Raw genomic sequence first — 72,089 nt, 5'->3', positions numbered from 1 at the left:
AATCTTGCCTCTAGCGTTAGTTTTTGTTGAACCCCACATAGGATTGTGTGAATTAAAATCGCCTAAAATAATGCGGGGGCTGGGGATTTGTTGCAGTAGATTATCAAAATCTTCTTGGACTATAATTTGATCAGGAGGTAAATATATGTTGCAAATATTGATTGTTTGTTCCATGTTTACTGTAATCGCTACTGGTTCAAAGCTATGTGTGTTGATTTGTAATTGCTGGGCTTCATATTGTTTATCGACGTAAATAGCAACCCCTCCACTGGCTATATCAGCGTTTTGTCTGTGTTTGAAAAAGTTTGAGTATTTTTGAAATTTGAATGCATGGCTGGAATCCTTAAAGTTGGTTTCTTGTAAACAAAGTATCATTGGGTTGATTTCAGAGATAATATGCTTTAGCATTTCGTAACGGCTGAAGAAACCGTTTACGTTCCATTGTATTATGGACGCCATTGCTTCTATTTACTATGTACTTTACGCTGAATCGACAGAGGTGTCGGATTCTTCTTCTAGATATATCTTCATTGCTATCGGGTCCATTTTTAGTTGCTTCATAATCTTACGTCTTATTCTCGTGCTTCTGTTTTTCATTCTTCGGTCTTTGTAATAAGGATGAATTTTAGCTAATAGGTTCAAAAAATCATGAACATTCTCGGTATATGTTTTAACTAAGCTTAACGGATCTGTGTTTTCTTTCACATTTACAAAGAAATCGACGATTTCATCAAAACTGAGTTTAAGCGATTCTTCTTCGAATATTTTCCTAGTTGGTTCCAGTAACGGCAGTATTTCATTAGATTTTGGTTCATGTGTTTTGGGCAAGCATGATTCTTCTTCAGTATCAGTTTTGGATTTCTTCTTTCTCTGCGTAGTTGGTACTAAAAATGTAACTTCAGTTTGTGAGGACGGAGGAGGTGTTATTACGTCTGTAATACTGCGTTTGGAACCTGTTTGTTGTACATTTTCTGATTCCTTTATTTTTGGGGAAGGCGTAGATATGTCTGTGGTTGGTTGTTTATCTATATCGTTATTATTATTTTGTGTATTTGGTGCTATGTTATGGGTTAGAGGTTGGGAAGGTGAAGATTTTTCATTTACTTGTACAGTTGTCATGATAGGGATTTCATTTGGTGAGGTAGGGATGTTGGTATTGTTTGTAGGCTCTTGACTTACTGCAGTTAAGCAATTGTTTGAGAAATGACCTGTTTGATTACACTTTGAACACAGCTGGCTTTCATGAGACAAAAAAATACGATATGATATGTTATCATGAGATAATAAAATCGAGTCTGGGACCGTATTGTTGGGAGGTGATATATAGATGTAACGACGAAAACTAAGAATGTGTTTATACTCAGGGTTGGTTGTCCCAATTCTGAGAAAATTTAAAGGAGATACTAAGTTATAGCCTTGTTCTCGGAGTTCTTGTTCCATACAATCATGTGGGATAGATGGACACACATTAGATAATAATAAGCGTTGGCTTGGAGTAATGAATCTGCGAGTTTGAATTTGTTCTGAATTTACTGTAATTATTCCATTGTCAGTGTTCATGAATTCATCGACCTTTGCCACACTGGATAGATAAACACATATTCTATTGTTAGATATCCTAGACGAGAAAAGTATATTTTTCGGACTAGTTTTCGTTCCGATGGATATAAGATATTCTTCTAGTTTTATTCCATTAAGGGAGTTGAAAACTATAGCTTGATTTTTTAAAGGAAATTTCGGTTGGGTAAGAGCTCTTGAGTAACTTTGTTGTTGATTGTTAGTATTGTTGACAGTAATAATTGCAGCATTATTTTGAAGTTCCATTATTTCCAAATAACTATTTGTACCCCCTCAGGCCGGACCTGCCTTAAAGCAAATCAGACTGATAAGAGGCACGAAAACTAATTAATAAGAAACCTGTCTTTGTTTTTATTTCTTACTTTAGTAGATTGTTTATTTACTTCAAAATAAAATAATAATTGTGCATCTTACTTTAGTTTTAAAGATGCAAAGAGACTGCACTCACTACTACTTATCACTACATACTTATTTGATTAGGAAAATTAACTATAAGTAGATAAAAATTATGAATAATTATTTTAAACTTGGTAAAATTAAGAATTCAATTATCACTAATTGCTATAACTGATAGCGTGTTTACACTTCGATTGCTCGATCGATTCTCATTTTTATCTCTTGAAATGTTAAAACGTGCATTTTTTTTATATCGGGCGAAAAAGTACTTTATGCCCCCAAAATTAAAACGTAAAATGCGGAATTTATACCCAGTGTGTTAGATGAAACCTATGAAGATAGCAAAAAATAGTAAAAGGTTGAAGTTAATGTACAATACAAAAAAATTATTAAAAATACCATTTATTATTTTGTTTTGTCAGTACAAATATCAACCTAGCAGAATTATTGACTTCTTATAGAGGGGTAAACAATTCTGAGGGTGATAAATAAATTGGAAAAGCTTTGTAGCACACATTGATATTTAAAAATCATTTTTTTTATTTTAAATTAAGCTACCGCGGGGATAGCTGAGAGGCGAAAAATTAGTAAAAATCAAGCAGAATCATGTGGAAAAAATAATGGGGTGGTAATAAATTTGTGAAAACCTATCAAAACACTGTGGTACTTCAAAAATATTTTTTTAATTCTGCTGGCTCGAATATTTAGCTAGCAGAAACGTTTCCAAATAAGATTGGGTTAGTGGTGAAAAATTATCATGCTGATCAAAGTTTAGTGTAAACTTAACAAAACACTGTTTTATTTGAGTTATGAGTAGGGAAGAGTAAAATTGTACAAGAATATTTTTTCACCTTAAATTTTAACCTAACAGAATTATTGGCTTACCATAAGAGGCAGTTGAGGGGTGAATAATTACTAGGGTGGTAATAAATTCGTTAAAATCTAGCAAAACACTGTTGTATTTTAAAAATACATATATATATATTTAATTTTGCTGGCTCAAATATTTAATTCCAGGTAATATCAGGGTGGTTAAAGTTTAGTAAACATTTAAAAAACACTTTTTTATTTCAGCTATAAGTAGAAAAGAGTGTTTTTAAAAAAAAAAGAATTTCTCCCCTTAAATTTAAATCTAATAGACTTATTGACTTTCCATACGGGGTAGTTAACGGGTGAAAAATTACTAATGTAATGATAAATTCACACCAATCCAGCAGAGCACTGTGGTATATCATGAATATTTTTTTTTTAATTCTACTAGTTTTAACCGTAAGCCAGCAAAATCCAGTAAGGGTGGTTTGTTGGTGAAAAATTATTAGGGTGGTAATAAATTAGTGAAAAATGGGTGAAAGTTGTGTTCTCGTTACTTAAAGTTCTTAGTAGTACTGCTTGACATTTTTATTTATATTGTATTTTCTTATCTTTTAGTTATAACATTTGGGTAAGGTGATTGACATAAAATGGATCATAAGGTACTTCCCTTGTAAAAAGAGGTTTTGGATGTACTTTATATTATTAGATTATAAAAAATTAATATTTCCTACTAATTTAACTTTTTTGAAAGATATTTGAAAGAAATTTTGAAAGATATTCTATTTTTCTACACTTTTTACTAGTTTTCTTTATTAGTTTCAAAATTCTCGATAAGTTTTTATAGCATATATATTTAAGCAAACTCTGACTATTAAAAAACTATCAGTTTTCTGAATAAAGTGAACAAACTTTCAGACTCTCAGTTGGGAAAATTCGAAGCAATAACAATAGCATTTTAAAACCAATGCCATTACCTAAATGATAATATTCCTCGTCGAAAAATGAAAGAGAGGCCCTCATTCCACACGATATATACATATAATAAAACTGTGGAGAATTTGATTATTAGGTAGGAGTTAGAGCGAACGAATGCTATTCAATTCTGAGCCAGAATTTATGATTAAAGTTAGAACGACTTTGTGCAAAATCACTCCAAGCAAATTGTGCGCATTCTCTTTATTCAACTGTATCCCCATTTAAACCGTTTTAATGTTATTGGTTAAATTTCTGGTAAATTTACAAGGAATTTCCCCAGAATATTTCTGAACTCAATTAAATTCGTATAAAACAAATTGAATTGCTGATGTAGAACGTGTTTGTATGTATGTGTGTGCTATATAGTTGTAAGTTTTGGATTGTATACGATACTTCGCGCGTGGTTTTGACTTCTAGCAAGCTAATTTCGTTTTGGTCCTTCATTGTCTACACCTGACAGCTACACAGTGTGTATAAAATAAAGTAACTCGTTAGTATTTTTATTCTGTATAAATTTTCAAAAAAATATTTCAGCTAACTTAGATATAAATCTTAAGGAATAAAATACTACAATCAACCAATTCAAAAGTAGTTCATTTTTAATGTTCATGTTTTTTCCTAGGGCTTCCTTTATATTATTTGGGATAGTGTACTTCTTTCTTGCTGCTTCAAATGTTTTGCATTAAATTAGTATATGCTTCACGGAGAGTGTTACTTGACAATTTTCACACATTGGCGGCACAGTTCACGTAAAGGTGTGTTTATTTGTAAAGTTGCTGTGTCCTAGTCGCAAACGTGTTATTCTCACTTGGTCGTGTCTATTCGCTGTGGGTTGGAACCACGGTTTCACTAATTATTTGATTTCCTTGAGTTTATTTTGAAATGCACTCCACTTATTTTGCCTCGCACTTAACACTTTATATTTTATTTCTGACTTGAAGTCATCTGAAGAAACCTCATTAATAAGAATAGACTCCTGGCTGAAGGATGCTAAGCGGGCTAGTTCATCTGCTTCTTCATTTCCTTGTATAGCTAAATGTGATGGAACAAACATGAAGTCAACAGTAATTTTTAGCAATTGTTGTGCTTCTACACCACTTTTTGCTAATTCGCTAACAGCAGTTGATCTATTCGAGTGATTTGTTATCTTTTTCTTCTTTACATTCAAGCCAATTGCTTCAACAGAAGATTTAGTCCATCTATTCATTGTATTTCTTCCAACAGGTACATTATCGTATCATTTTTCAGTTTCATTTTTCCAGTGTCGATTTGGTTTTAAGAACAGTCGTGGTGAGGTAATATTGTCGCCTCGTTTTGATATCAGTTTATGAAAAAGACGTAGAGGGCATCTTTGTCTCTCACTATTGATAACCAACCATTTACTACTTGCACAGCTTTTAGAACCACCTTGGCACGTTTTACTGAATACCGGATTGTATTCAATGCGATTTGTTGGAGTGTCATCGTTATTTTTCTCGATTTGAAAAAAAAACCACCAGACAAGCAACTGCCTCTCCTCCTCGCCACGCTAATTCTACAGCAGCAATATGGTAAAATTAACGCATAAGACCTTCAGGGGTATCTTCATCCCAAAGCAATATTATTTTGTTAATTTCAGACCAATTTAACGAAACTGAACTGGCCTTACGTTTTCATGGATCTGCTTGTAGTTTCTTCCTGATTGCATCGCGGGCATCTCGGGCTGGTTTAAACACTATATTGTTAAACAGGTTAATCATAATATTATAGTCATTATAGTACTTTTCCACATTGTCTTCATCGTTGCCTCTTTGAATTCGTCCCCGTTTTTCTTTCTCATATTGACGGCCCAATCTTTTAGTATCAACGCCAATTCTTCTAAGCTTCTATGTTCATTCAACTCATATTCTCGTCCGCAGCAAAATTCCATGAATATTCCCCAAATATATTTGTGACTGTAGGTTGTATTTCTGGGAATTTTTTCTTTGATTAGCGCATTTATACTTTGAACATTCTCATTGCCGAAACGTGACATTTTGAAATTTATTTGGAATAAGTTGTCAAACTCGATCGTGTTGTCATAGGGATTGAAAATTGCACTGAATGCAATTATCAGTCTAATGTTGACATGATTAGGTGAAATTGTTCCACATGAAAATGAATGACGAAATTTGAATGGTTGTTAGAACAGTCGAAAAATTATCAGTGTAATTTTTATCACTGGAATTTAATTCGTATTGGTCTGCTAACATATCTACGATTTCTTTTCTATCACTAATTATTTTGTTATTTTTTGCTAGAAAAGGAATCTTATATGATTGGCTTTTGCCAGAGATTTTCCTTAAGTTTCTCCAAACTGTGCTTATGTTTGAAGAGGTATTTCGAGATGAGATAAATTTTCTCCAGGATTCTTTTCTATTCTTTTTTAGAATTTATCTTACCTCAGCTCATCGTTTTTTATAGTCCGTTATGTTTTCGTCTCTTTTATGATACTTTAGTCTATTGAAAGATTTCTTATACGCTCTTGTAGCTTGGCTGCATTCAGGTGTCCACACGGAAGATGTTTTTTTAAAATTTTTATTATTCTTACATTCGTCTCTGCGGCTGCTCTGATGGTTTGTAAAAATGTACTTAAAAACTTGTCAATGTCGTTTGATGATGTAAAGTTGGTTTGGTTAATGTCCTGTTCGATCTGTTTGGTAAAATTAGTCCAATCAGCATTTTTAGTATTTCATTGTGAGATAGGCGATTCGATATTTGTGGTTTCCTGATGCGTTAAAGAAATTATAATGGGGTAGTGGTCACTACCATATAAGTAGGGTAGAACTTCCCATGTTAACGTAGTGGACAAAACTGGGTCACACAGCGAAATATCAATTGTCGATGATGTGCCATTATTTATTTTGAATCTGGTTGGTCTTCCGTCATTAAGTAGATTTAGATTTTGGGATGTTATAATATCTTCTATAATTTGCCCTTTCGGGTTAAGTTTTATGGAACCTCACATCGGATTGTGTCAGTTAAGATCTCCAACGATAATTCTAGGTGAAGGAATTTGTTCCAAAATAGCTGTTAACTCTTCTTGGGATATAGTTTAATTTGGTGGGATATACATATTGCATATATAAATCTTTTGAGGTATATTTATTGTAATAGTTATTAATTCAATATTATTTGAAGTCACTGGTAACTGTGTGCTCATGAATTTTTCATCCACGTAAATTGCTAGTCTTCCACTGGCAATGTTTTGGTTTAATCTGTTATTATAAAAACATGAGTAAGTACGAAAGTTACATACATGGTTTGAATTTAAGAAATTGGTTTCCTGTAGACAGATAAAACATATCGAATTATTTACCGATGAGTCGAAATCTTCTTCCGACAATGAAGTTTTCACTGCAGGGATAAAACCTATGTGTTTGCCAATTTTTGGTATTAATTTGGTGCTTGTGGTTTTCATTCTTTTGTCGATGTAGTATGGATGTAATTTCGATAGAAACTTTATAAGTGCATGAGAGTCTTTTGAGTAGAATTTTGTTAAGCTGATTATGTCTTTTGATCCTTGTATATTTTTGAATAGATCCACTACTTGATCGAAGCTTAACAATTGCTTTTTCCTTTCTACATATTCTCTTACTGGTTCTACTAATGTTTGGAGATTTGGTATCTCATCTCTTAAGTTTTTGTCATCAGTTTTGGTTTTTTTCTTTAATTGAATAGGTTTTTCTTACGCGGGTGGCGTGATTGCATCTTCTAGGGTTTTTTTCCGGTTGCTTTGTTCGAAATTATCTGGGGTTTGTGAGAATTCATATGTGTATTTTTATTTGGGGGTAAGTGTTGACTTGTTTCGAGTAAGGTTGATTTATGTTTTTGAGTATTAGAGGATGACTTAGACGATGTAGGTGCAATTGTAGTGTTAACTGAAGAAGTGGTCAAATGTATAGACGTATTTTGTAGTGAGCAATGTTGGGTTTGGTTTATTGATAAATTTGGGATTGCTACTGTTTGTAATGTGGTTTGAGAAGACGTAGTAAGTGTGGATGTAGTGATATTTGAGATTGTGGAAGTATTTTGTAGATTATCTTGTTGAGTATGATTTATTGATGAATTTTGTCTCATTTTTGTTTGCATTGCACTACTATTGTGAGGATGGTTAGAAGGTGAAATATTTGGACAATTAGCTGCCTGGTGTCCAGTTAATTGCATTTAAAACATGTTTCATTTTGGGCTATAAATATGTTTGTTCCAACTCGATCATAAAAGATTTAGGTAGTACAAAGTTGTCTGGAAAAGATGAAACAAAAATTTGTGTTCGGAAGCTTAGAATATGACTGAAGGCAGGATTGGTTGTGTCCTATCCAAAGGTATGATATTAATTGAGAAAAATGAGAGAGGATTTAAACCTAGTTTTATTAATTCGTCCATTATTAAGTTAAAAGATTTACTTAAATATATAAATCCAAATAAATGAGAAAAGTATATTTTATCTACTCACAATTTCAATATTCAGTATACAAATCACTTTCACTTTTATACTTAATTCCTTAATTAAGCTTGTTCGATATACGAATTCAATTATATCTCTTGAAAGACCGCACTTGAATACGTATTAATTGTAATATAACTATTAAATACTATTTAATATACACACAATTATTAAAAACTAAAAGGAGAACTTTTAATTATCAAGTTTACCTTTGACAGTTCATGTATGAAAATTAAGGGCTAGAACAAGCGGTTTACTAAGTATGCTTTATGAATTATCCATACAAAATCTAGTAAACAATTATTGGAAAATAAAAAATTCACCACCATTAGCGGATGTCTTTCTGGAAACTAATGATTTACCGGTTACACTTTCAAAAAATTTTATTATAGCATTTTATAAATTAGAATTTAATACGATCTTCAAAAAATCAAATATTATATTTCCGAAATATTCAGATTCACATCAAATAAATAACAAGTTGTTAAACTCCATATTGAGTGAATATACTAATAAAACTATAATTTACACAGATGGCTGTAAACAGAACGATTGGAAGGTAGGGTCTGCAGTGTACATTCCTTCCAAAAACAAATCACTTAAAATAAAGCTTCTCCACATTGCTCTATTTACACTGCAGAAGCGGTAGCTATTAGAAAAGCTCGGGATTGGCTAGAGCACGCAAATTTGTAAGATGCTGTGATCGTATCAGACTCTAAGTCAGTTCTTAGTGGACTTAATAATACTGAGTTAAACCATAACACATGTGAGCTGATATGTGACATTAAACAAAAAATGAGCAACAAAGCTGTAACATTTATTTGGGAAAAAAATCACTCCGGGATAAAAGATAATGAAATAGTAGACGAGCTCCCAAAGGATTCTACTCATTCAGGTATACAAGAACATTGGGTGCTATGAAATCAATACCATGCCCTCTGTTACTTACTGAAAGTCATTAGAAAATCGTAGAAATTTATTAGCAACAAAATGTGTATTAAAATTAAGGGCTAGAACAAGCGGCTTACTAAGTATGCTGTATGAATTATCCATACAAAATCTAGTAAACAATTATTGGAAAATAAAAAATTCACCACCATTAGCGGATGCCTGTCTGGAAACCAATGATTTACTGGTTACACTGTCAACAAATTTTATTATACCATTTTATAAATTAGACACAGTATCAGATCTAATCAATTTTTTTAATAAAAAAATAAATTTTAACTGGCAAGACACATAGAAAATATTGTATATATTATTATATAATATAATATATTATATATTATTATATAATAATAATTATTATTAAATATATATATAGTCACGGTGCTGTTCCTGGTCACCTGGCTATATTAAACATTATAGAATCAGGAAAGTGCTTAGGCGATAATATTTCCCAGTGTGATGTTAATCACATCCTGTTTGAATGTATTAAAAATAAAGCACTCTCATCTACATTTTATGAAAACCTGGTTAAAAGTAATGTGCAACTTCCAGTAAACATAACCCACCTACTGTCACTGAATCAGAAATCAATAAACGAACTCATATGTAATCACTTATATGCATCCGGATATATAATATAAATTTGGTACAATCAAGTTTTAATTCATAAACATAACATAAATCACTTAAAATCTGTGGCAAAAGGACTAGTTTCCATGCCAAAGACACTATCATCACCATCATCATCATAGTTCAATACAAAAATTCTGCAGTTTTTTTTAGAATACTTTTAATAAGCCTTTTTTTTTCTTGTAAACATTTTTATCTATTTCTTCTTCTAAACAATTTTATATTTGTAGTGATTGATTTTTATTAAGACATGGACAGACACTATCTCAATCAGCTGCAAAAATTAGGATATCTGTGACAGCACTTAAACCTAAATTAAACTATAATTAATTGTGTTGCCTGAACAAATATTTGAGGAAAAATTCAAACATCTAGAAAAACTGTTAAGATAAAATGGCTATGTATAAAATTTAATCAAACGCGAAAATGATTTTTGAACATTATATTACTGAACAATTTTAAATAAGATGAGTTCGTTCATTGTAAAAGAATACGGTGTTCCATATATCATCACACAGGAATATGATAAGATTTTATTCAAAGAAATATAGATCTATCTAAAATCGTCACAATGCTATTCACTGACAATGATAGAGAATTTAAAGAAAATACTTAGAAGTAAATGTTAAGTAATTCAATAATAATTTTAAAGTTTTAATAGTACATTAACAGCCTTAATATTATAGATGTAAAGTTCTAAACTTTATTGTCAAGCAGCATATTTATATATTACATTCTATTACTTTGGTTGTCTAATACTTCAGTACATACACGAAAACCATTGATGAGAACGATGAGTCTCTAATTTGATGACAAGAATTTCTCATAAATACACCGCTTAACCGCGATACAATATCAGTTTATTTTCGGTAAATCTTATCAAACAGACGAGGATATCGAAGCTTTCATTAGTGTAACTTGATCAAACAATAAAACTAAGTTTATTACTGTTTCGTCACGAATGGCAAATGAATACTTGAAACGTAATTCCGGGCGCATTCGCCAATTCACGCTCTATTGATAGATCATTATTTGTTAATGGAGTGTTAATTGAAACCCTAATGCAACTTCCATACTGTATTTTATTAATTTTGCGTTTGAATTCGATGGATTATAAATGTGATCGAGAAAGGAACTTGTTTGATCACATCAAGTGTTATAAATATTGTGACTTTAGTAGAATCGGTTTGTGACGGTATTAGATCATTAGAACTAATATTTAAGATTATTTTAATAATACTTTAAATATTCTGATTACATGAGTTTAAGCCACAATATATTGTAATGAAAATTGCGTTCTGTAATTGTTATTTGACGTTTCGACTTCCACTCTAGAAATTGTTTAAAAAAAAAAAAATATTTTAAAAATGTGACTTGTTATACAGTGTGTAAAAGCCAAATGGAATAAATTCATTATTTAGGTTACTGTACATATTTATAAAAAATCCCAAAACACGTCAAATTTAAATTATAGCTTGACATTCTTTAACGTGAAAATGCAACCCCTACCTTCAACCCCCTTAGAATGACAGGTACAACCCCCAATTTTTAAAATAGGAAGTATAGGCTTGTGATATATCGTTTGAAAGGTCTTTTCATTCTCCATTCAAAAATGTTGTCGCTTTCAAGTTTATTAAGATTAATTAAGATAAAATAAATTAAAATCAAGTGGTTACCGAAATTCGCTAAAATATACTCAAAACTTATTTCCCGTTTAGGTCTTGAAAATGAGAAAGTGAACAAAAACCATAGCAATGTGGTTTTTAGATGATAACCATTAAACAACTTTAAAGAATTTTCGTGGCAACGTTATTTTAACACGCATTAGTAAATTGTTTTATTTAAGTTGTCAGTATTTTAATTTAAGTAAAAAGTTCGTTCAATTTAATTCTGAAAAATGGTTAGATTAACGGAAATGCATAAAATAACAGTTTTACAAATGATTGGTTACGAAGATAACACCCGAACACAACAGGAAGTAACTCACCTATTTCATAAAAAATTTACTAATTTACCGCCTACATCCCATGGAACAATAAGTAAAATAGCAGCAGAAAAAGCAGTTTCGCGAGTTTGGTCATGTAAGGCAGATTAAAAAAGCAGCTGCCAATGCACTGAGTGATGAACTCAAATTAGATGTGTTGCAGAAAAATCCACATACATCGAGTAGACAGGCATCCACTACATTCAATGCTAGCCATACATCGATAGTAAACATATTAAAAGAAAATAAACTGCATCCCTATAAGATGATACCTACTCAGGAGCTCATGGAAGACGATTTTCATAGAACTTTTTTTGTGAGCAAATGATGAATATGTTGGATAACAATATTATCCATTTAGAAGACGTTATGTTTTCTAATGAGTGTACTTTTTCACTTAACGGTTATGCTAATTGGCAAAATTGCCGCTATTGGCCACGGAAAATCCTCACTGGATGAGAGAAGAACACACTCAATATCCTCAAAAGGTTAATGTTTGGGCAGGGATTGTAGGAAACAATATCATTGGTCCCTTTTTCATTGAGGGCAACTTGAATGGCAACAACTATTTGGCACTACTTCAAAATGATGCCATTTCAACGTTGGCAAATTTATATCCTGATCCAACTTAATGTCCGGCAGTACCTCGATACAATATTTCCCAATCGGTGGATAGTGAGGCGAAGATCGATTGAATGGCCAGCGCGATCACCTGATCTTACATTATTAGATTTCTTTTTATGGGGATATGTGAAGAGCCATGTGTACAAAACTAAACCTTCTGATTTAAATGACTTAAAAAAACGAATACCGCTTGCGATTAGGTCGATCACGTTAGAAGACAGTTTTATTTGAGATTAGGATGTTGCCAAGACGTTCGCGGTGAACATTTTGAACATCTACTTCATTAACATTCATAGTCCTTTTTCGTGTTCTACATTTTATTACGTTTTGCATTACATTTTAGTTTTTGATTGTTTTGTAACCAATTTCGGTAACCACATGATTTTAATTTATTTTATCTTAATTAATCTTAATAAACTTGAAAGCGACAACATTTTTGAATGGAGAATGAAAAGACCTTTCAAACGATATATCACAAGCCTATACTTCCTATTTTAAAAATTGGGGGTTGTACCTGTCATGCTAAGGGGGTTGAAGGTAGGGGTTGCATTTTCAGGTTAAATAATGTCAAGTTATAATTTAAGTTTGACATTTGACCTAAATAATGAATTTATTCCATTTGGCTTTTACACACTGTATAACCAAAAGTTGTTCAGCGGTATGTTTTCGAAACTAACGGATGGCTTATTTGGACTCAATTTTGTAGAAAAATAGCCATGCTTTTAGTTGGAAAATTCTGGGATGCTTGTGTCGTCGGGGTTATATAAAATTCTTATTTTTTGTATATTTCCTGATTGAATTTACTTAAAAATTAAAATTTAAATTTAAATTTTTTAAACAGAGGTATATCATTTGAAGCTAAAATGACTACTATTATTTAAAAATGTTAAAGTATTACAGAAATTTTTTTTAACATCCATTGTTTACTGCAATCTGTCTCATTACAGACAATAAGCAAAATGTATAATTTATGTACCGGTTGGTCCAATACGCCGATCTCTCGGCTATATATCAGAAACTATTCATGTTATAACTTTAAGAAAAAAATTCCTTAGTAAAAGTGGCCAAGAGAAATCGCTGGAAATAACTTTAAAGTTTCTGGGTTAACCGCTAGGGGGCGTAACATGTGAAGAAAACTTTTAAAACCAGTTTTTTGGGAAATATGCCCACTTATACCAAGTGTTAAATAAGTAAACTAGAAATAGGCCTAATTCTGCACAAAGTTGTTCAAGAACTTTGTTTTTATTTTTTCAAATAAAGGGTGGGGAAGAGTGGGAAAGTATTTGCGGATAAATACCTATAACTTTGGTTTGGATCAACCGATTTTAAAGAAATTAGTATCATTAGAAAGAGTGGGGATGAATTAATTTACGTCTACTATAAAATTGCATTTTACTATAAAATGCATTGCATTTAGTTTTAATTGTCGTAGGTAGAGGGTACTTTTGAATAAAAAAAATTAAAATTTGTTTTTCTTTAAAATGTTTAAAGTTAACACCAATTTATTGTAAATTATAATGGAACTGGATTAAATTCATAACAAAATGGCGCAAACCGCATGTTAATAGCTTCTGTTGAACTCGAGATATGAATAAAAATGCATAAACATAAGTAAGTATAGTATTGACTCACCCTGTATTACAAATTAAATTAAAAAATAAGTCAGTAGGTACTTCCAAATTTTTTTATAGCAGAAGAATCCTAATGTTGATACCTATTTTGACCATTGTTATTTCATTTGATTAAAAATAATTTTTTCGAAACTAAGTAGGCTACGACAATGAATTTGACGGGGAGTTCATATTGTTTATTTATGGACAGCAGTCAAAACATTGTTAAGAACTGTGATATGATTGGAGTTTATTTCGAATGTCACCAAATTGCCACTATTGCCTAACGTATATATTCTGTAAGATATCCTGACAGGAGACATTATGACAAAAAAGTATTTGAAAGAAAGGCAAGAAGATTAGGAGAAATTGGTAGTGTTCATCGTTCTTGTTTTAGACGACGTAATAGAGGTATGACCGAAGATAATTCAATCAATGTTCTTACTTTAATTTAACAGAATCCACCTATAAGTAGTCGGCAAATCTCTATAAAATTAAACATACCCAAAACTACTGTTCTATGGATTTTAAAACATCACAGGTTGGTTTTTCATATTATAAAGTGAACGTTTAAGTCAGAAATTTGGAATTCCCTTTAAACTTTAGATTCAACTGTTATTTTAATATTTCGATGAAAACGGCAACACGGTTCTTTTATCTTTATCCGTTTCTTAAAAATACTTATATAAGATTTATCTTGTGAAACAATTGTGGATTTTTCAAGATTTTTTGAGTTTTAGTAAATATAGTGGTTTCTTTTTCACCAATATTTGTTGTTCTGTTTTTAGACTGCATCTTTATCATGTACTTCTCCACCAGGCTTTACATGACAGAGATTTTGATGCAAGGCTGGATTACTGCAATTGGATGTTAGGTCTGCTAGAAGAACAACCGCATAATGTGTCAAAGATTTTGTAGACAGATAAGGCTACGTTTAATAGTGCGGGTGGTGTTAATCTGCATAATATGCATTGTTGGGCTGAAGAAAATCCGCACTGGATACATGAGGTGCAGGTGTTCAAGGTAGATGGAGTCTTAATGTTTGGTGTGGTATAGTTAATGGAAAGATCGTAGGTCCATATTTCTTTGATAGAACTTTAAATGGCGAAATATATTTGGATTTTCTGGAAAATCAGTTGCCTGTTTTATTGGTGAAAATTAGTGTCATTACAAAGAGTGTGGATAAATTAATTTACATCTACTATAAGATAATTGCATTTAGTTTTAATTGTCATAGGTAGAGGGTACTTTCGAATAGAACAAATTATATTTTCTTATATACAAGAAGAGATATGATTATACAACATGACGGGTGTCCTGCGTACTTTTCCAGACGAGTTCGAGATTGTTTGTATGCAAGTTATCCAAATGAATGGATTGGAAGGGGAAGTATATTTTCATGGCCAGCTAGATCTCCAGACTTAACATGTCTGGACTTTTACCTGTGGGGAAGATTGAAGGACTTACTGTACCAAACTCGACCAACCACGCGAGACGACATGAAACAGCGCATTAAAAACGCAATAAATAGTATATCAACAGCTGAGATTGAAGCAGCTGTTATGTCTACGCGCGAATGATTACATCTTTGTGTGGAAAACGATTGAAAAGAATTTGAACATTTAATTGGATATTAAGCTTTGATGATGATGATGATGATAGTGTATTTGGCATGGAAACTAGTCCTTTTGCCACAGATTTTTAAATGATTTATGTTATGTTTATCAATTAAAAACTTGCTTGTACTAAATTTATATTATATATATTCGGATGCATATAAGTGATTACATATGAGTTCGTATATAGATTTCTGATTTAATGACAGTAGGTGGGTTATGTTTACAGGAAGTTGCACATTACTTTTAACTAGGTTTTCATAAAACGTAGATGAGAGTGCTTTATTTTTAATACATCCAAACAGGATGTGATTAACATCACACTGGGAAATATTATCGCATAAACACTTTCTTGAGTCTATAATGTTTAATCTAGCCAGGTGAGCAGGAACAGCACCGTCACTAGTTTTTAATCTTGTAATAGTTGCTGCTGATCATTTAGATATATTATGATGGAATATGTGTGGTAATTCTGTAAGGATGGTAACGTAGGATGGTTCTTGTAATAATGATTATTTGAAGTATTCGCCAATATTTTCCATCTGTCTTGCCAGTTAAAATTTATTTTTTTATTATAAAAATTGATTAGATCTGATACTGTGTAAATATGTTCTTGTATACCTGAATGAGTAGAATCCTTAGCGAGCTCGTCTACTATTTCATTACCTTTTATCACGGAGTGACTTTTTGCCCAAATAAATGTTATATCTTTGTTTCTCATTTTTTGTTTAATGTCACATATCAGCTCACATGTTTTATGGTTTAACTCAGTATTATTAAGTCCACTAAGAATTGACTTAGAGTCTGAGATGATCACAGCATCTTGCAAATTTGCGTGCTCTAGCCAATCCAGAGCTTCCCTAATAGCTACCGCTTTTGCAGTGTAAATAGAGCAATGTGGAGGAAGCTTTATTTTAAGTGATTTGTTTTTGGAAGGAATATACACTGCGACCCTACTTTCCCATCGTTCAGTTTAGAGCGATCTGTGTAAATTATAGTTTTATTAGTATATTCACTCAATATGGAGTTCAACAGCTTGTTATTTATTTGTTGTGAATCTGAATATTTCGGAAATATAATATTTAATTTTTTGAAGATTGTATTAAATTCTAATTTATAAGATGGTTTAATATAATTTGTTAAAAGTGTAACCGGTAAATCATTGGTTTCCAGAAAGGCATCTGCTAATGGTGGTGAATTTTTTATTCTCCAATAATTGTTTACTAGATTTTGTATGGATAATTCATACAGCATACTTAGTAGGCCACTTGTTCTAGCCCTTAATTTTAATACATATTTTGTTGCTAATAAATTTCTACGATTTTCTAATGGCATTTCATTACTTTCAGCAAGTAACATGGGGCATGGTGTTGATTTCATAGCATCCAAAGTTAATCTCAAACTTTTAAACTGAATACAATCTATTTTAAGTAAATGTGTTTTGCTTGCTGATCCGTATAACACACATCTGTAATCCAAAATTGATCGCACGTAGGTCCTGTAAAACATCAATGCAACTTTGGGATCAGCACCCCATTTCCTGCAAGTGACACATTTAAGGAGATTAATGCCTTTCTCACATCTTTTTTTTACATATTGGACATGTTTAGACCATAGTAATTTGGGGTCTAGGATTATACCAAGATATTTATACTCAGTGACAACGGGTATATCATATCCTGACAGGTGTAGACTATCAGGCGTACGTAACCTATGTCTTGTAAATATCATAATGGCAGATTTTTCTGGGGATATAGTAAGTTCGTGGTCTTTAGTCCAATTACCTACTAGTTTCATGATGTATTCCAGGACCTCCACATAATCGTCATATGAATCACGGACGGAGTAAATACATATATCATCAGCGTACTGTATACATTTTATGGAATCAACAAAAATGTCGTGTATACTTGCCGAAAATATGTTGAATAGAATTGGGCTTAATACAGACCCCTGTGGTAATCCTGTATGAGTTATTCGTGGACCATATAACTGATTACTATGGTCTCTGATATATAAAGTTTGGTTGCTAAAAAGATTAACTATATTAGCGGATAAATTTGTGGACAACCCCAGTTTGCATAACTTTAAATGCATTACTGTTAAATTAACACAGTCCATACTCGAGTCGTTAGCCGTAAAAGACGGTTGTTTTGATATTGCTTTCGGTGCGAGTCTAAAAGTGATCGCTATTGTGTTATTTTGTGAATTTGTTTAGTGCAAATTAGGTCCATAATTTGGTATTCCAAAAAATCTAATTATGGAAGAATACGCTATTGCAGGTCATAGACCACCCGATGAATTACATTCTGAAAACACTTCTGAAAAAACTAATATGGATGATAACAGGTCTGTAAATACTTTAATTGATTTTGAAAACCGGTATAAACCCAGCGATAAGGCCCCATTCTTTGTATATATTGAACACAAAAATAAAAATATCGGTAGGTTATTTCCAATGAAGGTAGGACATTTTTTATTAAATGATTCGTCCATTAAAAATGATGTACTTGATATAAAAACAGTTGGCATTAATAGGGTAAAAGTCATTTTTAAAACTTATTCTATAGCAAATAAAATAATTAATCATGATTTAATAAATAAAAATGTCCTTATAGCATATATTCCAAAATTTTATACACATAGAAAGGGCATAGTTCGTATGGTAGATACTTTCTTTTCGGAGAATTATTTAAAGGATGCGATAATATCAGAGAGACAAGTGGTAAATGTACAAAGGATGCAACGGAAAATAACGAACAACGATGGCACAACTCAATTAGTACCAAGACAAATGATAATTGTAGAATTTTTGGGCAACGAGGTTCCACAAAACATAATAATTAATTTATGCAATTTTTCAGTAGATCTATACATACACCCTGTAGTGCAATGCTATAAATGTCTCAGATATGGTCATTCCTCAAAACAATGTAAATCTAAGGACAGTAGATGTAAAAAATGTACAGACACCACCCATACTGTAGAAACTTGTAATGAAAATATTCATTGCATATATTGTAAAACCAACGATCACACCTCGTTGTCTAGAAAATGTCCAATATACGAGAAACAGAAGAAAATTAAAGCAATAATGGCATCAGAAAACATAACATTCAGAGAAGCAGAACAATTACATAATAATCCAAGTTACGCAAAAATAATAACTAAGAATAGATTTTCTATTCTAAATAACACTTCCAATTTTCCCAGTTTACATACTTCGTCTAACAATGTCCCTAATTTCACATTAAATAAACCGGTAAGGAAAACTAATTACACATCTACAACTAATAAACGAAAAGCTACTTCTCCACCAATATTACCCCATACCTCTGTCTCAACTTCTAGCAAAAGACCTACCCCTAAATCTAATCCTATAATACCCAATCCCTACAGGGACGAATTTATTGACTATAAAGAGAAACTTATATTACTTGTCACATCTCATATTAATTAACTTATGTATACCAATAATCAATCTCAACCTATATGCAATTTAGAAAATGAATTAAGAAAACTTATTTCTAATAATTTAGAAGAAACAGGTAATAACACAGAAACGGGTAATTTAGCGACGAGTGACAATGAAAGCATTCACTCGTATTATTAATTTCCAAATGCACAGTCATCCTACTCAATCTTCCTTAAATATTTTACAATGGAATTGTAGATCGTTAGTAAGTAATAGGGATAATCTCATAAATTATATTAATAATTCTCATGTAGATATTATTATTTTATCCGAAACTTGGTTGAAAAACCAAATGGACTTTAAGTTAAAAGGGTATAATTTTGTTTCAAAATTCTGTGAAAGTGGCTATGGCGGTGTAGGCATTTTCATACTAAAGGGCATTGATTATCAAATAATTAACATTAATTATAATTTTAATACCGGAATAGAAGTGTGTGCAGTCTTACTTAACAAAATTAATATATCTTTTGTGTCTATATATAAACCATCTGACATCAGAGTAGAAAAGACTGATTGGATACATTTATTTGAACAATTCGATTATAATAAAACAGTTTTTTGTGGTGATTTTAATGCCCACCATTACATGTGGGGCCCGATCCCGGATGACCGTAATGGTAGAATATTAGTCGAAAGCATGGATTTTTTCGAATTAGTTTCTCTAAATGACGGAACACCTACTAGAATCGCCGCGAGTGGTAATCATTCTGCCGTTGATTTGACTATCACCTCAGCCTCATTAACAAATCGTATAAACTGGTCAGTATATCCTGACACATTGGGATCCGATCATTTTCCTATTAAAATAGAGCTTAAAATTAATCCTACTTCATTTCTAATTAACCCATCAACAAAATGGAACGATTGCCGCGCTGACTAGAAGCTATTTCAGACAGATTTAGAAAAACAATTATCCACATTTTTATCATCTAATAATCTTTCTAACGACGAGAAGACAGCCCTACTCTTTCAGACTATCTCTCTAGCTGCTTCCAAGTCTATGCCCATAAAAAAACCTTTTTCTCCTTCAATACCAAGGCCTTATTGGTGGGATGAAGAATGTACATTCATAATAAAAAAACGATCAGAAGCCTTGAAAGCGTATCGAACCCAAAGTAGCCATAATAATTACATAAACTATAAAAATATAGCAGCCCAAACCAGACGAATATTTAAAATAAAGAAAAAAAGTAGTTGGATAAATTTTTTAAATAGTCTAAATAAAAGCACACCTCTCTCAAAAATATGGTCAACCGTCAGATCAATTTCCAATAACTATCAGTACAACAAAAAACCTCAACTTTCTGAAAATCTCATTGAACAGATGTTAGACCAACTTGCACCTTCATCTGCCTCTGGTAATGTTGGTAGGATTAAAGAAATTTTTCGTTTTAATTCTAGTATAGATTCCATGTCAAAACCTTTTACTCCTTCAGAACTAGATTTCGCACTAAAAAAAAGCAGAAATACAGCCCCCGGTTTAGACGGTTTTACTTATAAGATATTGGACAAATTGCCGTCAAATGCCAAAGATGTTCTCTTACAAATCTTTAATAGTTGGTGGTTGAAACAAGAATATTGCGATACTTTAAAAAATATCATCATATGCCCTTTACTCAAATTTAACTTAAACCCAGAACTTCCATCATCTTATAGACCCATTTCTTTATTATCATGTGTGACAAAATCCTTTGAAAGGCTTATAAAATTTAGATTAGAACATTTTGTTGAAAGTAGTTCAGTTTTTCCCTACTCACAGTATGGATTTCGTAGAGGTCGAGGTACCATTGATGCTCTCATACACTTAGTTACGGATATTCAACTCTGTTCCTCAAAAAACGAATTTATGCTGTTTGTTTCTAGATTTAAAGGGTGCATATGACGTGGTTGATTTGGACATATTATATTCAAAAATTGTGGGGTGTGGTATTGATAAAAGATTATCTGTAAATATAATAAATTTGTATGTGAATAGAAAAATATACTTACGGGACCATAGAAATGTATTACACGGTCCAAGAATATTATATAACGGTCTCCCACAAGGCTCAATTCTAAGTCCTTTATTATTTAATGTTTATACTGCAGATCTGCATGGTTTGATGAATGAAAAATGCAAAATAATTCAATATGCAGACGATATATGTTTATATACCAGCCATAAATCCTATGAAGATTGTGTGTTGAATCTAAAACTTAGCTTTAGTAATATAGATAAGTGGGTGCAACAAATGGGTTTTAGTATATCTCAAGAAAAATCTTCGATTGTATATTTCACTAGACGTAGACAAAAAGTCACAGGCAAATGCCAGATAGGTGATTATAATTTCCCCTTAGCAGAAGAGTATAAGTATCTAGGCATGATCCTAGATAAAAAACTCTTGTGGTCCAGCCATATAAAATACGTAAAACAAAAGTGCGAGCGTGGAATTAACCTTCTGCGTTTCGTTTCTAAAAAAAGATGGGGTGCTGATCAAAATATCTCTTTAATGTTTTATAGATCCTACATACGATCCATTCTGGATTATGGTTGTATTCTTTACGGTTCAACATGCAATACAAATCTATTAACTCTTGACAGAATACAATTTAAATCAATAAAAATTTGTCTAGGAGTTATGATGTCTTCACCAAACCAAGCAGTTCTAGCAGAAGCCCAGGAACCACCTTTACACATACGTAGGCAAATGTTAGCCAACAAACGTCTAATAACATACAGATCGTTTAATACAACCATGGTTCACAAAATAGGTTTACTTTTGACAGAAAATTTAACAAATTCTTACTGGAGAATAAAAAATTCTCCTCCTCTTGCAGAATCTTTTATCGATACGAATTCATTTCAATCTTATATATTACAGCTACCAAAATTTCCTTTTTACATACTAAACTTTAAAGTTCTGATAGACAAACCAACCATTATAATGCCCTCTTATTCAGACATGCCAATTTTAACTAATCTTATATTCAAATCCATACTAAGCAAATTAGGGGAAGATTTAACAATAATTAAATTTATACAGATGGTTCAAAAACTGTTGAAAGTACTGGTTTCGCTTTTTTTGTTTCAAACAGCAATTATGTTGAGAAATATCGAATTCCTGAATATTGTTCTATTTTTACAGCCGAGGCTGCTGCTATACAGAAAGCACTAATTTGGTGTGTCACTAATTATTGTGAGAACATCGTAATAGTATCAGATTCTCAGGCAGTATTACAAGCTATTCGTAGCCATCCATTGGATAGTTTTCAAAACTCCATTATACTTGATATCAAAAAATTATTACATGATCTAAAATTCACAAAAAAAAACAGTTACTTTACTCTGGGTTAAAGGACACAGTGGAGTAATTGGAAACGAATTAGTGGATGGTATGGCAAAAAATACATCTGAGATATCCGAAATTACAAATTTTTACTATTTTAAAGATATTTTTTCTATTATCAGGACTATTGGCAGGGAACGATGGATGTCAAAATATAAAGAGGTTCAGAAGACTTCAAGAAACCATTACTTTTCTATTCATCCATGCTTACCAAAAAATATTCCACATTTTAATTTTAACTATAATAAAGTACATTCTTCATTAATCACCCGGTTAAAACTTAACCATGGCCTCTTTCCAGAGCATCTGCATAGGATTGGAATCTATGAAACTCCTTTCTGTTCTTGTGATGGTAAATCTGTCGGAGATTTGAACCACTTATTTTTCGATTGTCCTAATCATAGGGAACAGACTCGAAGCCTATATTTAGGTTTAATTGATCTCAATATTAGCCTACCAGTTAACATAAGCAATCTGTTATCTTATTCTGACAAATCTATATATAATATTCTAATCAAGTTTATGAGCGATTCTAAAATAAAAATTTAAACATCCTTATAACAATTTTCTGTGGCAAAAAGATTTTTTGTCTAATGCCATCTCTCTCTCTCTCACACACACACACACACAAATTAACACAGTCGTAAGCGCCTTTAAGGTCTAGAAAGAAACATGCTAAATATTTATTTTTTGAAAAATTTAGTTGGATATCTGTTGTTAAGTGACTTATTGCATCTAGTGTTCCCAGACCAGATCGAAATCCATATTGAGTGCTTGGCAAAAGATTATAGTGTTCGAATGTCCAGTTAAGACGATTTTTGATAATTCTTTCGAAAGTTTTTGTTATACAAGACAATAGAGAAATGGGTCGATAAGACGATGAGAGAGTTTTGTCTTTGTTGGGTTTGATAAAAAGACATATAATTGTTTCTTTCATTTTTTCAATGTAATTTCCTTTCAAAAGCCAATCATTAAATATTTTTAATAAATGATTTTTTGCCTTATCGGGAAGGTGGTTAATTATAGAATAAGTGATATAATCTTTCCCGGGCGCAGTAGATTTTGATATTTTAATAGATGCATCCAGTTCTTGGATGTTTATTGGATTTTCTAGTAATTTAAATTTACTGGAATTGCACACTGATACGTATTTTAATTGGTCTTGAACGTATGGTGGAGCGAACTTGTCAAGTAACTCTTCTATTAGCTCTGTTGAAATTGGTTGTGTCTTTGAATGATAATTTTTGTTAGCCATTTTATTAACAAATTTCCATATTTTGTTGAGCGGTGTATTTTTATTGATAGTATTTACAAAGTTGATCCAAGATGTTTTTTGTTTTTTCATAAAAGCAACTTTGCATTTAGCTTGGATGTGTTTAAATTTTAGATAATTTTCAAGATTTAAGACAATATTATACTCTCGAAAAGATTTTTTTCGACACGATATTAAATTTTTACATTCGTCGTCCCACCATACGGCAAGACCGGATTTTGGTTGAAATGATTTTTGAGTAATCATAGCAGAGTCTGCAGCTTCGCTTATTGTTTTTATTAAGTTATTAAACATTTCCAAAGATGTAACATCTATAGAATGAGTGTCTAGAAGGCATTTTTCTAAGTAATTTTCAAATATAGACCAGTTCGCTGAAGACTCTTTCCATTTTGTGGAGGTATGGATTGTTCTTGGGGAATATTTCAAATCTAGGGTGATTTGGATAGGGATGTGGATTTTACCTAGTGAGTCATTTAGAGGATTCCAGGTAGTAAAGCCTGTTAAATGAGGAGATACTAATGTTAAGTCTATCATTGAAGGACGTTCGTTTGGTCTGGATATTTTGGTTGGTCTTCCGTTATTGAGTAAAATTAGATTAGTATTGTCTAAAGCGTCAGCTAAAATATTACCTTGTGCACTATCCTGTATGGAACCCCACCTACAGTGATGACTATTAAAGTCGCCCCCAATTAAAACTCTGCCTTTAATTTGTCCAAATAAATTTTCCCAATCTTTGGATGAGACATATATTTTAGGAGGTTTGTAAACACATAGTATTGATAATTTTACTTGTTCTAGAAAATTATAGCAAACCTCTATATTTGGATTATAATTTGTTTTGAATTTTATATCTGAAAAGGAAATGTTGTTTGCAACTAAAACAGCAACGCCTCCATAGCCATCACGTCGATCAACTCTAACATTATTAAAACCTTTAATATATAAATTTTTATTTTGTGACAACCTAGTTTCGTTTAGAAGAATGACATCAATTGTATGATTTTCTAGAAAATTAAGCAAATTAGTCTTTTGTTTTATAATAGATTGGCAGTTCCACTGAAGAATATTAAGTGTTCTATGATTCCCCATCACTATCGTTGTCTGATAAACAAGAAAGTATATTTCTGATTTCATTTTGAGTGACTTTTTGGAATTCAACTGAGACTAGTTTGGGGTCAATTTGTTTAATTATTCTTTCTAAAGCAAATGGAATTTCTTGTAGAATTTGTAATTGTATTTTTTCTTTATATGCTATAAACTCATTACCATATGGGTTAGGAATTATAGGATGTGACACTGATTTTGTTTTAGAAGTTGAAGGAAATTGAGGGGCAATTTTACATTGAGTCGGGGATATGGCTTGTCGTTTAAGAGGATTAGAACTTTGTTTAGGTTTAGGAACGAATAAATTGTTTACGGTACGGTCATTTACCGCAGTCGGGAGTTGGGGAAAGTTATTTAAGTTACTAAGCAATTCAAATTTATTATGTGTCGTGATTTTGGCATAGGATGGATTTTTTGCTGAAAACTCAGCTTCTTTAAATGTAGTATTCTCAATCGCCATTATTTTTTTAATATTATATTGATGTTGATAAGCTGGGCATTGTTTCGTTAGAGTCGTATGATCGTTTGTTTTACAGTGAAGACAATATTGTGAGTTACTACAACAGGAGTTGTCTTCGTGTTCTTTGCCACAATTTTTGCATAAGCTGAAAGTGGACTTACACTGTCTGAAAGTATGACCAAATTTAAAACAATTTAAACACTGTACTACAGGGTACATGTATTGTTCAACTTGAAACCTTACCAAATCTAACGTAATATATTGAGGAATAATATTTCCTTCAAATGTTAAAATTACCATTTGCCTAGGAACAAAAATAGTTTCATTATCTGAATCAAAAAGTTTTCTTTTCATACGTTTTACCTCGGGTATTTTTTGGTCGGAAATAATATTATTCATGATATAATTTTCGTCCAAAAAAGTATCAACTTGTCTAATTATTCCTTTTTTGTGATTAAAAAAATTCGGAATATAAGCAATAAATTTTATTAGAAATAATTATGTCGTGATTGACTAAACTATTTGCACAAGTGTAAGAATTAAAAATTACTTTTACTTTATTTCTACCGACGAGTTTAATATCGACAACATCTTTCTTAAAAAAGTTATTAATGAATAAATAATGACCTACTCGGACTGGTGATAAACGTTTAATATTTGGGTCGATGGACTCGACAAAAACAAAAAACGGGCCTTTATCAGAAGATTTATACCTATTATTTAAATCAAAACGGGCACTTACTGCCTCCATCTTTTCACCTTTATCAGGGGGTGGCTTTTCGCCAACCGAAGAATCATCCATTTTTAAATATAAAGAACAATCCTACCTTGTTTTATTATTCCTTACTATTTAAAAAACTAAACTTTAACTGCTTAGAAATTGAAAACTAATTAGCACTTAATTGATGTGGACACTATCGATGCCAGCACACAACTGATATTAAGCTTTAATGATCGAGATATTTGTATGATCTTTCACATATTTAATTTTAAGTTATAATAAAGGGAGAGTCAATACTATACTTGCTTATGTTTATGCGTTTTTATTCATATCTCGAGTTCGACAAAAGCTATTAACAAGCTTTGCGCCATTTTGTTAAGAATTAAATCCAGTTCCATTATAATTTACAATAAATAGGTGTTTCCATTAAACATTTTGAAGAAAAACAAATTTTAATTTTTTCTATTTGAAAGTACCCTCTACCCGTGACAATCAAAACTAAATGCAATTTTTTTATAGTAGATGTAAATTAAACCATCCACACTCTTTCTTATGACACTGATTTTGTTAAAATTGGTTGATCCAAAGCAAAGTAGTAGGTATTTATCCACAAATACTTTCCCACTATCGCTCACCCTTTATTTGAAAAAATAAAAAAAAAGTACTTGAACAACTTTGTGCCGAATTTAGGCCTCATTCTAGTTTACCTATTTAACACTTGGTATAGCATATTTCACAAAAAATTGGTTTTTAAATTTTTCTTCACAGGTTACGCCCCTAGCGGTTAACCCAGAAACTTAAAAGTTATTTCCAGCGATTTCTCTTAGCCACTTTTACTAAGGAATTTTTTCTCCTAAAGTTATAACATGAATAGTTTCTGATAATAATATATAGCCGAGAGATCGGCTTATTGGACCACCTGGTACAACAAAATATTGGGAATACGCCCAGTGGCCATATAATCTTATAAATTTAATCTAATATGATATATGAATTAATTTAAACTTCAACTTAACAAAGTTTAATACAGATAAGCAACACTGACACACATATGAGTATTACAAGACTAAAAAAAATCGAGAAAAGATAACACCAGAATAAAAACTTGTTATTTCACCGCACTATGTCACTATGCTCTCATTCTCCAGATTGGCTAGAGGTCCAAAGGATCTGGTCATGTTAATCTTCTTACGTGTGAAATGTTGAGCAGATCCGTGACCACCGGATTTAGATGGCAGCATAGTCTGGTCTTGTATACAGATTTTACAGCAGATATTGCTTCGCTAATTGTTGGTAACTGTATATCGTGATGTAATCTGTGGTTCGTAATACACCAAGGGGCATTGCAGATCTGGCGCAGTACTTTCGAACTGGAATCGTTCAAGTTTTTGTATGTTGGTATTACTTGCTGTACTCCAGATTTGTACTACATATTGCCATACCGGTTTTAAAAAATACATTTATATATAAGAAATTTGTTCTCCAGTCTAAGATTTGATTTTCGACTAATGTGCCAATACATTTTCCTGTAGATTAAGCTTTAAGTTTCCTCTAAGTTTAAGGCGTTTCTTCCAGATGTGGATGCTCCAATTAAGTTTGCTATCCAAATGAAGTTCCAAGTATTTTATGGCGGTATTAACTGGTAGTGGAGTGTTGTTTACAAACAAACTAGTGGCGCGACACCTTTTTTTTTAAGTAAACGTTATTTATGTTAATTTTAAACTGCTGACTTGGACCCGCAACAGTTTAAGCCAGCTCTTTAATTTAAGTAGATGATTTTGTAATACCTGGGATGCTTCAGTTGCTGTAGAATTTGAAGCCATGATAACTGTGTCATCAGCATATGTAGCAATTGTTGCATTGGTCGTCGTTGGGAGATCTAATGTGTATATTAAGTAGAGTGTAGGTCCTAGAATGCTTCCTTGTGGAACTCCGGAACAAATTGGAAACAGGTTAGTGATTTTCTCTCACTCTTTTGACTCTTTCGACTTTAAACAATCGATCTGTGAGGTAGGATCTTAAAAGTGAACTTATGAGATGGGGAAATATGGATTTAATTTTGAAGATAAGACCTACATGCCAAACTTTGTCGAATTCTTGAGAGACATCTAGAAATGCTGCAGTAAAGTAATTTTTGTGTTTGAGCGAATTTCTGATAGTCTTTACCACTCTATGAATTTGCTCGATGACACCATGGTTTCCTAAACCCAAATTGATAATTCGCTAAAACATTACTCTCATATAAAATAAGCACCAGTTTTCTCAGAAAAAGCCGTTCAAATACTTTGGATATAATAAGTAACAAGCTAATTTGGCGACATGAAGATACTTCCTTGTTCATCCTTATTAGGTTTTGAAATAAGAACAGTTTAAGCATCTTTCCAGTGGAGTGGAAAAGAACCGGTTTTTATTATTAAATTAAATATATATGTAATTAAATATATATAAAAATAGATATTAAATCATATCCAGGTGACTTTTTAATTTCCAGATTATCAATTATTTCTTTGATTTTAGATTTCATATAACAGATTTAATAGGTGGAGCCATTTAAAATGGTGCATTTACGACTTCATGAATAGCTTGCTCTTCTTCAATTGAGACTTCCCTCTGATGCGGTTGAAATACCTCGCATAGATGATTTGCAAAAGTATATGCTTTATCTAAGTCAGTTTTAGCCCACGTGCCATCTTGTTTCCTGATTGGATTGTATATAAGTTTTTTGTTAGTTTCCACAGCGAATAGGTTACATCATCTGCAGGTGAGAGGTTCTTTAAATATTTGTTAATTTCATTATCTTTATGTTGGATCAGTTTTCTTTTGAGTAGTCTGCAAGCTCTATTAAGATTTGCTTTATCTTCTGGATGTCTAGTGAACTGCCACCTCTTTCGCAGTTTTCTTTTTTCCAATTTGAGTGTATTTATGTGAGCAGGGTAGAACTCGGAGTTGTGTTTGTAAGAAATTTCTGGAGTGGACGTCCAAGCAACTTGGACAAAGATAATTGTAGTTAAGTAAGCAACTCCATTTTCTATGTCGCTATCAATTTAACAGGGAAGTTTAGGTTAATGGATGTTTTTATTTCTTCTCTATATTTGTTGCAGTTTGTTTTTTATTAAAGAGTGTTGGATGTTTAGGACAGTTACGAATTTGGCTTTGTAAATCTATAAAGAAAGGGGAATGATCGGATGAGAGGTCAAATGAAGGAGAAATTTGGAGCAATTTTCTTCTATTTTAGAAAACCAACGTTATTGCTTTGAATAATTTAGTAACTTGTTGGATCTTTTTAAAGAATTTCTACAGCTTTACAAGGCTCAACCTTTCTTTCTTTCACAGTAAAATATTTAAAACATATTTTAAATAAACCGTTACAGATAGTTCATACAGACTGACAATTAATTTTCCAATATTGTATTTAATTTTTAGTTTTATTATTGGTTAATAAATTTATTGTATAATAAATATTGTAATTATAATAAATTGTAAATCTAATCTATTTATTTTCTAATACAATTCATTAATTTTACATAAGATTAATTTAGTCTTTGTTAAGTCACTACAACAAATTCACTTCTGTTTACCTTACATTATATACTTTAATGACCAAACTTAAAATACTAATAAAAAGAAAAAGAAATGTCATAAATTAACCTACAACTACATTAACAATGTTATTTTCATCTCACAAAATTTATTAGACAACAAAAAACAATAATTTATTTTAGTCAATTCCTCCATCGGTCCGTTTTTTCATTTTAATTTTTTCTGTTTGTTCTAAAAATGTTTTTTAATTTTTAGTTTTTTTGAAATTTATTTCTATTTTACTGTCTGACATCACAATACTTTGTTTTTTCCAAAAAAGTAGACCAATATTGGATCTTTATTTACTTGATAAATATACCTTTGATGGTTTGCACACCCAAATTGACATCAAAAAGAAAGGGTCCATCTTATTTTACCTTGTTACAATGCTGTCTGTTCCAGATAAATAATTTAAAAAATAACACACATTTCAAAATATATCTTCACAATAAATATAAATAACTTTTAAATACATAATAATATAACATTACACTTAATTTTCACCCAATCACTCTTTCCTTCAAGAACTTTCTCGTTATTCGTTAAATAGTTGCAGTAAAATCGATAATCATCTGTCACCAGATTATTATAACGGATTTTAAAAAAATGTTTTCTCAAACATTTAATAATATTGCAGTTTATTATAAACCGTTGACCTGAGGATGCATAGCAAATTATAGTATGCGAAACCGATAGTTGGAGATATAATAAATTGAATATGAGTAAGTACTATTCCTATTTCTTTTACCTAATTTAAAATGGACACACAGGCAATACTATTGCCTGATCTAGTAGTTGATAAATTTGGCAGACGTTTGATTTTTGTTTTAACATATTCTCTACCACCTCCCCTTTCCATCGATACCTTGCACATTGTTAAATGTTGAGCCGTTTAGACGTTACAAGCTTAGTGTCCTTTTGGCAATACGCCATGTTTTTTGTCTCTACGTATTTGTTGGCCCCTCCCCTTTTCATCAATATCTTGCACGTTGTTGTACGTTGGGCCGTTTAGAAGTTACAAGCTTAGTGTCCTTTTGGCAATACTCCGGCATGTTTGTTTTTATGTTAACAGATTCTTTACCCCCTCTCGTTTTTTATGATACCTTGCAGGTTGTTGTACGTTGAGCTGTTTAGACGTTACAAGCTTGGTGTCCTTTTGGCAATACACCGCCATTTATGTTTTTTGTGTTAACGTATTCGTTACTCACTCCCTTATATGGTTTCGGTCACGACTAAAGGTTCGGAACCAAGCTAAGGTATGCGTTGGTCGGTAATGTAGATCCAATGCTTATCGACATTGGCGCCGGTGACGTCACACTGTCTGGCCCAACCGACCCATACTCTGCTCGAATATAATATATTCAACATTCTTATAATTTTGTATCTCTATGATTTTTATAGGATTTTTTTAGAAAAAGAGTGTAAGAAAGCCATACTAATCCAAGTCAGAGTCTTTTAAAAACTCCCATTTTAAACCTTCGACGTATTGAAAAAGAGAATTTATATTTTTGTATCACTGATCTAAAAGGAGATCTAACAAAAAGCTAGCCACAGTGATCAGAGAGAGCCGTTTTAACAATATTCACATTACAATCATGATGATCCCAACTCAGAAATATATTGTTCAGAAAATTCTTTCCCTTGTGGGAAATATCCAGAAATATCCCAGAAAAATATCCAAAAAAACGGATGATTGCCTGTAAACTGAAAGTATACATAATTTAAAAATTTAAAAACAAATACAACAGATTTCTACAAATTTTACAACAATAATGGCATTTACTACATTTACTAATCAAAAATCATACGTGGACTTCAGAAAAATAGCAAATCTCGCCTTATGTTGTCTCGGCAACTCGCTTCAGCAAATCTATATTCTGTTATATGTGAGGCTGTAATCTCTTCATTTATATACCAATGCTCCATTACACAAATAATGTCACAGTTTGTGTTAGCTAAGAACATTTCAAATTCATTTGCTTCATTCCTCAAAGCATGTATATCTATATAAAATAGTTTTAGTTATTTTTTTTTGTTTTGCACTAACGTCAGGCCCCTAACAAATAAACCATTTTTATTTATTCGAGGACTATCTACAGTAATTGGTTTAATTACTTTATCACACACACTTGCTTTTACTTTTAAAAATTTTTACCTCTATTGTCAAAAAAATCTTTATACCGGTTTATGTGAAATGTTTTTACCCCTACACCAGCCGGGCAGAAATCGGGCTGATACATCTCGTCCTTGTGGTTAAAAGAAAAAAATACTACAAAACGCTTTAACATATGTTCCTGACTGGATAATTCTTGTACTGTTGCTGATAATCCCTTCCATGCCCTGTTTTTCCTCTAGTAAACTGTAAATATCATCTTCTGTGGAAGTTCTTTTAATTCCGTATAAGTATAACCATAATTTACTGTCTTCTCCCATAAACGCTGTTATTTTCATCTTTACTTATCCCTGCAGTACTATTTCTTCTAGTTACTCACTTTTTTTTCGTCTATTTACCATTTCTACAAATCCCATATTTTTACGTTATCAACAATAACTGTATTACTATTTTATTCTTTCTCACTTACATAGAAATTATTTTCCAAATTTAACCTTTCTTTTATTATTATTGTTGTTGTTGTTAATATTGTCAACTATCTTGGTGCAAATGACGTACTATCTATAACCTCACTAAAGGTTTTTTTTGGCTTAGACTTATCGTCATACAGCCAGACACAAAAGGAATAAGACAGTATCTTCATCATTATAATTTACCTAAATGCCCTATCAAATTAAAAGATTACATCGATATTAGGAGAACAGGGACACACTCTTCTCGCCTAGGGATCTATCAAGGCATTGATTTATATAAGAAACAAAAACAATAGGTAGGAGAGGAGAAAGTTATACAAATGGTTTAAAACAAAGGTAACAGGATTAACTAAATAATTTTTAGAGAATTATAAAGATAATTTGCTGTCTTTTAAAAATTTAAGTGAAGAATTGTAAATAACTATAGAGTCAAGTGATAATATATATATATATATATATATAGTATGTTCCAAGGAGCTGCTATTTTATATTTTAATAAATCATTTATAAGTTTGGATGAGTAGACTGTGTTTTTAGAACAACCAAAAAATATATGATCTAAATCACTTTCCTCTCCACAATGCTCACACTTGTCATCATCCAAAACCTGTATTTTAAATAATGGAAGTTATGTGCCTCCTGGAAGCTCTAAAAGACTTGTACCAAGGAAATTTGGGAATATCTGGCTGAATTATCGAGTATCTATTTTGGTTCACAAAAGAGTATTCCCTCAACTGGTAGCTCTACTCTCGAAGCAATGTTGACTTTCAAGAAACAATACTATCAGAAAGCGTTACTTTATGTAGAATACCAGTATCGGTTGAAATGCTTTCTTTGGCTAATAAGTAGACATATTCATTATGTTCAAATCCTGCATGTGCTTTAATCCAGAGAAAATGTACATTAATTCCTTTGGTTAAAAGAGTTTGAATAATATGTTTAATTCTATATATGTATGGGCAGTCTTGTAAGTTTGGTGGTCCATATTTACCAATGGCTTTTAACACTGCTAAGGAGTCAGACAAAATTATAATATGGGCAAAATCAACTTCAGCTACATATAATAAAGCTTTATATTATATTGCAATAGCCTCTGCTGTATAAATCGAAGTTTCCGGGTTCAGTTTGAATTTCTTTTCTATATGTTCCGAAGGTATAAAAAGAGCCTCTTTGTATTTGCTTGTTATAGATACAACAATATTTTTATTTAGATACATATATTTTCACTATAATTTGGTAAAATAATATGTGTATGTAAAAAGAAAGAAGAGTAGTTTTTGAATATGCAGTTCGTTCTATCTATATTTTTTAAAAGTGATATATTTTGATTATACGCTTCGCAGAGTAAGGGAGATTTTTTTTTGTCAATGTTTATTTGTCGGGTCATGGCAATTCAAAGTGACTATCTTTTCGTATAGAGATGAGTTCAGTAAGTATACTTTCATTGAATATTTTTTGGACTAAAACCTTCGTCTTATATTTAAATGAGGTTCCAAGGCTTCCAAATATAGCGCTTGTACTGGAGTGGATCTCATGTATCCTAACCGGATCCTAACTGGAGTGGATCTATGGAAACATATTCGTAATTCTGAGTTCTGTAAAACGTTGATTTTGTTTAGTAATACATTACTTGCTGATCCATACAAAACACTTCCGTAATCCAAAATAGATCGTATGTAAGCTTTGTAAAATAATAAACTTACTTCAACATCCGATTCCCACCAAGTTTTATTAATTGATTTAAGAAAGTTTAATCCCGTATTACATCTGTTCAACATGTCATCAAAATGTACCTTCCAGGTCAATTTCTGGTCAAGTATCATTCCCAGATATTTAGTTGTGTTTTTAAGGGAAAATTGGTGCCCACCTAAATTGATTGTACTGGTATTAGGAAAGTTATGTCTGGTAAATAAACAAACTTGTGATTTACTGCAAGATAATTCGAAACCATTTTCTATAAAGCATTTTTGATGGAATCCGTACACTTCATTCAGGTTTTCAATGGATTGCTGATATTTTTTGTGTTCTGTATACAAACAGAAATCGTCAGCATATTGTACAATATGAAATATTAGTAATAGTGATGTTATGTAGATCTGCTGTGTAAATGTTAAACAAAATAGGACTCAAAATGGAGCCCTGAGGTAAACTTTTGTTATTAAGTCTAGGTCATCTAGGTTTTTGATTGTCTTTTAAATAAATTATTTCATTTGTATACAGGTTCACAACGTTAGAAGCAAACTGTGCTGGAATATGAAAACATTTAATTATTTTTTCTTGGAGAATTGTAAGATATACCGAGTCGTAAGCACCTTCGATGTCTAAAAATAAAGCAGGTACATAACTGTTCCTGAAAAAACTATTCTGAATGTCTCCAACAAGAGTTGTTAAGGAATCATAAGTTCTATAAAGTTTGTTAAAGCCATGTTGGTTAGCGGGTAAGGGACTTTGATCCCTTAGCCACCAATCTAACCTAATTTTAATCATCCGTTCAAGAGTCTTCAATATATATGATAATAATGATATAGGTCGGTAAGCTTCAGCTAATGTAGGTTTTTTTCCCGGTTTGGGAAAAGGGACAACTATAATATGCTTAAAATCGATTATGCCGTTACCCTCAATAATTATCTGGTTAAATATATTTAAAAGTAATTATTTTGCGTTATCTGGCAAATTTTGTATCATAGGATATTTGACTGCATCATATCTTGGTGAGGTACTAACGCGATTATCAAGGGCAAACTCTAATTCAGCTCTTGAAAAAGGTGTTAAGAGAAAATGATTCTGATTAGATGGGAGAGTTTCAGATGGCATAACATCTATCTGGTTATTTACGTAAGGTGGAGCTATTTTATCAAAAAAGTCGCCTACCCGTAAGTTACTTAGAGGCAGTAAAAAGTTAACTTTTTTCCTGTTCATTTTCCTTGCTTGGTTCCAAATAAGACTAGATGGAGTTTGTTTATTTAATTTTGAACACCATTCAACCCAACTTTATTTGGCCTTTAATTTCAGGAATTTTTTGACACGAGCATTCACTTCTTTGCATTTAAAAAAATTTTTAGGGGAAGAATTTTTTTTGTAGTTTACTAATGCTTTCTTTCTTTCCGCAACGGATTGATCACATTCCGAATCACACCACGGAGGGGGAGTACGTTTACATTTAAATGATTTGTATTGGCAAATTGATTGTTTAGAAGCTTCATTAATACAGTCAAAGGAAATTATATTTTTCTTACGTATCTGAGTAGGCGTGAGGGTTTTTAGTTAATAAGATTTCAATAAACTGAGAGTATAATGACCAAATGGCTTTTTTAATGTTCCACTTACTACTGGGATAAATGATATTCGCATCAGTTTTTAAGATATCGATTACAACATTTATAACGAAGTTATTTGATCCCAAAGTATTAGTATCTACAGATCACAAATTTTATCAAAGAGAGAAGGTAAGCAAAATGTGACATCAATCATGGAATCTGTGTTTCCTGGTCTCGTTTGGCAAGTTGGTTGTCCATTATTTATTACCACATAATCTAGATTCTGAATTGTCTCCACAATTTGATGGCCTGGTGTATCATTTTTAGATGAGCCCCACAGAGAATTATGTGCGTTCATATCTCTTCCAATGATACAAGGGTATTTTAATTGAAAAAATCAAATTTATAAAAAACTTATAACAATCTTCGGTGTTAGTTTTAGCTTTCGGACACCTATATACAGAGAGTACAGTTAAATGACTTTTGTTACAGTTGATTTTAATACCACAAGCAAGCAATTCTTTATTATATTTTTTTTTTTATTTTTATGTTTTCAAAGGGAATACCAGTTTTAATTAAAATAGCAACTCCGGAATAGCCGTCATCCCGATCTTTGCGAATTACATTATAACCTCTATAACTATAAACAACATCCCGTTTAAACCAGGTTTCACTTAGCTATATCAATATCTTTGGTTGTTAAAAAGTTAAGAAGGCTATTTTTCCATTGTATTATTTTGAGTTTAGATTTGAAAGTAATTAGACTAGTTATTTTTTTAAAATATTATCTAAAACATTATTAATACGTTTGGCTAACATAATGATATCAAGTGATTTTGCCTCTTCTAAACCATTAATATTTTGAATAAAATCTGAGAAAAGAATTACTAAAGAATCTACTAATTTATTTTTATCATTGTCTACATTTGAAAAACTTTCCTTGTTTAAGGGTGGTAAAGGTTGAGATGGTCCAAATCTGAAAGGGATGTGAGGAGTAGGATATTCGGAAGTTGGAGATGATACTTTTCTTTTTTTATTTTCCCTATAATCAGTGCTTGATTTACTACAACTTGGTTGACTAATATTTTTGTTTTTCTGTAAATGAGGCCTCAATAGGCTGGAATAAGCAGGTATATTAACTTCAGATGTGTTAGTTAATTTTGGAAATTCTTTATTTGAATTTGACAATATTTCAAATCTGTTATTATAAATAAGACCAGAAAAAGAATAATCTTTTAAATTTTTGGCCTCCAAATATAAAATTTTATGTAAAATCATGATATTTTTAATTTTTTTTTGATGTTCAAAAAAAGGACAGTTTTTAGAGATCGATATATGCTTATAACTTTTACAGTGTATGCAATACATTTTTTTTTAATCACATGTATATGTATCAGTTTTAATTTCTCCACATCGTATGCAGTATTCCTGTGTACCTTTACATTGTCTAGAAATGTGTCCAAATTTGAGGAATTTATAACGTTGTGTAACAATTTTTCAACTTGAAAATATACATACATAATTAATTACAACATAATTTGGCAAACAATTGCCTTCAAATGTAATTATAACATTACGTCTAGGTACATTTTCTGTATTTTTATCCTTTTCTATTTTCCTGTGCATTCTTTTAATATCAATAATTTGTGTTCTAGAGATCATAAATTTTTTTAAAAAATATTCAATGTTATATTTGGTATCGACATCACGTATCAGCCCTTTGATTTCTAAGAGGTGATTGGGAATGTACGCCTTTAAATTATCGTCTTTTAAATGATTATTACTGACTAATTTATTTGCATTCAAAATAGATTTAAGGATTACTTTAACAGGGTTCTTTCTATATTTTAATTTCCTTAATATTGTTGATCTTAAATTTTTGATGTAAAATATCACCCACAACCATAGGGTGCAATCGGCTTATATTCTGATCATTGGTCTTTTTAACATATACACAACAAATTTGTAAATCGTAATTACTAGAATTATTAATATTAAAAAGTTTTACTTCCCTTGTAGTAGGAGAAACGGTGGTATTAATTCCTGTATCTATATCTTGTTCACTAACACTAACAACTTCAGAAGTATTTAGTTCGCGCATTGGCGTCTTATTGGTATTCTCCCCCATCAGGGGAGAATGTTTTCACTTTTTTATTAATATTTTACTACAATATGTAAATATTTTTAAACACGACGAAATTAAAATATTCTAATTGTCACAGAAACTGGGAGCTTAATGAGTTTCTTTCACTTTTTTCTCTTTTTTGGTAATTACTGTTTATGTTTTTTTGATTTGCGGTTTTTGTAGACTCATTTTTTTTCTAAAGAATTGAATATGTAAAATAATAAGCTACGATTTTCATTTAGAATACCATTTTTATCTTTTATTTCAGCAATTGACCTTTTTCGTTCTTTAGCAAGTAAGTTCTGTAGTAGAAAAGTAAAGAGAACCTTAAGGGCATTAAGGTTCTCTTTACTTTTCTTTACTTTTTTACAGCATTTCGTCAGATTGTTTTCACAAACTTCTAAGCCACCATTTTTTGCTCAGCTTGGATGAAACACAATTTGCACCCTATATTTTGCACTGTTTTTTTATGAAACATTTTGTAATAAACTGAAACATTACTGCTATCAACTAAATTTTCATCGGATCGATCGCCATCTTAACTCTTAAGTACTGACGCGTAGTCTACCAATGTTGTTATTTTTAAAACTGCAACATCTACCGCAATTAATAAAATATTAAGTTTTCTGTTAGTATAATCTCAAATAGCATTAAAAAAAAAACATATTTACCAAATATTAAAAATAGATCTCGAACTGAACCGATTATCCGACAATAAAAGTTAGGCGAAATCTGTCAGACGATACATCAGTATAAGAGTAACTATTATTAGAAGTGGGTTATTTGTTTGCTGTTACGTTGTGACAGTCAAAAGTGGTCAAAATGAGTAATAAAGCACATTCCTCAAGGAGTGTACATTTTATAGACGATAGTTGAACGAGTAGTAAAAACAGTTACGAAATGGTATGAAGAATATGATAGTGGCGGAAGTAAAATATTAAATGCAGAATATGATTGTGCGATCAGAAATATCGAAAAAGAGTGACAAGGACGTAAATATTGAGAAAGATGACTAATATTTTCGGCAAAAATCGTTTTAAATGAGCGGCACAAGAAGTTGTACCTACACGAGGGAGAACTTTGAAATATAATATAGTTATACAATTTCCTGGTCTAAAGAATTCTGCTTGTGCGCTTGGAAATATTGCATCCCCTTTAGATGTTTAAAAGTTACTGTTTTTTACAGAGATAATTGAGCAAATTATTCACTGGACCAACGCTAAAATCTGTAATTATCTGGAAAAATACACAAAAACTGATAGAAGTGAGATTCGTAGCACGGATTTGATTGGAATAAAAGCAATTTGCGGTCCAGGTAGCATGCCTGTGTTTTGATAATCCAATGACCGAAAACAGCGCCAACAAGGTGAATCAACTGCTCGATTATCAGAAATATTTAACAAGTTTGTATTAAATTGTCAAAAGTTGATCAGACTGTATGTGTCGATGAGATGCTAGTTAGTTTTTGAGCAGATGTTAATTTAAAATGTTTAAGCAGAACAAACTTGACAAATGATCTCAAACTGATATGTCTCACAGATGCCAAAAACGGATATTTGTATCATAGTTGTATATATTGTGGAAAAAACTCTGATGGGCGTGAAATATCAGAAGATGAAAAAAACTTTCAAAGCCAACTCAATCTTGTTTTACGACTTTCTCGTCCATTGTTTAAACCAAATCGAAATCTCAACGTAGATAGTTTGAGTTAGTGCAACTTTAAGAAACAATGGTTTGACTTACGTGGGAACCATGAAAAAAAAATAAATAGGAAATTTCTCCTTCTTTTCTACCAAATAGAAAGAGGGAGATAGGAAGCACCCTATATGGTTTTACTGAACAGATGACATTGTGGTCATATGCAGGAGAAAAGAAAAAGCTACAATTCTTATATCCTTGATGCACCATTGTAATGACACTGATTCGCAAATGAACAAGCCAGAAATTGTATAGTTCCACAATACGACCAAAAAAGGAGTTGACTCACTAGATGAAAATGTTCCAGAAGTACTTGCAGACGTCGTACCCAAATATGGCTAATGGGAATATTTTTCATAATCGTAGATATATCTTGTAGCAATGCATACATAGATCATCAGACATACAAAGACAATCCGACACTATCGAACAAACATAATTTTCTAAAACAATTGGCAAAAGAGTTAGTAGAACCACATACGCGAAGACGGGAGACCATGAGTCATATTTTTAAGAGAAATAAAAATTTGTATACGTCGGGTATTAGGTACTTAAGAAACAACTGCGTTAGATCCTGTAGATGACAACATCTTGGAAAAAAGACAAATATACTCGATTTGCCCAAGGTAAAAAAGACGACTGATTAAATACCTTTGTGATAATTGCAAAAAAACGATATGCCTCCAGTGCACAAAACGAGTGTGTATTCGATGCACAGAAGATAAGTAAAGAGTAAAGAAGATGATGTATTTTGACATTTGTTATCTTATGTTTAATTTACTTTTTTAAGTATGTGTTTACTTTATATACATTTTTTTATATCCTGTGTTAGTTAATAATAATTTATAATTATTTTTTTACTGCAAAATTTTCAAGTGTTACACTAGATTTATATTTTGCGGGTTTCAAAGTAATATATTTTTTAAATTTCTTGGTGTTGGTTTTTGATATTTATTGAACATATGTTATTAAAAATGAATATAATTAAGACGTTTAAAATATATTTAACTTAATTTCACAAAAAACATACAAAAAATTGTTTTATTTTAGGGTAGTCTTACAGACGACATGTAGGTAATTGTGTTCCAATAATCATAAGTCAGTACTTAAGGGTGAATAATTGTTGACACGCTTTTGTCGCACAATTATATACAAAAAACCATAGAAGATACATTCCATCTCCAGATGGAAAAACATAAAAATATAAAAAAACTATTTGATGATTGATGACCCATAACAAAAAGATAGCGAGCAAACGAAGATAACTAACAAATTAGTGAATCAGATGAGGGGCTAATACAGACTGAGATCATTATCCTGCCGAAGAAAACTAATAAACAAATTTAAAAAAGGATAGAAAAATAATAAAGAAATAATATAAAAGACATAGTTTAAAAGATATTGACAGGACTCGAGAATAAAAGAAAACAAGCCACAAAATCGAAAACTGCAAAATTTACACAAAATATACATTCAAAGTGGGAAGACAGTACGTAAATCATAGAAATGCAGCAAATAAATCACAGTTTTCAGTGGAAAATCTAGAAAATTACTAGCGGAACTAGAATGGTTTTCGTAAAATATACTAAAAAACAAAGCATTTAAGAAACAGAATAAAGACGTACAATATGGCGAATAGAAATTCATTAATAAATAAGAAAAGAGGAGAAGAAACGACCTAGACAAAAGAAGAGAATTTACAAAAAAGCTCCCTAAGCTCGAAACAAATTTGTAGAAAGAATCTACTAAAAGAAGACCCATCAAACGACGAATTACAAGCAGTAGCAAATTAACTAAAGAAGAAGGTAGAGACCCTCAATTAAAAGTTATTCATGAATTATTGCTTGACATCTGAATAGAGACAAAGCAAATACCACTCGAATTTAATATTAGTGTAGAATCCCAACCCACCAAAAAGCGAACCAACTCGGATATGAAAACTATCTTACAATTACATTGCTTAATACAGCAGAAAAAATATTTTCAAACATTGTGTACGAATCTTTGAGACCAGGAATCAAAAATAAAAAGTGGAACCAGATCTGAATTCTCTGAATTTAACAAGCAATAAAAGAAAGTGCATAAATAAGAACAATGGCAAAAGATCTTAGGATAGGTATAGATAAACTAAGGGTTGTCAGTAGAATAATGATGAGTTATATTGATATTTCATCAAGCAATACAGGTTTTCTGCCTTTTATAAGTTATGTCAATATTTTCTATTACTTCTGTTCCTTTACTTCTTCCATTCCTTTTTCTGTCTGTCCATTATCCCGCCTTTGTTTTTCAATATCACTTGGCTTTTTATTCTTTATTGTAATTATTCCTCTAACCTTCTCGTTAGTGTAAATTAGTAAATTTAATAAACATGCATGTGTTTTTGACATTTTTTTCTTTCTATATATTCTCTCCGTTTTATATTTTAAGGAGTTCTTGTGTCATTTAATTTGGCTTTTTAGTTTTCGCAAATGTCAATGATGCTAGTTTATATTCCATAGTGTTTTTTTTTATATTTTTTTAAATATTTTTTATATCCAAAGAGGTGTTATTTTGATTTCTTTATAGTTTTTTTCCAATTCTTTTCTTCTTTTTATATTTATATCTGCAACTATTTGACTAGGGTAGGACGTTATATCTACTTTATAGTGATTCTTTATTAGTATATTTTTTACAACTTTATAGTTATTAGTAACTTTTCAGAGTTTACAAAATTCATTGACATAAAGAAAAACTTTGATGTCTTGTTTTTGTTGCTCCGGAAGAAATTGCTTCTTGAAAAGATTTCCAGTCCCATGTTAAAGACTATTTAAAAGTTCCTGTCTTATTCGGAGATAGTGTATATACGAATAATCGAGTAAAGCAATCCCTCCATTATAGGAATTTAGATAATAGCAAAGATATCTCGCTCCCCCCAGCCGCCATCTCAAAACTGAATTATACCACTCAAGAAATTATTCCGGGGTGTTCTCAAGAAGAACATACGTCCTGACAAATAGTACAAGAGACTTGTTTTATTCATTCGACACTTGATCTTATCTGTTAAGTGGCTTTTTATAGGGATTTTTCCTACCATTTTCACTTCGGTTTTCGTTCTTTCACCTCCTACGGGAGATGGAACTGCCGTAGACGGGAGTTTGGGAGTTAATCTTTCGGATTGGAGTGATAATACAACTGAGAGACGCATTAACTTTAATGGATTTGATTTTTTTATTGGGAACTTTTAGACAAATTATTCGAGTTTATTGCATTCTACGATTGAACAAAAAGTTTAGTAACTCTTTAATATTTTTCAGTGTATATATTTATTTATTTAAGGCATATAACGTTTTAATCTAATAAACCAGATATTTTTAAATACGTTAAAATATTTGTTGAATAAAAAGAGTACATAAATGGAGTGAGTTTTAATTATGGAACGCGTCACTATCTTAGAAACGGCTTGTACGATTTATACAGAGTGATTCTTTGGAAATTCTAATTGGATGGTTTAGAGAAACTTGATAAAATTAATATCTATAAATTCAGGATATGGGGTTTTTAAATATGCTCAATTATTCTAACATATGTAGAGTCTTCTATCGCATTGGATTATACCAGAGGTTAAATATAACTTTCTTATTTTCAATGTAATGTCCTATATAATTTTACAACTTTCGATAGAACAGCTGTACTAAAAGTATGGCTAAATTTGATATATATATATCCGCGCCAGTTATAATAAATAATTAACTGTCTTTTAATCTGGACTTCCAAATTTTAACAGTTGATAGCAACCTTTGTTGATCTATCAAAGTCACTGTTATTTATTCGGTCCATTTTTCCAAATCACCATAAATTGATAAAGCGTAAAACAGCACGTGCAAATAATAAAACTGTTTTGAGTCCACCAGTTCGATAAACAATAAACCAAGTCGACGAAACCCAAGATATGCCGAAAATATCAACGCTGTCCCTGAGAGTGTACAGTAAAATCCGAGTCAGTTGATTTCGCTTTGCGAATAAGAACTCGGCCTTTCAAAGAACACAACTGGGAGAATTTTGCGTCGTGACTTGGATTTGCACCCGAAAATTTAACTGACCTAAAAGCTGAATGTAAATGAAGATAAACAATGACGTACGTTTGCTGAATGGACACTGGAGCAGTTGAAAACTGAGCCCAATATTTATTGAACAATCATCCATAGCGATAATGTTCACTTTTTGAATAAATGAGTACATCCACAAATATAATTGTCGAATTTGGTATAATCCCAATCCAGATGAGATCCAGATGAGCGCCCAATACACTCCATAAAAGTCACTGTTTGGTATTTATTTTGGGCTGGCAGGGTTATAGGTTCATATTTACTTAAGACCGACGTTGGTTAGAACATTACCATCAACGGTAACCGCTATAGGTTGCCAACCTACAAACCAACTTCTTTTGGCCTGAATTGGATAACATAAACACCAAAGATATGTGGTTTTAACAAAACCGCACTATGTACTATACAGATCATGACACATTAGATTCTTGTGAGGTTTTATTAAGTCGCAGGCCAATGCGTATAAACAACAAATCATAGCAGCCCTTAAAGCCAACATAACACATGCTATTGGTTAATTTTAGCCTAATTTGTTCGCAGAGTCATGGAAAATTGGACATTTCGGGTACGCGGCACCCAGCGAAGTCGTAGTAGACATTTGAACGATTTTAAATTCCGTACAATACCATCGCCATTCCATGGCAAGAGGCGTTTAACAAGAACTCAGGCACATCTGTTTTATCTAAATCCAAGCATATGAAGCGCTTAACTAAAGACCACTTACATTAATATGTGTATGACCACAGCCACCTAAAGTTACAAGCCGTGAAGTAAAAAAGGCAACGTCGCAACATATGATTAAATTAGTCCTATGAAGGAAAAATGGTGGTCCGTTTCGGAACCCAAAATATTTTAAATAATAATTCATTGATCTCTTTTTAACATTGCACAAATAAGAGAAATTTTAATTAAATTTAATAAAAGAAAAATATGAAATAAATAAGTTAAACCTGTTAGAAATTAATCCAGTTCGAGACTAATATAGTATAGTATAGTATAGTATAATAGTAAGGTGTCGATAAAGTTCAGCTCCGAATAAAACGTGTTTTTTGTTGGTTTATACCACAAATTTAAATACAAGTTTGTACTTAGAGTGAAAATAAAGTCTTTTCTAATTACAGAAGAGAAAAATTGTAAGTACAATTTTTATTTGATCCAGATAAAACCATTTAAAGGATTTTATTGAAAACTAAACAACAGAAGATCTATTTTTTTCAAATAAAAACGCCGATAAGCCGGCTCAATTACTTTAAGTCAGTAGCGGCTCTAGTATAATTCTATTAAATGAAGAAATTAAAAATTAAAAATGGATAACAATTTAAAAACAGACACAGCAATCACCAAACCATTATTAACATCTTCAACACCAACCTCTTATTCAACATTAACCTACTCTAATGCCGTAAGCAACTTTAACTTTTCATCCAAAGAACAAGCAATTGTTTTGTCATCAGTGCCAGATATAAAAATACACGAATACATAACAGCAATAGGAACTTTGGTACAACCCAAAAATATCATCTTCGCGTCCAGAAGTTCAAATAACAGAGTATGCATTTATCTCAGTAACACTACAATCTTAGAAAAATTACTACATAATCACAAATCCGTTTCAATACAAGAAAACGACATAGAAATTAGAAGATTAATTACTACTGCGAGCCGACTAGTGATATCAAATGTCTGCCCCAGTATTCCAAAAACTATTATCAAAGTAGAGCTCAAAAAATTGGAGCTTATTGCAGTGTCTAAAATAACATTTTTAAAAGTTGGTATGCTTGAATCTGAATACAATCATATCTTAAGCTTTAGGCGTCAAGTATTTGTTGCTCCAAAGACTAATAATCATATCCCAAATTCACTTCTAATATCTCATGACAATACCCCCTACAGAGTTCATCTTTCCTTAGATGGCCTAAATTGCTTTAAATGTAATACCACAGGACACAAAGATGAAAACTGCACTATCGAACCAATTAATATACAAAATATTGACCAGCTATCTCAATCTATAAATGTTAATATTTCTGAAACAGAAAATTATTCAATAAATAAAATATCCCTTACATCAGAAACCCCAACTGCTCATCAATCCAGTACTCCTGCTACTTCTTCAACCAGACCACTACCAAATACCTCTTCCAACTCATAATACCCGAATCACTGTCTAATAATACCAACATAATATCACATGCTTCTATAAAAAGACAAATGTCAACATCTCCTGAAATAATAGAGTCAGAAAATCAAAAAATAATAATTTCTGCTCCAAAGAAATCTGCACCTAAAAGGATTAAAAAAGCTTTAAACATCAAAACCTCAATGAAATATATAGAAGCCATTTTATCGTCAGCTACTATTCCTTATACACTAAAATACACAGAACTGTGCGACTATATTACAAATGCTATAGGTTCAAAGTTTCCTGAAAACGTAGCAAAGGATTATACAAATGACCTCTAAGGACTTAGCGCTGAATTGCAAATGGTACACACAAACACAAACGACCGACGTCTTAAAAACAACATTTTAAGGATCTTAAAAAAGATACATGGAACAGACAACTCTTCTATTGCTGAGGAAGAAAGCGACAGCAACTCTATCCAATAACCAAATTCATAGTTTAATGGAATTTAAATGGCTTTTACAGCCATATTAAAAACTTAAAAATATTAATCAATGAATTCTCTCCTTTAGTAATATGTTTACAAGAAACACGATCTTCTAATAATAATGTAAACTTGAAAAACTATACACCATACATCAAAAATAGACCGGTGCAGCAAATAGCTACTGGTGGTGTTGGCATCTTTGTGAAATCTACGGTCGAATTCAAAGAAATTCCATTAGATACAAATCTGGAAGCTATTGCAGTCTCAATAATTCATCATTTCAAAATTAACATTTGCAGTGTATATTTATCACATCCGGAAGAATCCATACTCCTAGAACTACAAAAAGTGATAGAACAAATTCCATCTCCTAAATTAATTCTTGCTGACACAAATTGTTATAACGAATCTTGGGGATCTGCGAAAACTGACAAAAATGGGAAAACTCTATTAGAAATAATTAACAACCTAAAACTGGTGCTATTAAACATAGGAATGCCTACCCGTTTCAACTCATACAGTGGCACGTTTTCAACCATCGATTTATCCCTCACCAATTCAACTTTAGCACCACTACACTTTCACACTTATTTGACAGCGACCATCTACCAATTTTTATTACTCATATTAAAGACACAAAGATTAATACAAAACCATATGAAACATGGCAATTAAAATCAGCGGATTGGGAAAAGTACACTAGCTTGATAACTGAACGAATGAAAGACTTCAAAATATTAGAAGATATAAACATTACAATAACAAATTTTATTGATATCCTAATAGATTCAGCCAGAGAAGCGATTGGAAAAACTAAAGCTACCACAAAAACACCTCTACCCTGGTGGAATATCGAAATAAAAACTTCTTTGAAACAAACAAAACACTCCTTTAATATATTGAAAAAACACAATTCCGAAACTAACTTAGCTAGATTTAGAGCGTTAAGAGCTAGGTTCAGATTTCTAATAAAAAAATCCAAAAAAGAAAGCTGGGCCAATTATGTCTCATCAATAAATTCATCTACACCAATAAGTGATATTTGGCAGAAAATAAGGAAAATTAAAGGCTCAACCAAAATTAATCATATTGACACCATTGCTACAGATAACTTAATTACTTTAGATAAACTAAAAATTGTAGAAATCTTAGCTGATCACTATCAACTATATTCGAGCAATGATCAATACAACTCTACATTCTTAAAACACAAGAAAAAACCGAATTATCACAAATCAAAATAGAAGATATTCTATGCCCTCTCAATATACCGATTACATTAGATGAGTTAAACGAAAGCCTAGGCAATTCTAAAAAAAACTTCTTCAGGACCTGATGATATTCCAACAATATTTATTGAGAAACTACCTGAAACAGTAAAGAAAATTTTAGTTGACATCTTTAACAATATTTACACAAATAAAGCGTTTCCTTCAATATGGCGTCAAGCAATTATATTTCCTTTTTTAAAAATGAATGAGCCAAAAAACTTACCATCTTCCTATCGTCCAATATTTTTTACCAATAACATTTGCAAAGCAATGGAGAGAATATTGAGTAAAAGACTGAAATGCGGATACCGTTCAGACAGATCGACAGCTGATAACATTGTTGCACTAGAATCCGAAATTCATAAAGCATTTACAAATTAACACAAATTAAGTGCAATATTTTTCGACAACTTTCTGGCTTTCACCAAAAACTTTCTTTAAAACAGGTCCATACAAGACAAAACGAATGGATTCATACCAACATCGAAATCACTCCATAATGGAATTCCTCAAGGATCGGCCTTAAGTCCACTATTATTCTTAATCGCAATATATAATATAACAAACCACATAAAGCTTTCCGTAAATCCTAATCTTTTTGCTGATGATCTAGTAATATATGTTAAAAGTAAAAATATAGAACTAGCTACGCAAATTTTACAGAGAACATTAAACAGCTTAGAAATGTGGTCTTTAGAGACTGGTTTAACTTTTTCAACTGAGAAGACTAAAGTAATAATGTTTGACAAAAGAAGAGCAGAATACAACTTAAACTTGTATCTAAATGGTCATTCTCTGAAACAAGTCTGAAACTTACTAAGAGTTTTATCCAATCATAAATGGGTTTCAGATACTAACATTCTTCTTAATTTATATCAGACTCTAATAAGAAGCAAACTCGACTACGGATGCATCTGTAATGAAACAGCAAATAAAAATCAACTAAAAAAACTGGATGTTATTCAAACCACATCTCTACGACTAATCTTTGGAGCCTCTAGAACTACTCCAATAAGAAGATTTCAAGTGCTAGCAGGAGAAATGCCACTGTACCTTAGAAGACAATATATATCACTATGCTACGCTTCAAAAATTCTAAGCGCAAAGGATCATACCTTTCTCGCAAGTTTAGTATCGGAAGAATCACTAGGACAATACACAAATTACACCACCAAGACAGAACCATTTTACGAACGAGTTAAAAGATTATCGTATTATATCAATCAAATCACCTTGGCACCCATAAAAATATACAAGACACCTCCCTGGACAGTTCCTTTACCAATAGTAGACCTCTCCTTACATTACATGCTTACATCATGATAAGCATTCACACATTTCTGCTGAGGTCAGGCTTCAGTATCATGCAAATTTACTCAAATATTCCGCTTACAAATTGTTCTTCACAGATGCCTCCAAAGATTGCAACGGAGTAGCAGCTGCTACTGTATCCGAAAACGTAATTGCTGCCACTAGATTAACTGACGGCTGTAGTATTTATACCGCAGAGCTCCAAGCAATACTTGATGCACTAAATCATTGTAAAACCACAAATGAAAAACAAATACTAATATTATCAGATTCACAAGTTCTTTACAGGCCATTAAACATGTTTATGAACATGTTTATCTACACATATCAATCTATTCCTAATTAAAGACGCGTTGCAACAGCTACAATTTTCTGGGAAAACCATATTTATCATTTATGTGGGTCCCATCCCATGTCGGAATAACTGGTAATGAGCTAGCAGACAAAACAGCGTTTGAAGCAATAAACAATGTGAACATTCCGACTACAACAGGTATACCAATATCAAATACTAAGACTTTTTTCAAGACTCATGTAAATAAAATCTGGCAAGAAATATGGGATCAAACAAACACAAATCTTAAAAGCATCAAACCAGACGTATCTTTAAAAAATCTTCCTATACCACCAAAACGAAAAGACCAGGTAATTATTAGCAGACTCCGACTTGGGCATACAAGACTTAAACACTGCTACATAATCTCCAAAGACCCACTACCAATGTGCCAAAGATGCCAAACACCTTTCACAGTCAACCATATAGAATGTCCAGAGTACACCTGCCTGAACGAAGAACTGGTTACAAAATTCAACGAAATTCTGTCTTTTTTAAATTACTGTAAACTCAATAATAAATTATTGTGATTTAATTTTTATTACATTTATATACATGTACATAATACCATATTGTTGTAACTCATTAATTTTAATGTTGTATCTTATTTTCTCTATTTGTATCATAAACCTAGCGCTAATAACCCTAGCGGTTGATGCGAATAAATATAAATAAAAAAAAATTAGTCAAGAAACCATTATTTGTGTTCCAAATTTTTATTCTTTGTGGTTAATTGTGATTTGATTTTTTTTTGACCTAATTGTGAGGAATATTTCTACTTTCTTAGAATTTGTTTCAAGTCATATAAACAAAGATGAGTCGTAAGGTACATAAGTCGATAAAAAATATATGAATCTTAATCGTTGACGAAACAAATGGATATTATTTTATTGTTACACTTTATTTATAAACTACCAGTCCTACTATTACATTTATTTAATATTTTATTAGATTTTGTTGCATCTCTTACGTTCTCACATTGCACCACCATTTTATATATATCCAGGAAATGATTATATTTTAAGCTATTATTGACACTGATATCTTCATAAATAATTATATTTTTGTTTTATATGTATATGGTACATTTGGTCAAGTAATTTTTCACAAAATGTGTTTTGCAAAAATTTCTAAATTACTGATTCAATTGTTTTATATCCCGCTTCGCTGCCCTTTAACACACACCATCCCTTAGCTCCCCCAGCCACCCTCAAATTAAAGACTCCCGACACGCACGTCGCTAATCCCTCACTAACGAGACGTTCATTTAGGAGAGAACCCGGGGAAACCCTAATTATCACCGAAAATACTCAACTACACACATTCTCTCCCATGGGCGTAACCCAAATTGTTTAGTTAATTCTCGTTTAAAGGTAGGGTTTGTCTCATGGATCTTGTTCTTTGTTTAAGAACAAAAAGGAAGTTAAAAAAAGCAAAATCGAAACAATTCACATAATAAAGTGAATTTTTGTTATGTTTTTAATTGTAGTTATAAATTCAATATTGGAACAAAGAATTACTGAATCCCAGTTTGGTTTTAGGAATGTTATGGATATACGAGAAGCATTATTTGGATTTAAGATATAGATTCAAATACATGTGGATGCCATTAAACCACTTTACGTTTGTTTTATCGATTTCAATAAGGCCTTTAAGAAAATTCGTCATAGTTACCTGATGAAATTGCTTAGAAATAAAAATATGAATATCGGACATATTAGAGTTATAACTAATCTCTCTTTTAATCGAACTGCTAACGTTAGAGTGGGAAAAGTTCTCTGAACAAATAGAGAAACAAAGAAGAGTAGGCAGTTTTGCGTGCATAACCACAATTTTGTACTTTGTATCCGGAAGAAATAATTCAAAAAAATCAATAAAATAAACAGCGATTGGAATAAGGGTTAACTGCAGTTTTATCAATAACATTAGATATGCAGATGGCACTAGTAGAGAATACACACTTATAAACACTCTTAGATCTGGTGGTACATGTTAGCGAGGAAAGCTAGGTATACTGGGTATACAGAGTAATAAATGTTAAGGTACTTAGCGCTTTATAATTTTCTTTGTTTATGTATTTTTTATATGATCTATAAATTTGACTGGTTCAAATTCCTTATAAAAAAAATGGTGTTAAAGTAAAAGAAAAATTTTTGAAATTTTGAAACAAATGTCATTTTTTCAAAATAACTTAAAATAATTAGTGATACGAAAAGTCTTGATAAGTAAATAAATACACGTTTTGCTTTTTTGAACATTCCGGTTTTTTTTTGTAGTTAGTAGGACAAAAATTGGTTAAGATCATGCTATTCAACATTTGCATACACTCGTGATTAGTGACTCGTTTAAGTTCTTTTAACTACAACCCTTTTATAAATAAGAATTTAAAAAAATTCATTTAAATGATCCTAGTGCCCTTTAAAAACCTACAAAATAGTTTTCTAAGCATTTTATAGCATAAAAACCTACCGAGTTAAAAACCAATCACATATTTTAGGAGATATCAGAACGCGTATACTGGAGCATTATAAGATACACATATTGTGCTATTAAGGCACTGACGTACTTTCTTTCTTTCTTTCTCCCCTTCCTTTTACCCTAACAGGGTGTCGGATTTGGGCTAGCTATTTTAATTTCCATTTACCCACCTCTTCCATTCTTTTCTGTTTCCTGCCATTATTTTCAATTCCTCGAGTGATTTTTGTTTAAGTTTTCCCGCCTCCACTACTTGCTGTATCCATTTTTTTCTTGGTCTGCCTCTTTTTCTTATTCCGATGTGTTTTGTTTCATAAATTTTTCTTGGTATTCTATTGGATTGCATCCTCATCAGAGGCCCATACCAGTTCATTTGTCTCTTTGCTATTTTGTTCATTATCGGTTTCTGGTTGGCCATTCTCCTAATAGTCTCGTTGCTTAATCTATCCCATTTTGTCTTTCCAACTATCCTTCTTAGAAGTCTCATCTCCATTGCGTTTATCCTGCTCTTATGTTTTTCCAGAATTGTCCAGTTTTCACTTGCATAGAGCACAGTCGGTATCACTATTGTGTTATATATTTTTATTCTTACTTTTACCCATTAATATAAAATAATAAGAATTGTTTTTTAAGTTAACAAGAACTAAAATAAATTCATAACAATTTGATTGAGAAAAATGATTGTATTAATAGTTTAAATGAAAAAAAAAATACAACTATTCGAATTCCTTCGGAAAGGTTGGTTTTTATAAGGGTATAAAAATTATGTAATAAAAAATTAAAACAGTACAGAAATCTAAATTTAATTTTACTGTATAATTGAATAATTCCACATTGCTTGAATTTACAATTATATGATTTTTATCCTATGGGGGTAGTTTTCACTCCTAAAAAATAAAAAGCAAACAACGGCAAAAGTCTAGTGAACGGTAAGTATAACCCAAATTCAAATTTCCATACAAATCAGTGGGGACAAGATATTGCATGATATTTTCTTACTTATAACTATTCTAGAAGGTGAGATTTAGGGGTTAAACTGTGATAAAAGCTTAAATTATATTGTTTATTATTAATTGATATTCACCAACTTCATTAAAATATGATTTGAATTAATTACCTACTTTAATTAACAATTATTATACGATTATGTTTTCTAAAAGGGGTAGTTTTTGCTCCTAAAAAATAATAAGCAACTAACTACGCCATTTACTGGAGTAGAAGAAAAAAAAATATAGAGTAATGAGGAAAGTTAAATTAGAAAAGTCGATTAATATTTCTAATTGGTTAGTCTTCCCCATTTCTTCGTGTGTGTCAAAACCATTTCGGTCGTTGTATTTTAATAAATTTATTTTTAATATACATATACGATATAATATTTAATTACAAATACTATATTTGTAATTTAATAAATTTTACATCTTTCTCTTTAGTTATATATTTATTACTTTATTATATATTTTCATTTTTTCTGTGTTTATTTCTTCGTATATTCTTCTCATTTTTCTTTCAAATATTCTTAACTTTTCTTTATCTTTTTTCGTAAGACACATTATTTCTGTTCCTTGTGCTATCACTGGTTTAATTGCTGCTCTATATATTTTTGTCTCTGTCTTGTGCTCAAGGTTTTGTCTTTAGTTAATCTGTGATATTTTTTATATAGCCCATTATCTGCTTACGTTTTTTTGCTTATTTCTGCACTTCTTTCAATTTTGCTGGCTAGTTTTATCCCCAAGTATTTACAGTATCTGACCCCATGAAATTTATTTCCACCTAGTTTTATTCATATCATTTATATCACCTATTGTGCTTATTATAAGTTTTGTTGTATTCTGAGTAATTAATATAATTATTGTTAGAAGACCTTCTATTATCCTTTTTAATTACGTGCTACCTATGCTAGGTCGTCCGCGTATCATATGATTTGTGTTTAACTTTAAATAATTGTCTTTTTCAGCCATATGTCTCTGAATACTACTTGCATGACGATAATAAATAGCAAAATTTCAAATCAGTCAGCAAATACCTGTTGATACTGCCCTATGTTTTTTTCTGTGAAATAATTTAGGTTTCTTATAATTGTGGTCAGGTTTTCATACTACATAAATATTTAGTATGATGATTTAGTAGTATGATGGAAAATATTAAATTGGCTTTAACCAGTAAAGTAAACTACGAAAACAAGTATAACGAGATAAAAGGAAATCAAATATTTACTCAAATCTTGGTATATCTGATTTTTCTGATGTTGCTATTGATCCAAATAATGATAATTTATCTTGCGATGCCTCAAACAGCGATTTTAATACACCTAAGACCAGATCGTTAAATAAAAATCAGAAAGATATGGAAACAGAATACGAAACAGAAGTAGAAGAAGAAAATGAAACAAAAATAAATATAAGAAGGCAGTAAAACTTCAAAAGCCAAATACGGACCAGGAAGATAAAGATTTAGTTGCTGAAATGAAAAATAAACTAAAGGAAAAGGAAAAAGAAAATTAAAAACCAAGAAACAAGATCGATGAATTGAATGAAAAAGCCAATCGATAACAAAGTATAATAATAAAATCGAACGAAAACTTAATTGAAGTTATAGATAAAAGATTTGACTAATTCAAAAACCAAAAGAAGACAACCAAAAACAAACAAATGAAAAAACTCCACGGGAGCAATCCCAACGAAAAAACCGGAAGATATTAATAAAAACAAAAAAAAATACAGAAAAAACAAGCAAAATAAAAATAAGTTAATGTTTTCCTTTCCTGCCAAAAAGGTCGGAGAAGAAAACAATATCCTATCAATATCCAAGGCACAAAACAGAGAATACTTTTTATCCCTACCAAATAAGGATAGGGAAGAGTCAATGAAAGCTATTAAACGCTAGCAGCCTAATCTCCGAAGAAAACAAAGAAGAATCCAACATAAACAAGTCCAAAACAAAACCACCAGTAATAAAATTACAAATAGGGAACGAAACAGGAGCAATATTGTGAATTGCTGAAATTCAAAGGCTATACACAGACAATAAAATTTCCAAAAACGAAAGAGAAATTCTTATTCAAACAAAATACCCTACATATTAAGGAGAATTCTCTTATATCTTGGAAAAATATAGCAGAATAACCAAAACAGAGTTGATCGCCTTCCCATAAGAGTAAGATATCAAGCCCAAAATGGTTATCAGAGGACTTCCCCCAAATACAAAACCTAAAGACATACAAACAGAAACGTAAAATAAATACAATAAACATACGTGATATCAACGATGGCTAAAAAAATCCCCGGCAATGTTTATAATTACAGTGGAACCAGAAAACGTACCCAAGGCCAAGAAAATAGCCAACCCAATGTACATGAGAGTAGTCATGGAAGATCAAAGAAAGAGCTGCAGATCAACTCAAAGTTTTAATTGTCAGGGCTTCCACCATGCCTCAAATGCATGCTTTAAAGAAGCAGGGGTGTAAAGTGCAGAGAACAGTACAGAAAAAAAGTCTATTCCAGCAGAACAAAAAACAAAATGGTCTGGTCAGGATGCTAGAAGAACTTGTCATAAAAACGGTAAATAAAGCGATCAACAATGGACAAATAGCACTGAACTAAGATACGAAGCTGGAAGATACCTGAAGATAGGCGTATAGAACACGGCAAAAGAACAAATGCAAACGTGGCTGACGAAGTAATAAAGAGATATAAAATGGATGTGACGGATGGGACGACCGAGGCAACCTTCCGGAAATAAATTGCATGACAGGGCCGTCAATTCTAGAAAGCGAGGTAAAGGCTGCTTTAAAACAGTCTAAGAATGGTAAGGCTACAGGCCCGGACGAAATACCCGTTGAACTTATTAAGGTGATGAGTGAAGTGAGCACGAAGGAGTTAACTGAACTGTTCAACGCCATATACGATTCAGGTAATATCCAGAGGAATGGCTATTGTCAACTTTTGTAACGCTACCAAAAAAACAATCTGCGAAAACGTGCGAAGATTTCCGAACTATCAGTCTTATGAGTCATGTACTTAAAATTTTTCTTAAAATCAAACATGCCAGAATTTACAAGAAATGCGAAGAAAATTTAGGTGAAATGCAATTCGGATTCCACAATTCCATGGGTACACGTGAAGCACTTTTCGCTTTACAAGTCCTACTTAAGAGATGTCGCGATGTCAGTTGTGATGTCTATATTTGTTTTATTGACTACGCCAAGGCATTTGACCGTTGTCAGCACCAGAAGATGGTCACCGCACTACAAAGAGTAGGATTGGATGAGAAGAACATTCGGATCATCATGAATTTATACTGGAACCAGCGTGCTCAAGTCAAGGTCGAAGACCAGCTGACCGACCAAGTGAAGATCATGCGAGGAGTAAGGCAAGGATGTGTGCTATCGCCGACTCTTTTCAATATATACTCTGAGGAGATCTTTAATAAAGCCCTCACAAATCTAGACATGGGAATCCGAGTGAACGGTGAATACATCAATAATATTCGCTACGCCGATGACACTGTGTTACTAGCAACCAGCCTAAACGATCTGCAGGCCTTACTAGACCGAGTGCGAATTGTGAGCGTAACATACGGACTGAACCTTAATATTAAGAAAACTAAATACATGGTTGTCAGCCGTACAAATTTAGATCCCGGGGCACTAATGACAGGTAGCGACGAGATCCAGAAAGTCGACAGATTCACTTACCTCGGAACTACCCTCAACGTACAATGGGACTACGCTCAAGAGATTAGATCCAGAATTGAAATGACACGGTCTACATTTATTAAGTTGAGATCCTTGCTGTGCTGCAGTGATCTCAGTTTGGGAACCAAGATGCGGATAGTCAAGAGCTACGTTCTTCCAGTGTTACTATATGGAGTTGAATCCGGGACACTGACGCAAGCCACTGAAAAACGAATCGAAGCCTTCGAGATGTGGATATACAAAAGGATACTAAAAATATCTTATGTGGACCATGTCACCAACGTTGAGGTCCTACAGCTCATGACAAAAGAAAAAGAAGTGCTTAATTTAATTAAACAACGTAAGCTTGAGTACCTCGGCCACGTGATGCGGAACGAAGAAAAATATCGAATTCTTCAACTCGTTATGCAGGGTAAAGTATTTGACAGAAGAGGACCGGGACGCCGTCGTATCTCGTGGTTAAAAAATCTCCGACAATGGTTTGGGATGACCTCAGCGGAGCTGTTTCGCAGAGCAGTCAACAAAACCATGATAACCTTGATGATCGCCAACATCCGGACCGGATAAGGCACTGAAGAAGAAGAAGAAAATGGATGTCGAAGGATAACAAGAAACTAAATTAACTCGTACTATATATAACAATAAAAGTTCAGATAAGACAAGGTAACATAAGGATCACTTCAGCATACGTAAGGCCAGCAGATCCTTTAAATAACGGTGACTTTGATGCGTTCCTGAACATAGAAGGACCATCCATAATAATTGGAGACCTAAATGCTAGATTCCCTTACTGGAACGATAGAGCCCCAAAGAGAAATGAAAATATATTAATTAACTGTCTAGTGAACAACGAGGACACAATGGCAATTGGGTCTATCGAACCAACCTGCTTTCCAGGAAATGCTCTACCTACCCATTTAAATATAGTAGTGGCTAAAAACCTAGGAACATGAGAAGAGGATAACAAAACAACAAGGAAATGAAAGACAATGAAGTGGTCTAACTTTAAGCGACTGCTGAGCATAGGAATTGGAAACGTTCCTACAATTAACAATTCACAAAAAATAGACGAAAAAGTCTATTTATTCTAAGTAGAGCTAAAAAACATCATAAAAGAAGCACTAAGGAATAGCACTACTAAAGATGAATATGAAATTCACATGGGAAGATTTAGAGCCATTAATTAGGGAATAAAATAAATGATAAGGGAAAAGAACAGAGCCAAAAAGAAAGCCAGAAGAACAAGAAATCATAAAGGTAAAAATAGGACAAACCGACTAAATCGACAAATCAAACAGGCACTAATAGAGCATATAAGTCACCAGTAGGACAATGACGTAAAATAAATGAAGACAGGGGGCCAATATATGCAAGAAATATGGAGGCTTCTAAGAAATTTAGGAAACAATTAACCCATTTCCCCACTACACGGAAAAAACGGAATAGTCTACTTAGTATAAGAGAAAGCCGAGGTGATGAAAAGCACTGTTAACAGAGAAAAGTCACCCCATTGTCACCAAAGATGAAGACATAGACTTCAAAAAATAAGTTTAAGAAACATAACTAAAAACGTCCAAAAAATAAGAATAAATAATAAATCCCACATCACCAAGAAAAATAAGTGCAATAATCCCAAAAAGTTTACCAGCGAAAGCACCTGGTCCAGATGAAATCACTAACAGAGCCCTGAAGTGTTTTTCTTCAAAAGCAATTGTATATCTAACAAACATAACAAATGCAATACTAAGATACAGGCTCTTCCCAATAAATGGTAGGAAGCCGATATAATCATGATACCAAAGCCAGAAAAGAACCACATATTTTCACAAAATTACAGGCCGATTAGCTTACTAATCAGTTAGATGGTAGAGCGAGTCATCCAAACCAGACTCCAATCAGAGACAGACAGGCTAGAGTTAATTCCAGAAAAACAATTCGGATTTAGAGCTCAACAGCCTTCCTACATGTAAACAAAGCCTTTAAAAGAGTGTGGCATGAAGGACTAACATACAAAATGAGAGATTGTGGATACAGCGGAGCCATGAGTTCTATCTGAACAAGAAATCAGGAAAACTAGAGTACCACAGGGAGCAGTTAGTTTTATCATCACTCCTGTATAGCATATACACAGCAGACGTTTTAAGAACACCCGAAACACTAATAATCAGCCTTTATGTAGACGACACTGCAATCAGGGCAAAACATAGAAACCTGGATATGACTGTAAGAAATCTACAGACAGCACTGGATCCGATAGAAGAATGGAGTATACAATGTAAAATAGCAATATATCTAGAAAAGACCCAAGAAAATACTTTCAAAAAGACAAGACATAACTCAGAAAACAGCTAACATTGAGAGACAGACCCATCGAATAGCAAAACTAAACTAAATACCTAAGAGTCACAATGGACCAAAGTCTAACATTTACACCGCATATTAACGCGATACTTCAGAAAACAGGAATCGCCAAAGCCGACTCAAGAGTACGCAAAAAATGAAGAAGCAAATTAGCTATAAAAACAAAATTAAGACTAATAAAACGCATTATACTACCAATAATTACATATGCATCTCTTGCATGGGGGCACACAAGTCACAGCAACAAAAAAGAAGAATCAAGCACTACACAACAACTGCCTTGTAGAAGTTGTAAACGTGACTAGATACGTCGGTAAACGGTTCATATTCAGAGACCTTAAACAAATGAGGGTACTGGACATATTGGAGGAAAAAGCAAAAACAAAATTCGCTGAGTTAGAAGACCACCCAAACCGGATCCTGCAAGAGATAATAAGGTATGATGTGTACCATAAGGTAGACCTATTGTATATGTTATTGTTATTATTTACCGATTATTGGTCAGAGGTAGTGATCTTTTCCCAAATTAACAAGCTTCTTTCCTTACTTGGCTGTACCGTACTGAAGACGACCAATAGTCAGAAATACGTATATACGGTTGCCTACCATCGATATATCTTTTTTGGTTTATATTATATTTTAGTTAAATATATACTTATATATACATATATATATATATATATATATATATATATATATATATATATATATATATATATATATATATATATATATATATATATATATATAACAATACAATTAATTCTCGTAATCTCGTAATCTCTCAAAACGCCGTATATGCTACTGCATTAGTGTTAAATAAACAACAAGATCTCTAAAATATTGCTTAGAATCAGTGGCATACCCAGGGGGGTTTTGGAGGTTAAAGCCCCCCTCCCCTAGAGCACTATTCCGACACTGTTACTCACAAATTTTAAGGACTTAAAATGGTGGAGGTAGCATAAAAAAATTTCGGTGCCTAACCAAAACCCCACACAGGAAGATTATAGGTGCGCCACTGCTGAGGATTCTATTTTAAAATCATGAAAACTAAATAATTGACACCTAACTCATTTAAGTTTAAATAAAATTATTTTCTTGAAGACAATTTAACAGAAAACAGTGTTTTTGACATATACGCCAGTTTGTTTTAAATTGAATTGCCAATATTTCAGTTCTAGGAAAATGAGAAAGGTACTATTATGGGATAATTCAGTTTTACTTAGACTACCTTAGGGTTTAAGAAGCGACTGGCCTATTGTGTAATAGATATCTTTTCTGCTAAGCAAAATGACGACTTTAAAATTATACAAACTGGTCCAACGCCATTTGTTGGATTTCTTTAACCAAAAATTATGCCGGTTTAACATAAAAATAGACAAAAACAAGAAATTTTTTGATATCAATATCTCAAAATTCAATTTTTTGTATAAAGATATAAGTGATTCTTATTATAACGAATAGAATTATAGTATGAAAATAGAATTTATTGTCAGTCCCGTTAATACCATGCAAAGATGATACTATTGTTTTTTTTATGATTTGTAGAATGTTGTTGTCATGTCCTATCATTGTTATGATAAGTAGTCTAAAGTTAAACAAAATCCGCTTAGTGCCATACAAATATAAAGTCGCTGTTAGAAATTACGACGATATCTTTGAAGCATTTCAGGAGTTACTAGAGTATGTTTATGCACCATTCGTTGTCTTCGTTTTTCCAATAAAGCGGGAATTATATGGTTCTTGCTTTTTTAATAATCCCATAGAATAAAGTCCAAGATAGTGAAATCGGGAGATCTTGCTGGCAATTCGATCAAACCTCTGTATTCAAGCCATTACCTAGGAAACTGTTTATTAATTTATCATGCAGAGGTGCGCCATCTTGAAAACAAATCATGTTCTAAATATCTATTATCATTTTTAATTATATCTGCTAATAATGCTAGATATGCTCTTACGTTAAAATTTTGCCGAAAAAGTTTGGTCCTACAATACGTCAACATAAATTTGGGTATGTGTTTCGTGGAAAACTCTATAATTTTCATTAGCCCAATCATCATCATCATTTTGGCTTTACAACCCTGTGTGGGTCCTAGACTCCCCAAGAATTTTTCTCCAGTCGTCCCTATCCATCGCCTTCCTCCGCCAAGCACGTATTTCCATATTTCTCATATCTTGGTCTATGTTATCTAGGAATCTTGTTCTGGGTCTTCCTCTTCTTCTTTGACCAATAGGTCTATCAAGGAGCGTTTTTCTAGCTGGGTCGGTTTGCTACATCCGCATTACATGGCCTACCCACCTCAGACGTCCTATCTTTATGTGTTTTAAGATATCTGGTTCCTGGTATATCTTATAGAGTTCGAGTATGTATCGTCTTCTCCAAACACCATTTTCATTTACCGCTCCATAGATGCGCCTTAGTATTTTTCTTTCGAAACATCCTAACATGTTTTCATTGCTTTTTGTTAAAGTCCAGGTTTCTGAACCATATGTTAGGACTGGGCGTATTATTGTTTTGTAGAGTTTTACTTTTGTATTTCTTGATATAACTGTAGATTTAAAAAGGAGATTAAGCCCAAAATAGCATCTATTAGCCGTGCAAATTCTGCGGTTTATCTCTGCGGTAGTGTCATTTTCAGTATTGACGAGCGTTCCCAGGTATACAAATTCGTTAACTGCTTCGATGACGTCATTTTCTATAACAAGTGGCCGTAGTGTTTGTGGTTGCGTACCTATTTTCATGTATTTTGTTTTGTTGGTGTTTATTATTAAACCCATTTTTGTAGCCGCTTCCTTTAATGCTACGTACGCCTCTCGTGCTGCGTTTTCCGTTCTCCCAACAATATTGATATCATCAGCATATGCTAAGATTTGCACAGATTTGTTATATATTGAACCGGTAATTGTGATTTGTGACGTACGTATTACTTTTTCCAGAGCTAGATTGAATAGTATACAGGAGAGTGGGTCTCCCTGACATAGCCCGTTATTTGTTTTAAAAGGTTCAGAAAATTCCCCCTGGATTCGTACTTTGCATTCAACTTTTTCAAGGGTTAGTTTGGTTAAACTTACCAACTGATTTGGTACTCCTAGGTCTTCTAGGTAGTCTTTCATTAGCCCAATAACGCAATTAAATACGTCAATTTACGGTACCATATACAAAAAAATTTACATTTATATGAAAAACCAATATTAAATACAAATTGTGGATAACTATTTATTTTCTGTCATAATCTCATAAAACTGTAGTCGCTTGTCCGGATCAACTTCTTTTATTTCTTGTGCCCAGTGTATTTTGTAGAGATGAAATTTGTTATGTTTTAGTACTCCACGGACAGTATTTTTAGTATTTGCCGTATGTTCCAAATCAACATAATCTAAAATTGCTATTTCTGCGGCTTTAGTCCGTTTTTAATACATAATGAAGTTATAAAGTTGTCTATCTAGATAAAGTTGATTAAATAACTGTGTTGTTCTCTTTGCAAACCTTCCGTATTCAAGAAATATGAAAATAACTTCAACGCGCCCTGCAATAGGGTATTTCTAATGAATTAAAAAAAATGTTTAATATCACTATTAAACGCTACACGCAACAGTTTAAATAGCTAAAATTTTTAAAAATTTCTTTCAATGTACTTTTTACAGTGACAGAAAAAATTTAAGATACTCATTAACACTAGCAAAAGATCGGCTTTGCTTAAATTAATACATGTATAACAAGAACAGAGTTACCTAATATAAAAAAAATCATGGATGCCTCACAAATTGGGGTTGATAAATAACGGACGTCAGGTTGGACTCTTTTTTGAGTGGCTAACCGATATATACCTTAACCCTATACTGCGCAATTTTTTATTTCGTTTCCAAAAAAATCTGGACAATATAACAATCTGTCTATAAAACAAGCAAAAAATATAAAATTTTTTTGCAAAAATAGTTTATTATATTATACAAAAATGTTGTGGAAGATCTATTACATTGCGCATCAAAGGGACAAACTCAGTTCTTGTGAAATTTTACAAGACAGGTATTATTTTTGTTCAAACAAATATCTACACCACATTTAGAACATTTATTTTGATAAAGGATACTGACTTACAGGTTAGTAATTTACACCTTTGTCTGGCTTCATCATATGTAGGCCAGTGATCAATGGAGTCAGTTCTGATGTCTTTTGGAGGTACAAAACGTACAGTTCCCAATTTTCTTCTTTTTTCTTGCAACAGTTTTTCTATTAAAAATTTTATTAAAAATCCTTTTTAAAAGGTATATAATTTAAAAGACCCAATCGGGCTATATCACAAAAATTGAGCCACTAAATATATGGGTAAAAACCCATTAAAATTTGTTTTATAAATTTGGTTTACATTAGGTTGTGATAAAATCTAAGATGTTAAAGTTACCAGTGGATTTGGTAACATGGCGACGTATGACTCCACGTGAAGTTGCTGGTCCTGAGACGATGTGTCTACGAGGACATAATGAAAGCGACTGAATTAGGTTCTTATCAAAATCTAGGTAGCAAAATCTTATCTAGGTAAAACTCTTATCAAAAAAAAATACTTAAAGAAACTATAAGGTTTTCCCTGAAAACTTAAAAGTCTTCGTTCGGAATTAAATTTTTCTTAAGCCATGACACAGAGACAGATGGAGGATTGTCAGTATTATTCACGGAAATTAATTTCACTATGTGAATACTCACTACTGGTTGATTCTTTTGGTTGTATTTCTCCAGTTCACCATCGAACTCATCCTCACTATCCGTCAAACTGAGGATTACTTCCTCAAGTTCTGTTTGAGTAAAAGGTCTAAAGCGGCGAGACATTGCTTAAAACCTACAAAAAGGTATATTTTGTTCAAGCACAAGCAATTCAGAAATAACCCACAAATATTTCAAATATTGACTCTAATGCGGAATGTGTCTGATATGTAACAGGCTGTTTCAATTCCGTTCTTAGCCAAAATATGAATAATATTTGTTTTAAAATAATGAATTAAAAAAAACATTACTAAATCAAACAATAAATGAAACTACTTTATACAAAATAGATAAAATTTCAACACAATAACTGGTAAATAAAACCCACAAAATTAAATTATTTGAACAAGCTTTCGCACGTGCTAATCCTGTAAATGCCGATGCGAACGATATGATCCGTTATTTCATTGATAATTTTTCGACTGTTCTAACAACCATTCAAATTTCGTCATTTTGTGTCATGTGGAACAATTTTACCCAATCATGTCAACATTAGAGTGATAATTGCATTCAGTGCAATTTTCAATCCCTATGACAACACTATCGAGTTTGACAACTTCATCCAAATAAATTTCAAAATGTCATGTTTGTCATGTCAATCAGAATTCTATAAAACCATACTTGAATCTCGATCAAGAACACCACATCAAGATTATAAATATTATGCGTGGTAATAGATCTTCTATAGTAGAAAACAGCAACGAATCTAATGTTAACTTAAATTTTAATAATTGTACTTTCACTAACTGTACTTTTAATAAATAAATGTTTCGTTATGTTGAGTTATGATTTTTTTTTTCGAAAAATTATCCGCCGAATATCCCTCGGACATTGATGAATGCCTCATAATTTCATGACAAATTTCTCAAGCTCGTTGCTTGGTCCCAAGGAAAGAGCTTTCGATTGTCATGAAATTATCTCGTCTGTTATCAATGTCCTAGGGATATTACTACTGAAAACAGCTTTAGACTAAATCCGACTTTATTATTATTATAGATAAGGTTGTAACAGATGGTATACACTACGCAGGGTAGCTTTAAATGTATTTAAAATAAAAACAACTGCTTTGAAATCGAGATGTGACATATCATTACACTGCGCAGTGTAGGGTTAAAAATGATCTAAAAAGGACGTTAGCATTGTTGTATTAGAAATAAACTTTGAAGTTCGAACTTTCGTAACTATATAAAGATTACATATATTATAAATATGTCATTGATATGGCATTGACCTTGACATAGGGCTGACTTTTCTGATTACATTTTTGTTAATTTGGTGTATATTAACGTTAATTCAGTTTTCAAAATCGTCTTCCCTAAGTATATTTGACCAATTTTGCTGTTATATTTTTTTCCTACTCATTTATGAAATTAAAAATCAATACCTGTCCAAAGTAGCTGGTTATTATTTCGGCATTAAACGTACTCTCACCATCATGACCTATATATCTTAAATTCTTTTCGTCTGTCAAAATCAAAATCAAAATCAAATACTGTTTTCGGATTTCTATTAAGCATTATTGTTTCCGTAGCATGTCATTATGCTTCTTTAGTTTTAACTACCCAATCATACATAGTACATCTGATTTTACGGCATTTTTATAGTTTTTGCCTTTTTGTTTAATTTTTTTTTTTCACAAAACACAGCACTATCATTCATTGATTTAATTTATCTCACCATAAATATTTTACATTCATCTTCATTCTTTCTCCACTGCTCAAAAATAGTGCTTTTCGATACATAAACTATTAATTTTAAAATCAAAACTACCTATGATAAGTCAACTAAATATTTTAATTTTGGGATAGTTATTGAAAAATCAAAATAAAAGTCACATTTTTTTTCGGTAGTATAGTTTAAGAAATTATAGTGTAATACAAAATGTGTTAGTTTATTATTATTTACTCTTTATACACAATAATACATTAAATAGCAAAATTTGCGAAAGAGGCGGCAATAGTTTGCTTATCTGCGATACTGGCAACGGCTTATTTATGACGACATAAAGTGGATTCTACTTAAATAGCACTAGATGATCTAGGTACTTGAACTAACATTTTAACGAAAAAATATATTGCTTTATTAGTAAAACATGATCCCAAACAAGTACCAAATTTTAAATTTCCACTGGATAATGATGGAAGAAAATTTAGCTGTTCATATGCTCTTTTTCCATAAAACTTAATCGTACTGTTTGATTTGTACATCATTTAGTACCGCTAGTTGAGTTCAATTGCAGGATTTTGCAATTGCAGAATTTTTCTAATGGCGTCCTTTTACGGTCTAGTGTATTAGATCGTAGTGGCGGTTAAAGGTGATGCTGGAAAAAAAATGTACCAATGATGCGGAACAAAAAAATGTCGAATGCCATCATCAAAAGACATAGATATTTTTCATTTAATTTGTCCATTGTCCTTTGGACATAGTTATATATTTAGTTGTATATGTGGATACTGCCATCTGGTCTTAGTCTGGTTTTTGTTAAATGGGTATAGTATCTTCTCTATAGTATCCTTTATCGATTACCAAGTTGCAAATCTTTGCATGTAAACTGGAATTATTAGGTTAACTCAAAGCAAAAACATATAACGAGGGACCAAAAAAAGAATCCACAAAACCGTAAAAAACCAGCAAATTTGTAAAAATAATGAACTTTAAGAATCGAATATTCTTAGGAAAATATGTGGTGATAAATATATGAACATAAGACAACCTAAGAGAAAATAGGAAGAATTGTATGAAGAACCAATTTTAGTAAACATTGTAAAAGCAGACTCTTAGGTAGGCGCATAATTGCAGAAGAGGAACTCCCAAGTTTGTAATAAATAACGTTAGTTTTAAATCGAAAATTATACAAAGAATTGACAATGAAACTATGTTTTTACTGCAATGTTTATACAACAGTTAAATTTCCCTTATTTGCTATTTTATTTATGGCATATTTTTATATCTTGGCATATTTTTTTCTAAAAATATAGTATTATTATGTCACCATTTTTTCATTATTTTTTACTTTTATTGATCATGATTTATCAACGAGAAATTTAAAAAAACTATGATACCGCAAGAAAAAAGCTTTAAATAAATACAAAACTGTTTTAATAGGAATTTATAAATACATACATAAATAATAAATTGGAAAAAATGTGACAAGCACGGCACTGTTATAAAGAATACTCCATCATTTAACGATTCTCCGTCTCTGTCTTCTCCCCAACTCGCACGTCCCACCTGCCATAATTTAATGATAATTAGTGCACCGGGTACACTTCTTCGTTTGTCTTTACTGTATGCGCTTGTTATATTTCGGATATCTAGTTAGGACCCGGCGTAATTTGATGCAATCAATTAGGAGATGCATGGATGTTGATTAGGGAGTGACGTAAATGTATCGGGTTGGTCGGTATGTTGTTTGATGCTATATTATAGAATATTTATATAAATTTAAATGATGTATATAACGTTGTGAAATCAAATCGGCATAAATGCAAAAGAGACATTTTTCACCAAGGCATGGATAAAATTATGAACAGTCTTGATTGTTAAAGTATTTGTAACAAAGAACCAGTTTATTGACTAAATCCAGGAAAATCTGTAGATAAGCTAATAATGTAAGTTTAAGATGTGGTTGCTGTTTGCATTTAAGACACTCAGACGATGGTATAAGGAACCTACAGGTATAAATAAATTTAAAATGACGTGAGAGTTAAGAAATTTATTGCTTCCCCAATTTTTTTAAACATAATTATGGATCACTTTAAGTTATAAGTGTTGCGTTCTGCACATACGATGACGTCTATATAACAATTAAGGTCATCAGAAAGGAAAAATAATGTCTATATTCAATTTAGACCCGCTGGTTTGTTACTTTTGCTTTTAGTATTAATATTAAAATAGAAAAATAAAAGCCAGAGGACTATACCAAACTCTATTTTAAAAAGAAATAAAATCAAATATAAATATACATAAACAACAAAGGAATTTGAGAAATTGTGGTAAAATGAACAAACTTTGTTGATAAAAGGCACACAAAATGCAATCAGACATAAAATATATGAATTATATTGAACGTAATACAAATAATAATAAAATCAATTCAAAGGTATAATCAGAAGTAAAATACACATTAAATTAATGCAATTAGTAACAAAAAAAGTTTAAAATGTATAAAAGCAAGAAAGTAAAATGTTTAAAATAAAGTTCAGAAGGTTCAAAATCGCGACACAATATGTAATAATTTAGCACCAAGTAAATGTACTTGATTCATGCATCAACAAGATAATATCGTGTATTGTACTTTACCCCAATGACATAATAGCACCAACCTCTATCGAAAAAGACATCTTCCCTCCACCCTACTGCATGGAACGACTGTCTCTCTCGTTTGGGAGATAAAACTCGTCTCTTATCTCAAACAGAGTTATGTATCATTTTGCACATGGCTCGTCTTGTAGAGTTTAGTTTTTAAAAAAGATGTATTTTTATCCACGGAATCTTGGCTAAATATAAAAACTACTAAAAAGTCTGTTAATATATTACAAATGTTTAGACACAGTTGCAAAATTACAACAATAAGAATTTATGAGTCACAATGAATGAAGTCACAATACGAAATATGATAAAAGTAATGACATATTTTGGCCCAAAGTATTCTTGGAACTTAACCAAAGACAATTTTAGAAAAAAAGTATTTTAAAAAATTAAAAACTGAGCTGTCTTTCAAAAAAATATATTTCACAGTTTCTCAAATTACTATATACGAGTTCTTGGTGTTGTAAATCATTTTAAAACTTAAAACTTCCGCAATTCTTCAAGACAATCGCCGATTTCTCTACACCATTTACAAACATGTTAAATAGATATGCACTTTTCTCCATAAATTTCTATTAATTGACGATGAAATTATGTCAATAGGTGAAATCCGTTTGGCATTTAAAAAACGTATCGCAGCACGAATTTCGTATTTGGCGGTAACAACGATCGGAAGCTCCATCTTCTAAGGCTGCTAGACCACAAGCAAATTCAACCTAGATTTATAACAAGGATAGCTAAGGTCAACCCAAGTTTTATTTGTGCACTTTTCTGTTTGGTGGCACTGCTAGTCTCGTTCCTGCGCATTGTTCATTGTCACTTAATGTCATTAAAGTCAAAGTCTTCCTTTCCTTGAGAATAATACAACGCCCTATTTTTATTTGTTTTATTTTTTCATAAATAGTGCAAAAAGGTACAGATGATTTTTAATTATGGAATCGAACACATTACATGAAATAACAATGGAACCATAAAGAACTGAACAAAAAAGATGTTGTGTTCTAGACTGTAAGGATACTACTAGCAAACTATACCGTTTTTCAAGTTCACCAAATTATATGGATATGTTTGATAAGTGGGTGAATGCTGTTAAGAGCCCTAAATTAGAAAATGCTGCAACATAAACTATTTATAAAAATTTTCGGGTATGCGCTAGTCGTTTTAAAGAGAAAGATATAATTAAAGATAAAAATAAGAACATTAAAAAAACAGCCGTTCCGAGTTTGTTTTTACCACGACCAGGTAAGAAGACTGAAATGAAATTTATTTATGTCTTTATTAAAAGGTTCTTATTTTAATTTATTAAAAAGCACAATAATTTATATTAATTTATTTAGCGAACAATACATAATTTATATAGGCGAACGTGACAATTAAAAATCGCGGGCGCGGTCTTCAGATCTTCACTATCCCTCCATATAAAAATGTTGTATTTATATACGAAATCCTGATATACTAGAACATTCGAGAACATCTAGTTGGATGATTCACCATAATCTGAATCTAGATCCTCCGCCGAAATTTCTACAACAAAACAGAATTAGTCATCATATATTTTTAGGCCATGATATTTATCGTAACAAGACCAAGACCAGGCTTGTATTCACATAAAAGTTGACAGTAGAGTAATAAAATAATTATTTAAATACTGACACAGCTCTTGTCACAACATTAAGAACACTAAATTATACTACACTTAGCTTGTATTATTAATATTTCTTGTAACATCTGAAAAACCAATAACATCTATAGTTTGGTGGCTATCCATATAGCCACTTATTTTTTGTATAAATAAATCACAAAAATGTTTCAATATATATTTATGTAAAAACAAGAGAAACTAAAACGGGACATTTAAAAACATAACATTACTACAAATGCTAAATAGTGACTGTTTAAAATAAAAATCTACTCTGGTTTATGAAATTCTGCGAAACATTTTAAACATAGACCAATATTACACTTACTATATGCTATTTTTGATCTCTTTATATTTTTATTATGTGCACGATAGCAACGTTTATATCACCTGTAATCCTTCTTTACTGATAAATGACCTCAACATTCGTTTGTCTAGTAACATTATTGGTAGAAATAGAACGTCCACCAATTTAATAAACTTTTATTTCTTATCCTCTGCCTGAAAGGACGAGACGGGCCAGGTATCGAAGAAGTATATGGATCAGATTAGAAGAACGGGGTGTACCAGAATCGCTATGTGTAGAGACTAACACATTGTTTTCTTTATTGACTACTTCAGCCATATCATCTACATATCATGCCATCAATAAACTCATACAGTTGTTCAGCAGATAACTGTTCTAGTGCCTCGATAGTGATGTTTTCTTAATTTTAAGTAATTTTCAGCAACAAAAATAAAATAACATCACGACAAGTTCTCATAACACAAAACATAACCAAAAATAGAACAAATAGTCTAAGAAACCCACTGTATTTCCTCGGCGCATAGATTGTTTCAATAAAATGCGGCAGAAATTGAGTTTTACATTATTCTGGAATAAAAATTATACTTACAATTTGTTGTAATATAAATAAGTTTAGCACAGCACAATAAAACGGACACCAGCTATACGTGGTTTTGAAATTAGACAGTAGCTCGCAACGGTTAGTGGCATACATCGAAGCCAGTTGTATCTTATTTTGGAGGGGGCAGGGCAAGTGGCTTCTATAGAAGGCAGAGTTGCGCGCGACGTTATCAGCCATTATAATTCACAATCACTTGCATTTACGTGGCTTAATGGACTGTACTGTAAATGGCTTCTATCGTTGCCACTAACTATTAAAGGGTTAACCACTTTAGCATTTTTATATAATGGAGAATAAATATAGCCTCAACATAACAAGAAAACCCAAATAGTATACGAAAAATATATACATATTATATATACATATATATATATATATATACATTTTTTTATTATTTTAGGATTATTGATTTGTTGATGTGTAAGGCAAAGTTGCCAGATTTCAACCAGAACGTCGCATTCTTTTTCAGCGTAAGATTAAATCTTTTTTACAAATGACCCTCGTACTTTAAAATGACTTTCTGGTATTACACCTTTAGTAATCAAATCTATAATACCATTTTTCTTTTTTTTTATCGATTGGCAGTAAGCTGGAATTTTAAGCTGATTTTGCTCCGGATAGTTTTTTATCACTTCCTCCCAAGTGTGCGATTCGTAGGATGTTTTGATGTCATCGTCTTCCATTACTTTAATCATTCGAATATCTGTCAAGGGTGAAGTTACTAGGGACTCCTTTAGAGATTTTATGTTGAAGAAGTCGTTATGGCTCAATTCATACATTTGGTAAGATATGCCAATTTTTTGGCATTTTTCGTGGCCATTGCATACTGCAACGGCAAGTATATTGATCCACTAAAGCAAGGTTGTCTAACCTCTTGCAGTATGGTTGAATAAGCTGCGCATTCCTCGTTTTGGGTGTGACCTTCAAACAGAAATAGATTCGTAAATAATTTTATGTTACCCAATATTTTAACCGCATATTTGTACATGACCATTATGTAAGAGATTTATTGCAACCCAAAACAGTTGTCATTATAAAAGATTTTTTACCCCCTGACCCCGCTTTTTCCTTCTTACCCATTCCAGTTATAGTTCAATTTTGTCGTCCTTCACTTCCGCAATCATTATGTTAAACACTGATAGTTTAAATATCTAATAAAAGGATGAAGCCATCCCCTGCGCACAAAAACACACGGCCTACAGTTGACTACTACGATAGTAGAATTAGTTGTTTGTCATTCTCCTTTTCTTGTCTGGAGAAGTCTTTTTCCAAAGTATTATTTTTTTATTTTAGACGATTATTTTTTGTGTTTTTGTTATTTAGACAAACTTTACATTGGTCCTTTTTGAGGTTGTAAAAATTTAGGCTGTCTGATTAAAAATTAGCTCTGTGTTATTGGTATCTGAAATATTTGATTTAAAAAAGCTTATTACAACATTTTCATGATTAGTATATAACTGAAGAAACCATAAAACTCAGCTAAGTAAAATGCATATTAACCTTGAGGACAATTTACCAGAACAGATTCATTATCTCATGAAGCTAGAGGAAGACTGAAGTTGCCGGATAGATATGTCTTATGACGATTATATTTTCGAAATATATCTTCGACTGATAAACAGTGTTTATATATTCGTTCTACGGATTTTGGGTGAATGTATACCCCCCCAAATATTAAAATTTATTTTTAAAGTTGTTCGATAGATTTTTACAAAAGTTAATTTTGACTTTAACAACCATCAAAATACCCCCTCCTTATGAATTTTTGTATGAAATCCACCAACGTTCTCACAATAAACTTGTAATGGGGATGGCATTACCTATTTCCTTTTCTCTTGAATAATTTAATTTTTGGTACACAATTTCAGTATTTTATGTCAATGTCTTTTTCGCCTTTCTTTTTCTCTCTTTTAATTCTTTTCAAGCTTTACTAAACATATCCCTTTGTATATTTGTTTGAACACTATTTATTTTGATTTTTGAGTTCTGTAGTCTTTTTTTAATTTTTAAAAATGTCCTTAAAAACACTATTATTGGAAAAAATAATTCTAATAGGACCAGACTTAGTACCTGTGTTCTTTCCCATG

Source organism: Diabrotica undecimpunctata, chromosome 8 (assembly GCF_040954645.1).
Source record: "Diabrotica undecimpunctata isolate CICGRU chromosome 8, icDiaUnde3, whole genome shotgun sequence".
In the NCBI taxonomy this organism is placed as follows: Eukaryota; Metazoa; Arthropoda; class Insecta; order Coleoptera; family Chrysomelidae; genus Diabrotica; species Diabrotica undecimpunctata.
Note: the sequence above shows the minus strand (reverse complement) of the source record.